At 39.9% G+C, this 72089-nt stretch overlaps 3 protein-coding genes across 3 annotated transcripts; all 3 read right to left on the reverse strand.

The window, feature by feature from the left end:
• Nucleotides 1-33133: 33133 nt before the first annotated feature.
• Nucleotides 33134-34670, reverse strand: LOC120424670 (uncharacterized). The gene has a single exon (XM_039588845.2). The coding sequence runs from the start codon at nt 34668-34670 to the stop codon at nt 33891-33893; it is 780 nt and encodes a 259-aa protein (XP_039444779.1). The 3' UTR covers nt 33134-33890.
• A 65-nt stretch (nt 34671-34735) lies between these two features.
• LOC120424672 (uncharacterized) lies at nt 34736-37241 on the reverse strand. Its single transcript, XM_039588847.2, has 3 exons — nt 35989-37241; nt 35663-35914; nt 34736-35610 (listed from the first exon to the last, which is right to left on the reverse strand). The coding sequence occupies exons 1-3, from the start codon at nt 37085-37087 to the stop codon at nt 34736-34738; spliced, it is 2226 nt and encodes a 741-aa protein (XP_039444781.1). The 5' UTR covers nt 37088-37241.
• Nucleotides 37127-55192, reverse strand: LOC120424663 (piggyBac transposable element-derived protein 4-like). Its single transcript, XM_039588837.1, has 6 exons — nt 54349-55192; nt 54054-54283; nt 53928-53990; nt 53798-53854; nt 37980-38139; nt 37127-37131 (listed from the first exon to the last, which is right to left on the reverse strand). The coding sequence occupies exons 1-6, from the start codon at nt 55190-55192 to the stop codon at nt 37127-37129; spliced, it is 1359 nt and encodes a 452-aa protein (XP_039444771.1).
• Nucleotides 55193-72089: the final 16897 nt, after the last annotated feature.

Consider the following 72089-nt stretch of genomic DNA (forward strand, 5'->3'; position numbering starts at 1 on the left):
CAGAGATAAACAAATCAAATTTTCAATGTTTGGAGTTAAAAGCATAAGAAGTGCGTATTTTATTTAAACACAGCTGCGCAAAACTTTTGTTAAAGTTTTTATTAATCTTTTAACAATATCTTTTTCAAAGCAACTCATAAATATATTACAAACGATAAGATAGCTATGAATTTGACATTACCGCTTCCCAAGATTTTAGCATACAATTTAATTTTCCCCAAGAATTGTTTGCTCACATCGGAAAAGGCCGGAAACCCTACAAAGCAAGAAAGGCAAACAAACACGTCAGGAAGCCTAACCAAAAAAGAGATAGCAATCTATCTATCTGGCATTTTGAGCGGGAAGGGTCCGGGGGTGTTTGTTCGATGATGTCCGGAGCATGACCCGGACAAGTTGGTTCGAACATGGACAGATTCCGGTGTCTGGTGCTGCTGCTGCTGCTGGTGGTTGGAAAGGGCAGAAAAATTGATTTACAACAGGCGATGAAAGATGAGAATTGACTTTTTGTACCGGTTCGGCGAATGGGGCATGGCTTCTTGGTTGATTTGGGTGGAAGAAAATTTTGAATAACAATTCCTCAGAGACTGCATTGTGGAGCAGGATGATATATTTTCTTTTCATTTTTGAGAAAAAATAAACAAACAAAAAAGGAAGTGATTAGAATATATATGTTGATTGTAGAAGATTGTTTGCTTAGTAAGATGAGATTACTTCCCTTTGCAACTATTTCGCCCTCCTGTGTTCTTGCTGTTTTAGGGTAATAGAACAAAGATTTCACTCCCACACAACATCCAGACTTTTAATGCTTTTCTCCCAAATATAAATATATTTTCTTGTATTTTGTTTTTATTTATTTTTGTTCAATTTACAAACTTTTTAGTTAGGGGAAATTCTCGTATGTTTGGCAGGTTAAGCACTCGCTCCTAACTCCATCCAACTTGCGGATTTTCACTATTTAAACAACTAATTTTGCAAAACTTTTGATAGAAACTTGCTTGCTCACTTCTCATTGAGCTATTTATCACTCGATTTCAGTTGAAAACGCTTTTAATTAGCTTTAATTGAGTGTCAAAGTTCTGACCTGCCAACATTAGAGGCACGCTGGAATTAGATGCTGTTCCCCTACAATCAATTTGAACCGGGACTGTGAAATAACTAAAATTACTTCACAAAAATAGCAATTTGTCAAAAACTTCAGCCTCATTTTTTACAACAGGGAAAGTTTCATTAAACAAGTCAAAACATTAAATCTACAATTTACTAAAAGTTGAGTAGTTTATTTTTCCAATGTTTTTGAAGATCAAACATTGTTGGAAAACTGATTTTCGGCAAATTGCTAGATGCCAGTCTAGATGTGTGTAGAGTTAACTTTAACAATTTTTTACCCAAAAACAGCCCCATTAAGGCGTTAACTACCTCTCCTCATCGCCGGAAAATTACGCTAAATTATTACTGCGACATCTGTTACGTCGAATTATCACAATTTACAACTTCTGGGACCTGCCTCCACCACGTCACGGTCACTCGTTCACTTCTTTCACATTGTTCCAAAGAGCTGGGGACGGAAAAGCTCTCAACCAAACAGTGTATTCATCACCTTCAGCAAGTGGCGCGCCGAAAGCTGTTTTCCCGTTTTCCTACCTGCTGACAAAGCCCGACGACTGGTGTGTCGGTGAAAAAAGGGAGGACACACAATAAATTATGAATGTGGTTTTGGCCTCAGCCGGTTGTCCTTTACCGACAAACAGAGTAGAGAAGAAAGTTTACTGAAATTTAATTAAAACCGAAAAATCCACACCGACCTTACTTTGGTGAAATCCACCGGAGCTCAGGACAATGACCAATAGAGAAGAAAAGTTCCGTTTCCGGTGCCATCGTTTAGGAATGTGTCGTCACACACAAACTTTCTCACATAAACACACGTGGACCCCCCTCCCCCATCCCAACTCAAGTCTACGAAGGTATTTACGTTATTTATAGGCTTCCACTAGGCCCCGCTCGCGCCCTGCTTCCTTATTTAATTTATCTTCCTTTCAGGACCTGCCCAAAAGAGGGGAAAGTTCCCAAAGTGCCATCTTTTCTTCGTCTCGACCGGCCAATTGTGAGCAGCAGGTCCTTTTACGAGGCCGGGTCCAAATTTGCTTCTTGTGGAAAACTTTTTTTTCCAGAGCCCATCCTTTTGATAATAATAATAGGATGACTATTATTATTTGGTCAACGTAAAGATGGGGGGAGGGATCCTTTCGGAGCAGTCCGGTACACTGCCTTAAGGAAGGGTTTGCTTTTTTGGTGTTTTGTTGAAAGAGTTCACTGAGGGATGTCTGTTTAGCCAAAAGTTGCTGATCTTCCTTAACGATGCTTTTAATGTGTTTCAGCTTTGAAGAAGATCAAAATTGATGGAACTTTTAAATAGTTGAAAGATTTGACATAAGTTCTTTTGCAGTTTAAATGGTTTAGCAGTTCGATTTTTTCTATGTTTTAAATAAACTGAGCTTCATCAACTATTCTTCAGCATGCATCCCTACCATTGAACCATCGTTGTGGGCTTTCGGTTACGGTGTCTGGTGTCCAAAAATGGACAAAAATTAGGCGCAAAGGACACCCAAGCGTGAATTCAATGTAGAATGTCACAAAAAAGCAGAAAAAATCCTGCAAAACTCGTCGCAAGTCCACCCAAAAAAGAGCAGTATATAAATGTGCCAGGAAAAAAAATATACATAAACATCTACGGAGTTAGGATCCCCTGCCTGTGTGTAAGATGAGTTCCTTAATGTTTCGGTGATTTTACGGTTCCTTGACTCGTTCGGCCCCTCTTCTTGGCAAGATTCGGCAAGCCGGTGGTCCTTTCATGCGCACACCAGAAGACAGGATAAAACCGCCAACCATCTGGCACGGTAAACAGACTGTGCTGAAAATCCCAATTTTCCTATTTTCGACCTTAAAGAATCGCAGCCAGCTTCTCCGGTGCTGGTCCAGAGATTGTTGATACGTTGCTTCGAAAAAAATAAATAAGGAAAAACCAAGCCAATTTGTTGCCGTCGATCTGTGGGTTGTAGATGGATGCCCTCGCGGCGCTGGACTCGGCCCGGCCTGGTTTGGCATACACTCGAGCCAGCCTAGCGTAAAATCGAATATTTATGATTTTTCATTCCAACCGTAATGATGTTTTTCTCTCGGTTCAGAGATTTCCACACATTACAAACACTGGAAAGAGAGGTAACGGAAATCTTCACATGATGAACAGCAGGGGCATTTTGGTCTGTGGGGCTGCTGTCATGTGGAAGGAATTGCCTTTTTTGGGCTTGGGATCTTAAGACAAATGGGGTATCGTTACAGGCTTGCGTGACCACGAATGCAAATTGGGCTAGTTAAACTTAATTGGCTCACTTGGAAATGATACAGCAAAGCAAACAAGTTCTGTTGTATAAATTTCAAAATTATGACCGATCAACTTGAAATGTACTTTCCAATTTTAAGCATCTTTTGAATTTTGTATCAATGTCAATTATCTTATAAAGCAGCAGATCGATAGTCAATTTAGAACTTTGTATATTAGAAGTGACAGTCAAAAATCGCCTAAAATGCTGCAATGTCAGAATTGGCTGCTAAGCGATTAATCATTGGGCTGATTCGTCTCATACTCAAAGCCAATTCTCTGTTTGAGGAATTGATAGCAGAGGTGCAGAACAAGGAATTTGCCAATTTCTACATTTCAAAGTCTTCTCATATTGGCTGCTTCCGTGTCGAACAGGAACGGATTCGTACGAATTTTCTTTTGAAACTCTTTTTCCAGCTGTTTTCTCCTAAAAAAAGCTCCACCAAAAGAGGACCGTTTTATTACGCTTTTTACTCACTCCTAGCATTGGTTGCAAACAGCTCACTGCATGAAGATTGCACTTGCACAGTGTGGGTAATTGCTTTTTCTGGTTCCCTGCAAACTGCTGCAGCTTCTGCTTCAGTCTTTGATTTCTTGATTGGTATTTTTTGCTGCTGTCAATGCTTCCACTAGCAACCGCCGCCACCAACTCAGTGTGGATGCGTGGGAAATTGTGAGAAAACTTTCAACTGCAGAACTTCAGAAAGGGTGTGCGCTTATACAGAGGTAGTGGAACAAGCTCCGGACGTTGGCAACATCCGAAACAGCTTCCGCGTTATGAATTGAATGGTTTCTCGGTGGCACGTGGTGATGGCGCATGAATAGTATTGGCACTCACTGATTTCGACCTTCTCTTGTGGGTGGTGAACGGGAAATTGGAAATCTCCCCTGGGAAGCTTTTCTGCGGTTTTTTTGTCCTGTTGCTGGTATTGGCTTCTGGTGAAGATTGAAGAAATTGAAAGAGTTCCTTCTTCGATTCAATGACAAAAAATCAATTACAAATTAACAAATTAACAAATTAACAAATTAACAAATTAACAAATTAACAAATTAACAAATTAACAAATTAACAAATTAACAAATTAACAAATTGAGTAATTCTCGCTGAAAGTGGACCACTATTTACACAAGGTGCTCAAAAATCAAAAGCAATGTTCTTTTCCAATAGCCCCCACCAAGTTATGAAAGAAACCATGTTTGGTTGGTTAAATTTGTCCTCACCTCGGCGCCACGAAGATAAAACATTTTTTTTAATTGGTAATTTTTTGACTTAGGCGCGTCTACAAAATTGCTAATAACTTTGCAAAACTTCAACGAACCCTTGATGTTTAGGGGTGTTTTGGAAAGGAAATGAGCAGAGCTTTCGAATGAACTTGTCAGAAAAATACCGTTCCATACATTTTTTAGCCACAAAACACCAATGTATATTTAAAAGTCATTTTTGAAGGCCGGCGCCCCGCTTTATCGAAAAACTGACAAATCCATTCGAAAGCTGAGAAGATTTTACATAAAGGACCAATAAATCTAAGGTGTATGTTCCTCCTATCTTTTTTAATCTAATTTTGATTCTGCGAGCGCAGCGCTCCGTTCGCATTTCGGGCGCCCAAAATGTTGCAATTTGCTTGCCCCATTATAAGGTTTTGTCAAAAAATATAGGTGCTCACTTTTTAAATGATAGTTTATTGTCCAAGGATCAAAATGCACTTTTGATAATGGACCAATTTTATGTTTTTAGGTTCTTCCAGGCAATTTAATGTCGAAAAATTGTTTTTTTTTTAATTTATTTTTTGTAAAAAGCTCACTTACAATTGGGTGGACTTTTTTTCAGTAGAACTAATGAATGTTGCATGTAGGAAATTTCACTACGAACATTTTTCTCTAAAAGAAAACGTAATTTCGATACTCCAGTGCCAAGATATTTTAGTTTTAGTGAGAAAAAAAAGTGCCAATTTTACAAATTTCTCAGAATTAACAAGCACGGCCTATTATTTACATGCGGCATATGTTTTGGAGGCCAGAGTATGGTTTATTATAGTTATTTTGGTTGCTGAATTCGGATCTGGAATCAAATTTCAGATAAACAGTGATCAGTGATATTTTAGCCACGCTCAAATATTATTTGCGTGTATTCCCATAGCCTCATAGGGATCGGCAGCCGAAGCCGCTAACCACCGCGCCACGAGGCCTCTCAATACAATCAGAAGTTGAAAAAACATTCTCCATAAAAAAATCCGTGTGTAAAATATCAATTAAAGGTGAGCGAAAGATGAAATATGACCGAATTCACTAGCGATTAAAATTACAGCATATTACCGCAAATAACTTTTGGGCGTGGCTCCAAATCTAAATGTTAATCTGAAATTTGATTCCAGATCCGAACTCAGCGACCAAAATAACTATAAGAAACCATACTCTGGCCTTCAAAACATATGCCGCATGTCAATAATAGGCCGTGCTAGTTGTCGGAGAAATTTGTAAAATTGTCACTTTTTTTTTCTCACTAAAACTTATATATCTTGGCACTGGAGTATCAAAATTACGTTTTCTTTTAGAGAAAAATTTCCGTGGTGAAATTTCCTACATGCTACATTCATTATTTCTACTGAAAAAAAAGTCCACCCAATTGTAAGTGAGCATTTTACAAAAAAAAGTAAAAAAAACATTTTTTCGACATTAAATTGCCTAGAAGAACCCAAAAACATAAATATTGGTCAATTATTGAAAGTGCATATTGATCCTTGGACAATAAACTATCATTTAAAAAGTGAGCACCTATATTTTTTGACAAAACCTTAAAATGGAACAAGCAAATTGCAACATTTTGGGTGCCCGAAATGCGAACGGAGCGCTGCGCTTACAGAATCAAAATTAGACTAAAAAAGATAGGAGGAACATACACCTTAGATTTATTGGTCCTTTATGTGCAATCGTCTCAGCTTTCGAATGGATTTGTCAGTTTTTCGATAAAGCGGGGCGCTGGCCTTCAAAAATGACTTTTAAAAATACATTGGTGTTTTGTGGCTAAAAAATGTATGGAACGGTATTTTTCTGACAAGTGCATTCGAAAGCTTTGCTCATTTTCTTTCCAAAACACCCCTAGACATCAAGGGTTCATTGAAGTTTTGCAAAGTTATTCGCAATTTTGTAGACGCGCCTAAGTAAAAAAATTACCAATTAAAAAAAATGTTTTAGCTTCGTGGCGCTGAGGTGAGGACAAATTTAACCAACCAAACATGGTTTCATTCATAACTTGGTGGGGGCTATTGGAAAAGTACATTGCTTTTGATTTTTGAGCACCTTGTGTAAATAGTGGTCCACTTTCAGCGAGAATTACTCAATTAACAAATTAACAAATTAACAAATTAACAAATTAACAAATTAACAAATTAACAAATTAACAAATTAACAAATTAACAAATTAACAAATTAACAAATTAACAAATTAACAAATTAACAAATTAACAAATTAACAAATTAACAAATTAACAAATTAACAAATTAACAAATTAACAAATTAACAAATTAACAAATTAACAAATTAACAAATTCGAAAGCAATTTCGATACTAATTTCGATACCAAACAAAGATTATATTCAAGAGTGAAAACACTTCAGTCTTTTCAAAATCATTCAAATAGCAAAAGTGGCCAACACAAAAAAGAAAACACACCCAACAAAACACCTCAAATGCTTCATCTCTTGCTACGTCAAACATTCCTTTTTGAAAATGTGCATTCAGAGCGGATAAAAAGCTACAAAAAATGTGCATCACTAGGCAAAAGTCAGCGGGATGGAAACGCGCGTACGCCGTTTTTTTTTGCATCGTTGAAAAAATGCATCCGTCGGGGCAATCAACAACACCGTGTAGGCATCGACGCGGAGTGTTGGCAACACTGGTGGTACGCTCGGAGCGTATCTTGCCGGTGATGATCCTGTATAATTTCCGAACGCGGTCGGGAATGGTTTAGGTTTGCTGGGTTGGATCTAGGGGGAAGGACTGGACTGGGCGTAAAAAATTAGTTATTTTTATTAATAGTATATTTATAAGCTATCAGATAGTATACACTGTTGACGTGAAGAATTTTGTTTTTTTTTAGTTCAACTCTGAACGAAGCTTTTACTGTTAAAAGAAAAAGCAAACAAGCTTGCCGTGTGTGGATAATTTTTTTGTACTTAGGTTAAGGGACAAGGGAAATTTACTTCCTATCAACAAAAATTGTGTAAACAATAAATTTCAAATTGAGTAATAAAGAAACAATGATATTAAAAGTATATTTGATCCATTTTACCCCGCTTGCCAGCAGATGACCAAACCTGACGCACTGGAAAATGCCAGAAATCAGCGAAACGATGTGAGTGTAACAGAAATATCACTATCTTATTTCAGTTATTCTCGAACTCCTTGTTTTACAATTTTGCACCACTCTGGAGCCTGTGGATGAAAAAAGGAGGGATTTTTTACCTCTATAAAATGTTGAAAATACTCTATTCTGCTGTTGACCGTGACCGAGCCAACGCAACTGGCGATATTTTCTCTTCTGGGTTCGAATGCTCAGTAAAGGGAAGGTAGTGTATCATCACAACCTGGACCTTATCACGACAGGCCACCTATGGAATGTTAACATTAACCTTAACATGTTAACGTTATGTTAAGAAATATCCACTGAATCCGCTCTGTAAATGCGGCCCGATACTTTGTTCAACTCTACTTTACTCTACTCTACTCTACCCTACCCTTCTCCTATCTCATCATCTCACTTAACTCAACTACTTAGTTTTCATTTTCTTTTCATTACTGTCCTTTAATACATTTAAATTGCAACCTTATTTTAAAATCTAAGAATTCAGATTATTTGGAAGGTATTTCCGTCTATAAGTTTGAGGAAATAATCAAATTAAAGTCCTATCTGTCCTTCTAAGAAGCAATTTCCTCATTTCTAGCTAGAAATAGTAAAAAAAGTGTCTGTGAAGATCAAAACGATACAACCAGAAAAAAATCCTACACCTTCGGTGTCTTGAACCAGATTGAACCTTTTTCACAAAAATGAAGTGGAAACCCTCCGCCTCGCTATCCTCTTTTCGCGGTTAAGTCGATTAACCCATTTCACACTTTGTCGCACCAGGGCTGAGAAGGTGCTCCGGGGGAAAAAGTTCTGATAAAAAAAAACCCCGCCGTGCTAAAATGCGATTTATCGAAGGCAAAAAGAATAATTGGGGAGTTGCGCCTCAAAAATTGGCGTTTTAAAATGTGCACGTGGCTTCTGGAGAAGATGAGACTTCTTTCACTTGGAGCGCAAATTGCCACAAGTGACACTTTCAATTTGATTAATGGGCCTCGCGGTTGGGCGGTTTGAAAGTGTTTTCGGGCGACGGTTTTTATTTTTTGAGAAGGCGAAATTGTATTTGAGTGGTTTTCGGAAGGGAATGATTTCATCGATTTTTTCTGCAAAATTTAGCTTGAGTCAAAAGTTCATTTTCTATAAAATGAATCATTTTCAAACTTAAATTATAAGTATTTGACGAAGATTGATTACGGCCAATGCTGAAATTCGCAGTGAATGAAACTTAATATGTAATATATTTTGATCGCACCAATCACACTCGACTTGGTTTATTAGTCCATGCGTCGATATTGAATTATGTAACGTTCGATAATTAGTTCAAAAGATATGCAAATAAATGTGTTTTCACATATATTCGGAGGATAAGTAGAAATCGACTCAAATAAAATCAAATTTCATATCGTCGAATAGGTTATTAAAAGACTCTTCCAAATGTTCAAAAGTTCGATGATCTGGCAACCCTTTTTCAAGTTATGACCACTTAAGTGATAAAAATGATTATTTTTTTTAAATTCAAATTGTTTTATCTGTATGGAAACTATGTTTTGAATCCAGTGATTGAGAGACCATTTCAGAAAGTCTAAAATATTGATAATTTGGCAACCCTGTCTCATGTAGGTGATATTTATGTTCTTTTTTTGAAACCGAATTCTATTTATCTGCATGAGAATTTTGTTCCAAACCAAAATTTTACCCCTCGTTGGAATGGTTATTAAAATACCGTTCCAATCAGTTGAAAGTTTGAAATCATGGCAGTTCTGGCCAAAGTAATGACTACATAAGTGATATTTATTTCTTTTTGAAGCCCGAATTTATCTGTATGAGAATTTTTACCACTGCCTGGGAATATTTAGCCCTTGTTAAACCATTTTTTTAGTGATATTTTTGATAATGCGTTTTGAAATCTGATCAGCTTCTTTAAAATTTCACCCGGAAATTCTCGGACATGCATACACAAGAAAGAATTTGAAAATTAAATAAAATCTAAAAACAATAAAACAAAAAAAAAAGATTTTTTTTTGTAAGGATCAGGCGTCCACTAAAGAATGTTCGTTCTGACGCTTGAATAATCGCGAGCCCGAGTAAAATGGGAAGTGAGCGCGCTCTAATGGGCTGGCGATATTACGTAATTAAGGGGATATTTAACGGTTTGACACCTGCCAAACGCCCTTCATGGCTATGGGGTTTTGATGGGGTAAGCGTTTCTGATGGGGACGATTAACGGGGTGATTAAGTCATATATTTCAATTATGAATTTGAAGTGAGCCGTGCCACTGGAGCTGAAAAGCTAGCACGCGCTGAAGTTTAATTAAAAACTCTTAATTTTCTGGAAGTAATTTGCTGTGAAGATAAAGACACAATTTATATAATTTTTGATATATTTCACCCCTTTAACATAACTTTTCGCTCTCTTTCTTGTTTCAGGTAAAGCAACGTTCTCGAAAAAGAAGCTTTTCCCAAAAGAAACTCAGCGCGTCTTCTCCTGTTTGATATGAGACCCGTAAGTAAGACACACACAACATCAAACGCGTCACACGAGCACAAAAAATTTCAATCAACCCCAAAGTAAACGCAAAGTTTTCCTTTTGTAAGACATCTCGAAGATGAGGAAACAGTGAAGAGCAAATCGCTTTCCTGACACCTTTCTTTCTTACTCTCTGCCATCGAATTTTCCAGATTGTCCTACTTACAAAAAATTTCCACCCGCGTGCTCTACGAGTAAAAAACAAACAGAAATGTAAATTTCCCGGAAAAGAGCGAGAAACCCTTCATCAAATTGATTTTCCACTTCCGGTGACTCCCACATATATACACACACACACACACACACACACGTACGCGCTGATGTTCTGCGGATTGCATACTTTCGGATCATCAAAATGAGTACGGGCGGGCGCGCGCTCCGTGAAAATCCGGGAAATTGAGTTTAAATACTCCTCCCTCCCCCACCACAACTTGGGGGGACTTTCTTCTTTTATCTCGCGAGCAAACACTCGTACTCACACACGTGCACAATTTTGAGGTTGAAATTACACGTGTCTCGAACGAGGGGGGGGAAGCGGAATATTGTTATCAGACGGAAAGGATATACGTATTTTTTTCGGTTTTTGTGTGCTCATCATTTTGAGCCATTCAAACCGGATTAAGTCTCTGTCTCTCTAGTGTTCTCGGTAGTGGTAAAAAGGGATTGAATCATTCGGAAGCTTTTTCCAGCTTTTGAAAAGAATTTAAGCTAAATGAAGTGGTGGCGGAATCAAGTCTGGCGGAAATAATCAAGTTGAAATTACTTTTGTGCGAAATGACTAGTGGGAGTTGTTTTATATATTATAAAGGTAAGTTGTCTATTGGCATTGAATCTGGAAAATGCTTTTTTTTGTCATATTCAACGAGTTATAATTGCTTTTTTTTAATTTCGTGCATGGTTATAAAATAATTTGAAAATTGTGCTACGTGTTAAGTTTTCTCGAAAAAACTGGATTTCCTCATGATTTCCAGAACAAAGTACTGGATGTTATAGGCTCTTTTGAAAGAGCACACGATTTTGAACCAAACTGCATCATTAACTCAAAAACGATGAAAATGCATATGGGACATTTATGCGATCAGGGGCAGCATAGCATACACGAATTCTCTTTTGTCTGGAATACAAATGACTCATTGTTAACAGCTGGCTCCCACTTACTAAAATTGATCCGTGTGCGCCTCAAAACGGCACACTTTACGGTGATTAAGGCCCCCTGAACACTTTCCTTTCTCGCAAAAATTCCCCACGCGATTCGGCTTTCATCATTAAAATTCCATTTGGTACTAAAAACTGGACGCGACAACCGAAACAGCCCGAGCAACTCCGGTGGTGGGAGCTTTGGAGTGGCCACTTGAAATACTTTGGTCACAGTTTGGGTTGAACGCGTTTGTAATTAGAATTTAATCAAAATGCCTTTCGTTGGGTTCCTACGGATGGCTAGTTGGGCTAAACAACTGGGTGAATGAATTATTTAATTGGATAATGTAGGGTATTTAAAATAACTATAACTTTTAAACTTTGAATTTTTCAGTGGTTCGCGAATCGAAATCCGGTAAATGTTTGTTGTCAAATCAACATGAGGCTGGTACAAATTTTATTTTAATGTCCATAAAACTTTAAAAATCGATTTTCTTGAATAGTACTAAATGGTCGTTGTCACAAGATAGCACACAGCTGACGATATATAAATAAAACATTTCGACGGTTTTTTTCGAACGCGAATCAGTTCAATACGGAGCGTCGGATCGAGGTGCTTTTTGTTGCGTTGGGTTCGTATAAGCCCAAGGAAGGTTCTTACGCTAACTAATTGACACTTTGGCCACTCTGGAACCGATTCCGGAGTATTGGCAAATTGTATGGAGAAAGTTACGTAAAATCATATTTTGATCACAGGAGGCTGAATAGGCAAAAAAGCTAAAAACGTCAACAAACGAAAAAAAGGCAGAACGAAGTTTGTCGGGTAAGGCTTGTATGTATGTATGATCCCCATACCCGCAGGCAACTTGGTCCCGAAACACATGTGAGCGCTAGGTGAACAATTCGATCATCTTTTACTCCGTAATCTGTACACCCACGTGCATAAGATTTTTTTGCACGAATTTCAATGCTACAAATACCGGCGCATAGATCAAAATGGTTTCCCGCTTCCCTCCCCAAGCGCCGGAAATTTGTAGCGGGTGTAGGGACACTTCGTATAGACGCCCTTGCTCCCATCACTGAGGGTATGGAGCGACGAGAAATTAATAAGCATGCCCCCCCAGTCGAACCTTCATTAGAGAAGCAGGCAATCCACAACTCACAGAAAGTGTTCTTTTGTATTAAAAAAGGAAAGCTCTCACCAAATTACGAATTCTTCTCATCTAGATGGGCATTTCTATCTTGAAGTCCAAGTTTTTTCAAGTTCAGCTTTGAAAATCCATGAATGCTTCATTCTTGAGTTGCTCTGCTTCTCGATCTTCTGTTCCTGGCACTGTTCCCGCCGTTTCCGTGTTGTTTTTCTCCGGCAGCTCCAAGCAGCGTTGACATGTTGGACGGCTTCCGGTGGGTCTTCTTAGAAATCCGGAAGTTTAATCTTGACCCGGTGAACCCGGCTTTAATCTGGCCGTATCGCGAATATAGTCATTCACGCGATTGATGATCTTGTCTCGGACACGTACGACACAGTGGCCGGAGGTTTGGTTACTTCCTATCATGGCGCGGATGAAGCAATTTTCTCCAATTTCACCTGGTGCACATCGAGTTCCGGTTCATTCACAAACTGTCGAAATTACTTTGTCGAAAAATAAATTTTAGTTTTAACTCAAACACAAAAAACTCCAGAAAAATGACAAGCGCAGAAAAATTTGCGTCCGACCCGCCACGCAGCCTACTTCGATCTCAAGTTTGTCGGGTAAAGGCTTGTATTAAATAAAACGTTTCTTAATCCACCATTAGGTAGTTGGTGCCTTCCTCACATTTACAAAGTAATAATGAAAATAAGTTTATGAAAAAATATATAGACCTGATACAGACTTATCCAGAAAACATGCAGACTCTCATAAGAAGCGATGTGGCAACCGGGCGTTTCGCATCTGGCGCGACTCTCGCACGTAAACAAAAAGACCCGGCCTTTTGAGGTTATGCAAAAAAAATCACTCTTTTTGTAGATACAAAAATCTTTTTCTTAGCATAACTTTTTACATACTTTAGGCCGTTGCAAATATTTTTTGAAGTTTATGTCCCTCGGATTTTTTTTTTCGCAAAAAAAAAAACTTTTTGTGGGACTGTACATTGGCATTTCATAAAAATTTAAAATGTTTTCAAAGGAGTTCAAACATGCTAAATATGATTATAAACGCAGGAAAATGCATTTTAACTGGTTTTCAGTTGATTAAACTTTAATTTTCATTAAAATTTTGAAGTTTTTCGAAACAATATTTTTTTTGCCCCCTGATTATTCAGGCCAACTTTGAAGGGGGGGGGGGCGACATAAACTTTTAAAAATATTTGCAACGGCCTTACTAAACAGAATAAATTTTAATAGGGTCATATAAAACCCCAAAACGAATCGAATAAGGCTGACCCGGCCAAAATCGGTTCAGCCAGTTCTGAGAAAATCGTGTGGAAAAAAATCATGTCTACACACATCCCCACAGACATTTGTTCAGAATTTGATTCTGAGTCGATATGTATACGTGAAGGTATATCTAGAACAGGGGTGACCAAAGTATGGCCGCGGGCCAAACGTGGCCCGCGAGGTGATTTGTTGTGGCCCGCGGACCCATTTTGAAAGATAATGTAAAATGGCACTTTGACCCATCTTTGAATTGATTTTATAATTCTTAAAAATTTAGGTTTAGTTTGAGCTTTTCCCATGCTTTGATCCAAAAGTTTGAATGTGATTGAAAATTTTTATTTCGTAAATAAAATCATCAAAGGTTTTTGGAAATGAGTTATTAAACATTCAAAATTGACTGTAGGAAACTGTAAAAACAGCAAAAACATGTATTCCATAGTAATTTAAAAATTTTAACGTTCCAATCTCTTAGGGACTTGGCCTAAAACTTATTTTGCGCTTAGAAAATTTTCATCTTGGGATTCGAACTCATGAAATTTGAATTATGAATCATATTTATTAAACTCTTATTAAATTTTTTATATGATATTGAAATTAGAGGAATACTTGTTGATAAATCATTTTGCAGCAATTCATCATTATAGTTGCACTTTGTTTTTTTTTTCAACAAAGTTAGTGTCGCCCCTTTTAGAAATATTTTTTAATTTAAAATAAAATTTCAAGGACAATATGTGCTTTCAATTAAATTCTTTTTTTAATTTTCATTATATTTGTGAAATAACGATTGTCATCAGCCAATAACTGTTCATCCACCCTTGAATGTTTTTGGAGCATGCAAATTGCAATGCAAATCTTATGGATATTTTGTTTTGGTAATTTTTTGGTTTTGTTGATTTGAATAAATTTTTTACCAATTAATTCAAAGCTTTTTTAAACAAAACTGCTGGACAAATATAATGTTTTGTCCTCGTAAATGTTAAAAAATACATGAATCATAAAAAAAATAGCTGATGAAATTTTATGCACTTTTCAGTGTTATATATTGTAAAAAACGTATTTTTATTATCAAATAAAAAAAAAATAAACAATTTTTTTTTCACATTTGGCCCGCCATTCAAAAACTTTGGGCACCCCTGGTCTAAATGCTATAAAATCATGTTAAACAACCATGCGTTCCCTCATATCAGCAATCATGCGCACACTCTTATTTTTGCTACCCCCATAGATAAACGTGTGTGCGCATGGTTGCTTAAGATAAATCCATAGAATTTAGACCCAAATTTACAATTTTATTAATTTGCAGGGAATCAGGGAATTTAATTCTGTCGATTGGAGCGTGTTCAGGGAGCCCAAATCTATCATACCTTGACGAAACTGAGGCGTTTACTGACATCAACTTCAAAAATGTCGATTTGTGTAATCAAGCCTTCGGACACCTTGTTTCGTGTATAAATCTCGCAATGGATAACGTCAAGGCTGTATAGCGAACAATTTATTATTTATTATTATTTATCCAAAAATTCAAATTATTAAAAAAAAAACAAAACCTATCCTTTACTTACCCCTTTCCCGTCTTCAATCCAACGTCAATGCCTCGTGGCGCTGACTCCCAATCAAAAAGTCCACAAAAGTGTGCTCCCATCGTAATCAAAAGTGGATTGGATCGGAAATCAAGCCACAGCTCGAGACAAATTCGCCCAACTTGTGGTGCCAATCAACGGTCCCATTCATCGCTGTTCGTTACTTTTCGACTAGGGATGCTCACATTGTAACGCAACCTTCCCCCCAATCCCCCTCCCCCTTCATCCTGCTGTGAGGTTTAAATTACAGAAGGCCCCGGGTCTTTGCAATCAACTTTGTCCCAAACAGTTGGAGTTTTTGACGAAAATTTGCGGTCTCAAATCAAATAAAGAGACAGCGCCACCCCGCTCTCCACCCTCCACCCTGAGGGCAAAGTTTTCCCAACAACTCACACGTTTTTTGGGGGATGAGTGCGGTGTCAAGGGATGAGCAGATCGCACTAATCAAAGCTCCATCTGAGCGCTTCTTTGGGGGAAAGTGTGAGTGGGGAAAACTCAATAAAAATACTTTCTTCTATCTTTTTTTTTCGGTCGCTGAAGTTTCTTCCTGTTGGTTGTTTGGCAAACAAATCCTGACGAGTGCGGATGGGAAAATAAGACGTTTCCTATGTTCGTTTATCTAATAATTCAATGGAAGAATGTGCAAATTTAGGCGACACAATTGTGTCTTGTCCGATTGTGAATAAAGTTGGAAATTTTATTTGCGTTCGACCCCGGGTCGTGAGGAAAGTAGAAAAGCTGCTTTCACCGTTATGATTGAGTTTATTCAATTTGAAAAGTTCCGCGAGCAAATTGATGTAAATTATGTAATTCAAATTCATAATCCATCCCATGGATTCCATGGGACCATTTGATGATTGTGATTGGTTGGAAGAGCTTACAAAAATCAACCTTGTTTCATAAGATTAATGTAACTTTTTAACTCATTGAACCACATTTTTGAGTCGTGAGCAAATTTTCTACTTTCTGCTGTTGCTTTTTAAGCAATCAAATAAAATTGATGGTGGAGCCAAATAGCATCCTAAATTTAGATTGAAATATTTCTTAACGCAAGTAGCAAGAATATCACAAAGCATTTCTAACAACTGACTGTCTGACTTAAAACTGTATCACAATGGTTACTACAACTTTTGTTTGACAAGTTTGCAGATGATTGCAATGCAATTTTGCTTTTCCAGTTGAAAATAATATTTATCTTTCCTTTGTAGTGTGAACAATACATAGATTTATTTGAATTTATACTTGATTTCCTAATTTGCTGTTTGTTTACAAATGGGTCATTCCACCTCAATCGTGCATATAAAAGTGCAAAATTGAAATCAAATCAAGAATTATGTGGGGCTGTTGAAATGATCAAAACCTATAAGAATCTCGATTTACGTTCAAATGTCACCACCCCAAAGTTTCGTCTTCTTCGCAAAAAAGGTTAAACATTTTTCGAACTGCGGTATATCTGGAGCCGCAAGCCGTTCAAAATCGAGGTATGACTTATTTTGAAAGAAAAAATAGACATAGAATCGATTGGCTTGGTCCATTTTCCAATTGTCAATTGTTTTCAGTGCATGTTACGCAAATAAAAACTTGTTGCTTATTTTGTTCATTGAAAGCAAATTTCGAAAAAAAAAAATCCCGGGCAGACGGTAATAACAAAATTCATGCCATATACTGTTAAAATAACAGAAAATGTTATGGAATCTTCTTAAAAAATCAATTTTTGCATAAGAGTTTAATAACAGTTTATGTTATCATAACAAAATTTGTTATTGGTCTGGTATTGGTTGAAAGCCAAAACAAATTGGGAATAACATTTTTTGTTATGGAAGAATAACTCCAACTGTAAGTAGGATGATAGGATTAGTTGTTAAAATATCAAAAAAATAATGACAAAGATTTGATAGAAGAACACCGTAAACTGGGGTCAATCGGGACACATGGGGCGAATTGGGACAGCAGTTTTAACCATGATGGAGCAAAATATTTTAATTTTTCTGGTTGGTTTCGGTTAGAACAGACTCAGGCCAACAAAATGTGTACATCCATTTCCAAATTTAAAAGCTTTAAGTGCTCTCAAAACTGCTGTCCCTATTCAGACTATAGTCCCGATTCACCCCAGATTACGGTAACTAAAAATGTTATTAGCATGTTATTACAATAACAATCCAATAACAAAAAAATCATAATGACGAATAACAAATCCTGTTATAAATAACCTAAAATGTTATTGGCCTAGTGTTTTCAAATATCAAAAAATGTTATTCGCAAGTTATTTCCGTCTGCTCGGGACATCACCATCGTTTTCCTGATAAATTTTACTCATTTTTTCCAATCCAATTTAATGTTTTATTTTTAGTTTACGAGATATTGAATTTTGAATGTTACAGATGGAATATTGAAAAATAAACAATTTTATGCCACTTTTGCTGTCCTCAAACATCCTGTCAAACAATTTTACTGTCGGTTGGATTGCAGAAGAATAGTCGCAACAAGTGCTTTCACCACCATCACCACGAAACCTTCATCATCATCAACATTCTCTCGCTCGAAACACCAACACAAAATTACACATTTGTGTGAATGTTTGCTTTTCCTAACAGGTGCGCAGGCCAGAATTGGTAGGAAATATTGATTAATTATTACACATCAATCAGCCGGAGAGCCTTCAAGTATTTGTGCAACATGCCACAAAACTGTACCGGTACACTCAAGTGTAATTAGCGAAGCGAGCGAGTTACACCATCCTCTTGTAATGTTTACATGAGTTTTGAATAGTTTGAATAACTCACTAATTGGCAAACGCCACAAAAGAGAACGTTTGTTTGGTAATCACTTGATATTAATTTCAAAATTGAAAATGGCAAACAACTCCTAATTATGTTTGAAATAAACTTTATAAGTGCCAGTGTGATTTTTCATCCACTAATGAGTTTGTGATTTATATACTTTAAATTTTTCCAACACAAAATTTGACTCTTGATACTCCGAAAGCCCTTAATCCGATTCCTAGAAGACAAGCAAAAAGAAGAAGTTGGGCATTTTAATGAGCCTCTCACACATGAGGTGGTACAATTTTATTTATAAACCAACCACTCTGCCACCAATTTTGGGCTCCAACTTGGCAACCGGAAGTGAGCCTCGTTGAAATTTAATAAACCAAAAATCTGTTTCGAATAACCGTTCCCGTGGTTGGTTGATGGAGTGAGGGCTCGAGAGTCGATCTCAGCACGGGCGAGAATGGTGAGGAAGGCGCGATATCATCCCCCAAAATAGGCGCAAACCGAGCTGCCGAAACCGGATGTACGTGTTCCGGTGTGTGTGTGTGTGTGTGTGTGTGTGTGTGTGTTGTTTGTGTGCACACATATACGCACTCCGCCCTCATTATGTTAATTCGGTTGGAATAAATTGAAAAGGAAGTTATTTCGAAATTTTCGAGCCACGATGAGAAACCTGTTTTTTCGGCAATTTTTCGGAAAAAGGATCCAAAAAGTTATAAATCAGCTTCATTAAAATTCAGTTTTATATTGTTTAAAAACAATATTTGACCAACCTAATAAATTTTGATCTTGCCTTCCGTCGGACGGAGAAGTAAATGTTTGGCTCGGTTTAACCTGTCTCAACAGTAATGAAGTTGAATGGTATTTATCAAACATTTCTTAAAAATAATAAAGTTGGATGATCTGGCAACATTGTCATGAGACATGAAGACTCAGGTATATTTGTTTATCTTTCAAAGGCAGGAAAAAAAAATATTAAAATTCTAAAAAAATACTTTTGAAATGTTTAAAAAATCCTGTTCATTTGATACCCATAATGTTAAAAACTTTAATTTTGATTATTTTTACAAAATTACGTAGTTTGGTAAAAATCTTGAGTATTTTCAAAAATGTGTGTTCAAAAATTACTTCCGAAATGTTTGGAAAAGTCCCGATCTATTGATACCCATTTTTTTTTTGTGAAAATATACCTTTGAATTAAAAAAAAAAATGTGCGGATGTGCGATATGACTTCGCCCGACTTCCCGGGAGAACTTCCTGCCCTCGTACGTACTCACTCACGAGATTCACCTTCCTAATGATAAGAAGCTGCTCGCGGGAAAAGCTTTTCCTTCCCTTCGGGCCCAAAACATTCTCACCTTTCCCCGTGCCTGAAGTAATCACCAACAAGTCCCGGATTGAATTACACTTTGGCTTTTTTTAGAAGTAAAAGAAGCAAAATGTGGAGAAAAAAAATCTTTGAAGAAAAAGACTTCTTTATGTCCCCCCGCGAAAGGAGCGTAGGGAAAAGAGCTAGCAATTTTTCGCAATGATGGTGATGATCCTGTGGTGCGTCGCGTGCCTCCTCCTTCTACTACAGGAAAGCACACGTCGTGTGGGTGTTTTGGGAGTAGGTGGGTTGCTGATTTCGCTTCCACGGAAGCCGTCACGCTGGCTTTTGCGATGTTCTGGTTGTGAAAAAAGATGAAGATGATTGGCTGGGTTTTCCCCGTTCTTTTCTTGACATTTTAAACCGATAAGAGCTTTGAAATGGGAAATGGAAGAAGGGAAAATGGGGAAAGAAAGTTCACCGAAGTTAGATGGATTCAGTGACTTTTTGAAAGTCGCTGGTAATTGATATTCAGTTAATATTGCTGCAATGAATAAAACAAAGTTTGAAAGTTGTTTACTTAAAGGTTTAAAGCACAAAACCATGTTGATTGATAATGATTTTATTTTGATTTTGTTCAAAAGGAATGTGTTTAACAGAATTGAAATTGCTGCAACATGCTAAAGGTTCGTTCAATACAAATTATTTATCGCCCCCTGGGGTCTCTTTGGTTCAATGTTTTCCCATTGCCACCAGGCTGACATTGTGACCGTTGACCCTTTGTTGGTCCTAGAGCTGATTTTCAATTAAACATCAGTTCGGGGGAAATGGGGGCAAAATTTTGCTGACAGTATCAACAATCCACTATCAATTATATCTGCGAGCGGGATTCAATCGCGATTAATGCACTCACCAGCATGGGGTGATGGGATTGTACCAATGTGTGTGTGTGTATCCTATTTTGCTGATCAAAAGTATCATAATTCATAAAGTGACTGTGTGTGTGTGTGTGTGTGTGTTTACAATCCTCCATTGTCGTTTCCCCTTCCGGGGTTTCGAATGCATAGAACAGTATTTGCCCAATAAGCAAATTAATTGATAATTTTGGCTACACAAACTAGTTTCCAGAGTTAGGAAATGAATAGCTCTGTTTGCATCAGAAGGCAGATAATTTGAATTATTTTTGGCTGGTAGTTGCTATTTGGTCGAAATGTGGGTCAAGTTGACGAGGTATTATTTTCTTCATTGCTTTATTTTGTTAGTCCTTATATTTTGATCGCTATCTGAAAATTGTTTAAACCAAATTTAGGATCTATTAGTTTCAAACCGATGTCAGCACTCAAAATAGCACCAATTTACCTTTCACAAAATTGCACTATAATTATCTATGCACTCCGCGGTTTCCCGCAGAACATATGAGTTGCAATTAAATCTAGCAAAACAAAAAAGGCCTAATCCCAATTTCGCTGATTCTGTTCATCAAACAACCATTTCCACTTTATCCGGGGGCTCGCTGGTGGGCACCGCAAAAACAAAGTGCAACATTCGAAAATTTCCCAATCAAAACAGCTGGACACCGACCGTTCGTCACGGCACATATTTTGCAACAAATGTGAAATCATTATGCAAACATGCAAATTTTAATATACAATTTGAGCTGCGATTCGGAAAGGCACACCCCCACCCAAATATGCAGATTAGATGATATACAGTAACAATTTTCCGGTGATAAATAGGATGACTCAGCTTCTCCCCCGGCCCTCCCACTTTAGTCAAACACAAAATTATTCAAAATTTCTAATAGTATACCATCAGGTTCATCAGCAGCGCGTGAGAGCTACCCACCCACATGCGGAAACAGTAATAATTTATGTCATAATTTTCATATTAATCAGCACAGAAATAGAAGAGAGCTTCTACGTAGGTCACACTGATCCAGTTATTCCTAACTGAAAGGTATTCGACTGGTATTGCAGTTGAGTATATTCATCGTGTTATATTTTATGAATGTTAAAATAACTTATCTCTTGAAAAACAAACTAAGGTGAAATGTTACTCAATTTATAGTTGCGCATAGAAAATTCTTGCAGCACATTCATCTATGCTGAGATAGTACTATTATGCAACAAGTTGTAGAATGATTTTTTTGTTTGCAGAAAGAAGTTTTTAGAACACGAGTCGTACATTTCACAATTCCATTGTGAAACTTTTAACTTTTGCTCTCATTCTCGATCTGAAAAAAATTTTCTTTTGCAACTTGTGGCATAAACTACTATTTCGTCGTCATCGTGCTAACTTGTCGTACGTGCATTTTGGGCCAAATTGAGTTAAGAACGCCATTTTGTGCTGCTCACAATGCCACATCTTTTGACCTTCACAGATCCCCAAAATTCGATTTCAATCCTAAGATATTCAATGAAAACCAAGAAAGCTCCGAAATTTTTTGTCACTTTACATATGAAAGTAGTTTCAATCTTGTCGTGCTATCTTGTCACTCCCTGAAAATTGATGTAAGTGCGATAAATGGGCAAAGGGATTTCAGGTCAGGATGCGTTTGACGCACGTAAAAGCTAGACTACCGTAAATATTTGTAATTATAACTCGGGACTCCAGCAACCAATTTGAACCAAACTTCGGGACAAAGAAATTTATAACATTTATTACAATAAAATAAACTCAAATACATTTAGTCAAAGCTGTTCATTGAAACATCGGTTTAAGGAACCATAACGAGATTTTAATTATCTTGTGATATTTTTTTAACTTGTTGTAAAGCTTTTCGAATCTGCAAATGCATGTTTATTTTTTTTAAATATATTTTGTCTATGTTTTGAATTTCACTACTCTCATGTTGTTTATTGACTTTATATTATTTGCTTATTATATTTTTAATAATATATTTATGAGAGTCGTCTCAAGTCGATTTCCGGGAGTCTCGACCAAATTACCCGGAAATCGAGAGGTTAAAAAATGATCGATTTACAGGGCATTCCTGCTTGTCATCTTCTACACGAATGCTATTCTTTTGTAAAATTGCCTGGGCTGCACAGAAAAGAAGTCGATTCCTAAAATCATGAATTTTGTTCATGAATTTGAGAACCACGAAGTAAAATATTCACGTTTACGGTGCAAATGCACCATACTCATGAATAATTTTTTTTGTGGTTCCTAAATTTATAAACACAATTCACGATTTCAGGAATTGGTTATTTTTTCTGTGCAGTCAAGGCAACTTCCCATACGAATGGCATACTAGATTTAGTTTTTTCGTATCTGCAGCCAAAACTAAACACTATTTTTGCGAAATTCAAGTTTCAGAAAGTGCTTTGAAACATCCTATACCTCCCGCAATTGGAATCTCGATTTTGACAAAATGTGGGTAATAGCCGTTTTTTCAATGATGGGCAGTAATGTTAATTTGTCAATAAAACAACACGAATTGTAACTTAAATGGCTCCAGTTGTGTTTTTTTTTTCAACCCGCAATCTTCTTTCTCTATCATGATGTGACAAATGTCAACTTTAATTTGTCTCTTGTTTGCTGTTTCAAAGCCCTGAACGTTGAATATCAACAACAACTGATACGTCAGCCATCATCCACTCTGACTGGTTCACATAAATCACACTCAAAGTATCCCATTGTGTGCGCACTAGTTAACACAGCAAAACAAACTTTTTTGTCTTTAATTAAATTGATTTTCACTTTAAATTCTTCAAGGAAGTGCAGTGCAGTCACAATGTTGTGACATTTGCTTACAAGTAATGTTACATGACATTTCACGTAATTAAATTTTTTCAACTGTGTTGCCACGGAAAATAGCCTGGTCACCCACGCCACCCCACCTATCACTATCGGCTCAAATGGTAATTTAGTGCATGTTTTTGCTTTTCCAAGTGTGAATTTATGCATGAGGATGTGAGTGTGTGTGTTGGTGCGTTGTATCCCACACGATGGTGGGAAAAAGCTGGGTTGGTTGTTTTAGGAGTTAGGAAGAGCGACGTCATTTGGCACCGTGCTGGTTGGGCCCAATGAAGGGTGGATTATCGGTCATGTCGGGGACGGTTCGGTCCCCTTTTTTGCCCCTCGGAATATCCGGAAAGTGGGGCTTTAACTAGACCACATTTCCATTGGATGGAGGGTTTTAGAACATGGCAACATTTTTGGGGTTTTTGAGGATATGGTAATTACTGCGAATCCACTGACTGTGTTGTGATATTTTGTGTGTGTGTTTTTGCTTTTGTTTGTATCGGTTTAACTGGAAACTAAGGGGGCATTGTTATGAGCTTTGACATTGAACAATATTTACATCAGCATGTGTTGCAACATATTTGAAAACATGTTTGAGTTTCAAAAGTAATCTCTTGGAAAGGGAAATAGCTTTTTGCTAAAACTCTCGTTTGATTTGAAAACTGTTTGGCTTTATGAGTTACATTTTGTTTACGTATCAAAACTGCTATAAAATGAACGGGGAAACTACAAAATCAAACGCATTTCAGTTTTTTTTTTTCGTCACGTTGAGTGACAATCTATAATTTAAATTTCAATTAGCGAATCCTTTCCGGACATGACGTCCGGCGTTGAAGAGCAAATTCAAATGCAATCAAGCTTTTAGCCCACCCGTTCGACGCTTGACGTTGCTCCGCTCGATTAACATTAGTGTCAACTGAACATTCCTCTCTCGTTCTATTTCGCGTCCTCACCCCGACGCCGTCACGCTCCGTCGAGTTAAAACGCTTAAAACAATTGATAATAAAATTAATTGACGTTCCATTAGAAATTCATTAAACTGTCTTTTGTCGGCAGCGAAAGGAGCCTTTTATCCGGCTGCGAGCACGTCTTGACATTGCCAAGTGCCATTCTTTATTTATTTCCCAAGCCATCGCACCCTTCTCACCACGTGGCTCATCGTCCTGCTGAGAGGTCCTCGTTTGCGCCCTCCCCTCCCTTTGGGTGTGATCAGCCTGGGTGCTTAAAATGTCCTCCAGAGAAGGAGCAGAAGAGGTGAGCCTGTCCTTTTAGCCGAGGCAAACTTTTCCCGCGACCGACCGTTAAGGGGCCACTCCAGGATTATAAAAGTGATTTTTCCCCCTGCCCACTCATTTCGACTCTGCAGAGGTGTAGGAAAAACTCATTTTCCCCCTCACCTGACGATAAGTGGGGAGGAAAATGTGGCTTGTTGCGTCCCACTTCGCGCGCGGAAAGCATCGTTCACTAGTGGACCCTTGAGTGCCGAGTTGAAAAAAAAAGTTACATGATTATTTTGGGTTTTTGTTAGGCTAAGGCAATTTTGAGGTTGGCGTCATTCAATCTTCCGAAGTGGGAGTTGCTGAATGAGATACCCAACTCCGCAGGCCTGGCTAGGTTTCCCATGGTCTCCTAAGGGTTAAAACCGCTACAAAGCTACAGAATGCTCGCGCTCGAGATGAGCTTCAAAAAGGTGATTCTTTGTTGGCCCTTTTTTGCGCTGCTCCAACCCTGGACCATAATTTTGACTCTTAATCGGCGAGGAAAAATGGGGATTCAAAGGCCGCTCGTCGACAAAGAGCTGCAAGTGGGTGGGACGGGAAAATTACTCTAATGACAGTAAACTCTTTGCTCATTAACGAACCATCAAAGAGGATGGCAGCAGTGATGCCAGTGTTGTTCGGACTTGTTTTCTTTGCACTGAGTCAAGTTGATAGCACTGACTATTTGAAGAGTTAGGTTCGTGATTCCTGTTTGCGTAGGATATATTGACAATGCAAATGGTTATTATGTTTACACTTGAAAAGTTTTGTACTGACATGTTTTCAAAATTTGTATCGTTGAGTATCGTTTAGCGATTCTCAAGCACGATGTGTGACAATCTGATAGAGGTCAAGAAAACTGCATTGTCATGCATCAATCCAACATTTTTTTCATACAGCGCCAACTTAAGTGCAGCAATGGAAGCATGTATGATGCGCTTTCTTCGGGAGTCGCTGGTTCCTGCGATGATCATCAACAAGCTTAAACTGTATTGGAATAAACAGGGCTGCGGAGTCGGGTCATGTTTCAAGCGACTCCAACTCCGACTCCGACTCCGGCTTTCTGAGATTAGCCGACTCCGACTCCGACTCCGGCTCCGGCTTTCAGCTCCAACCGACTCCGACTCCGACTCCAACTCCGGCCTACCAACTCTAGCCGACTCCGACTCCGACTCCGACTCCAGCTTTCAACAAATGGTTGGCTCTGACTCCGACTCCGACTCCACATATTTTTTAATGTTTTAAAAGTTAGTTAACTATTTTCTTGAAAGCACTGATAAATGGGATTATCAAAATACTCTCTATGTGTTATTTTTTTCGAGGGAATTAAGTTAGAAACACAAAACGGAAAAAAGTTTCTAGGTAACAAGTTTTAAACGTTATTGAAACAGTAATCAAATAAATATCTGCTATTTTGAAGGCATTTTCAGAAGAACAATTCTGTATGTAAATTTGGATTTATTTACTTAACCTCAAAATTACATTTAATTTATGAAAAGCTAAAAAATTTGAATATTTAATTAATGTTTTGTGAATGAATCATTAACAGAAACCTAGCCTTAATGATCGATTTTACATATAAATTCAATTTTCTCACTTTTAGGCTGACATTTATAAGAAGCACAGTTTGATAGTCACTGTGCTTCTTCACCTTGGTTTTTTTGAATAACAATTTTAAACGAAACTTCTTTTTAAAGCTTCATTGATTTTTTAAGACGTACATGGACATCATGTTCAGCCATGGCTTATCATCGCAAATCAATGCATCTAAAAAAAATATTCGTGGATTGAACGCTTAAGGGGTCCTTTTAAAATATTCGTGACCCAGAAAATATTTTGCTTAGGGATTTTTAATTTATTTTAATTTTAAAATTTTATATATATTTACAATGGAGGCGCGCGATACTTCTTGAATCTACACCTAAAACGAAGCTTTATGAATGATCCTGCGCCTCCATAAAAATATATGATAAAAAAACTAAAATTGGAAAAAAAATCCACATGTAAAATATTTTCTAGGTCACGGATATGATAATAATCACCATTCGTCATATTGTCGTGGGACTTAACATTATGAGAAAATTCTTACCGGTTGAATAATATTTGAAAAATAAATTGAAATCCTATAATTTTTGTTATACATTTTTTTATTATGTCCTTTTCGGTACTGAAATCTTGAGATTTGTTCAACGATAATTTGCAATGATATCAAAATAGTTTGCCTAAGTATCAACACTTTATGATTCTCGTTGAGAAATAGTAACGAAAAACGAAGTTGACTTTATAGCTGTCGGCCACCATTGCTAGTACCAACCACTAGTGTCTTCCTTTTTATCTACAAGGACTTCGCCGCCCTGGGCTCCTAAGTGTATGAAAGTATGACACGGAGCGACGGCGCCGAATACCCATATTTACACAAAGAATTTTAGAGCGCCTGCCGCGGGATTCGAACCTGCGACCTCTGGATTGTGAGTCTAGTGCGCGGTCCGATTGATCCACACGGGCGGGACAAGAAATAGTAAACATTAAGATAATCGATATATTTAACATATTCAAAGATTATTTCAAAATAAGTTGCATTTTTTTTAGATATTATTTATCAGTTTCAAATATTTTAAACGTGACTCCTTGATATTTTTTTACTTAATGATAAACAAAATGCGTATGTTGAGTCCTAAGTAATAGATTGTGATAATCGTTGATTATTTGATGGAAGAGTTATACTGTCAGTGTTCTTTTTTCGATTTACTAAAACAGTGATTATTATTTTTAATCTTTTTATGTACCTCGTAACTTTTTTCATGAAAAATGATTTTACTTAAAACCTCCAAAACATTCGCTATCGGGGTTAAATATGACTGTTTGCGTTCTTTTTTCAAAAGAATTGGATTAAATTTGGTAAAATTTGAATTGAAAGGGTCCCTAAATATTTAGTGATCATAGTAAAATAACACAATTCGAGCTATCCAATCACAATAAAAAAAAATCAAAAACACAATGATTAATCTCTTTAATGAAAAAATGGCAACGCAGTGCATGCGACTTAAAAAAATAAATAAAAATATGAGAAGTTTGGTGAATTAACCTGACAACCTAACCTAACAAATACTGAACAATAAAAAAACATATATTTTGTTGAATTTTAGATAACTCCGACTCCGACTCCGGGTTTATCAGAAATTTTCGACTCCGGCTCCGACTCCGACTCCAGCTCATAAAATTTAGCCGACTCCGACTCCGACTCCGACTCCAGCTATTCGAGTTTTGACGACTCCGACTCCAGGTCCCCAAAAAGACCCGACTCCACCGACTCCGGCTCCGACTCCGACTCCGACTCCACAGCACTGGGAATAAACATACGTCGTATTAATACAATATCATCGGAAAATCGTCAAATCATCGTTACCTTTAAACGCTTCTTGGCAGAGATCGTTGATCGATGTATCCATCGAAGAGTCTACAGTGTTATTTACATGGTTTACGAAGGAACTAACTGCTCGTTTTATCACTGCAATCAATTCTCCAATACATTGGGCAGCTTAGAAAACATGCATGAAAACCCATTTACATCGGCTACTAACGACTTATTAGGTTACTCTTTTGCTTCTGATTCATCATATCCAATCAAAAATCAACTTTTGGAAACCAAGTTAAACGGAACTTTGTCGGAAAATGGTACCGGACAATTTCGGCTTTGGCTAATGCCATTTACACTACAGTCGTGCCTCGGTTTAGCACCGCATATGGGGGATGCAAAACCGAGGCGTGCATAGTCGAGGCACAGAGCTTATGGGATTTTGGCTATATGGGAGACATTGGCTTTAATCGAACGAAAATACGAAAAATCATGCAAACATCAAAAAATATAGTGTTTTGGAATCGGGATGATGTCAGCTATCCATTAAAATTATTATTTCATGAAAGTTTTCACAAAAATACGTATTTTTCCTGTATTTCGAAAATGCATTTTTTTCTCTAAAGAAACCAAAAATATATTGTTATTGCAATATGGGTATCAAATGATCAGTTTTTTTCATACATTTTTGATGTAATAACAACATTTTTAGAAAATACTCCAAATTTTCACAAAACTACGTTTTTTTCGAAAAAAATACTCAAGATTTCATTTTTTTACAATATGGGTATCAAACGATCGGGATTTTTTCATACATTTCGATTGTAATAACAACATTTTAAGAAAATACTAAAAAAAAATCACAAAACTACGTATTTTTGTAAAACTTTTCAAAATTTCAGTTTTTACAATATCGGTATCAAATAATCGGGATTTTTCATACATTTCGAATGTAACAACAACATTTTTTGAAAATACTCTTAATTTTTACAAAACTACGTATTTTCGAAAAAAAATCAAAATTACCGTTTTTTCAATGTGGGTATCAAACGATCGAGTTTTTTTTATACATTTCGAATGTAAAAACAATATTTTTTGAAAATACTCAAAATTTCCGTTTTTAAAATGCAGGTATCAAACGATCGGGATTTTTTCATACATTTCGAAAGCTATAAAAAAATGAAAATACTCAAAACTTTCACAAAACTACGTATTTTTGAAAAAATACTCCAAATTTCCGTTTTTTACAAGAGGTATCCCGATTTTTTTGATACCAAGGGTGTCTCACCACATCGGATGCCACCCGAATGTCAACCAAATGTAGTCAAATGTCATCCCAATGCATTGCACCTCATTCAAAGCCACGGTTCGATACCCTCGTACTGGAGGTTCCCAAATAGGTTCCCATTCGTTCGTACTAGAACACTAGTCACACGTAATACACGATACGATCGCTGACTGACCTATTACGTCCATGTTAACAACACGGTCTCGCTCACACCTCACCTCACCTCTCTGTTCGGGCGTTCGTACACTTTCGTGAGCTCCCGCCGAACAGCCGAACCCGTATCCGATTCCTCTCTCCGTCTCCGTCCCTATCTCCTCTCGCCCACCTTCGTCGGGTCCTCTCTGCGGGCCTGCGCTCATACGGGGGCACCGGTCTACGGTTGGCTCGCGCTCTCGGTGGTAGATACGTGTATGTATCTTCGAGTGCGCACCTCCCGTAAAACCGCGTATGACGATCCCGGTTCAATGATGGAGTTTTCATATACGCTCATGAAGGGCCTCCATTACCAAACTTGACTCCCCATAGGTACGAGAAAGCAGAGCGTTCCCCAAAAGACGACTTAAAATTTGTATGCAATAAAAATGATCTCCAACCGCCTGCATCACAAGTCGGGGCAAATCGGGACATCATGTCCGCGGACGTATGCATCGGTGTTGAACGAAAGTCCCCGTACCCCCCAGCCTGGAGTTTGGTCACGTCCTGGCCACTCCCGGAACCGGTAAAGATTGCTTCCCCCGAAGGTAGGCATGCTCTGCGGGACCTCTTCCGTGCCCGTAGACGGGGCCACCATACACGCGTGCGCTACTACATGGGTCGACGATCTCGCACTTCCCGACCCCAGGGTCCCTGTCCGTGTGGAATTGCATCTGGAATAGTAAGCGTATATGGTGACCCCGACTCGTCATGCAAATATTTTTTTTAACCCGTTTTTTTTCATTTCTTCTTCTTTTTCTTTTTTTTCTTCTTCTTCTTTTTCTTTTTTTTTCTCTTCTTCTTTTTCTTTTTTTTTTCTTCTTCTTCATTTTTTGACCAAAGCTCATGAGCGTACATCGGATAAAGTATATGGGGCGTACGCTGGCAAGGTCGAGCGCAAGCGACGCTACATGCTGCCACCAACACTGTCGGCGTACACCAGTCCATGTATATGGAGTGTACGCGGGTTTGCGCACACGATGTTCCCAGTCCTAGGACGGTACATTCCTTCGAAGTGGACGGATGCGCACCCGAGGTTGCCTACCATGTCAACCTTTTTCATATGCCAGACTTAGGCAAATTTTGCCAATTTAGGTGAACTTTTTTCCCATGTAGGCGAAACTCGCCTCCAAGTAATCCAATTTGGCCTCCACTTAAGTAAACCTTGTCTCAGCGTGGATACCGGTACCTAAGCTCATCGGCGTACACCAGTCCGTGTACACCAGTCCACGTACACCAGTCCGCGTATATGGGGTGTACGCGGGTTTGTGCACACGATGTTCCCAGTCCTAGGACGGTACATTCCTTCGAAGTGGACGGATGCGCACCCGAGGTTGCCTACCATGTCAACCTTTTTCATATGCCAGACTTAGGCAAATTTTGCCAATTTAGGTGAACTTTTTTCCCATGTAGGCGAAACTCGCCTCCAAGTAATCCAATTTGGCCTCCACTTAAGTAAACCTTGTCTCAGCGTGGATACCGGTACCTAAGCTCATCGGCGTACACCAGTCCGTGTACACCAGTCCACGTACACCAGTCCGCGTATATGGGGTGTACGCGGGTTTGCGCACACGATGTTCCCAGTCCTAGGACGGTACATTCCTTCGAAGTGGACGGATGCGCACCCGAGGTTGCCTACCATGTCAACCTTTTTCATATGCCAGACTTAGGCAAATTTTGCCAATTTAGGTGAACTTTTTTCCCATGTAGGCGAAACTCGCCTCCAAGTAATCCAATTTGGCCTCCACTTAAGTAAACCTTGTCTCAGCGTGGATACCGGTACCTAAGCTCATCGGCGTACACCAGTCCGTGTACACCAGTCCACGTACACCAGTCCGCGTATATGGGGTGTACGCGGGTTTGCGCACACGATGTTCCCAGTCCTAGGACGGTACATTCCTTCGAAGTGGACGGATGCGCACCCGAGGTTGCCTACCATGTCAACCTTTTTCATATGCCAGACTTAGGCAAATTTTGCCAATTTAGGTGAACTTTTTTCCCATGTAGGCGAAACTCGCCTCCAAGTAATCCAATTTGGCCTCCACTTAAGTAAACCTTGTCTCAGCGTGGATACCGGTACCTAAGCTCATCGGCGTACACCAGTCCGTGTACACCAGTCCACGTACACCAGTCCGCGTATATGGGGTGTACGCGGGTTTGCGCACACGATGTTCCCAGTCCTAGGACGGTACATTCCTTCGAAGTGGACGGATGCGCACCCGAGGTTGCCTACCATGTCAACCTTTTTCATATGCCAGACTTAGGCAAATTTTGCCAATTTAGGTGAACTTTTTTCCCATGTAGGCGAAACTCGCCTCCAAGTAATCCAATTTGGCCTCCACTTAAGTAAACCTTGTCTCAGCGTGGATACCGGTACCTAAGCTCATCGGCGTACACCAGTCCGCGTACACCAGTCCACGTACACCAGTCCGCGTATATGGGGTGTACGCGGGTTTGCGCACACGATGTTCCCAGTCCTAGGACGGTACATTCCTTCGAAGTGTACGGATGCGCACCCGAGGTTGCCTACCATGTCAACCTTTTTCATATGCCAGACTTAGGCAAATTTTGCCAATTTAGGTGAACTTTTTTCCCATGTAGGCGAAACTCGCCTCCAAGTAATCCAATTTGGCCTCCACTTAAGTAAACCTTGTCTCAGCGTGGATACCGGTACCTAAGCTCATCGGCGTACACCAGTCCGTGTACACCAGTCCACGTACACCAGTCCGCGTATATGGGGTGTACGCGGGTTTGTGCACACGATGTTCCCAGTCCTAGGACGGTACATTCCTTCGAAGTGGACGGATGCGCACCCGAGGTTGCCTACCATGTCAACCTTTTTCATATGCCAGACTTAGGCAAATTTTGCCAATTTAGGTGAACTTTTTTCCCATGTAGGCGAAACTCGCCTCCAAGTAATCCAATTTGGCCTCCACTTAAGTAAACCTTGTCTTAGCGTAGATACCCGTTAACCAATGAACAAAAGAAGTAAAAATTGTAAATTGTGTTGAATTTTTTTTATTTGTCAAATTACAACACTAGTCGTCGTCGTCTTCGTCGTCGCTGAAGTTTTCTCCGGTGATATCAACGCTACTTTGTACTACCAGCAGATCCTCCCATTCGAAGGAGCGCTGCGATGTACCCTCACCGGCTTCTGGGTCCTCAAGCCGCGATATACCTTCAAGGACGTACATGTCCTTGCGCTGCGACGTGTCCTTGCGCTGCGACGTGTCCTTGCGCTGCGACGTACCCTCGCCGGGGTCTGCGACTTCCCGTCTTTTCACCGACGACTTTCTCGCGTTAGAGAAAACGTGGGAGATGTCCTTGTTCAACTCATCGAACGATCTCGGAGGCAGCGATCGGTGCACGTTGAAGTAAGCTGCAACAAGACGGTAAACAGCGTCTCGCATGGCGTGCGCCATCGGGGTTGCCGATCCCGAAGACCGACCAACGGTCGTTGTGACAAGCTCGTCCGGAGAGTACAGCTCTAGAAGAACACCGCGCAAGAAGTCAGTGTACCCGAGCTGCCTCAGCTCAGTGAACCTCTCCTCGCTGATGCCCCCCATCCTGCCGGCGTTCCACCCGCCGTACCTGATAACTCTCATTATCAACTCCTTCATGGTGCGTTGTTCCGGACAGTACTTCGCCAGCTGAGGTTTCTTCGATGGAGTTGGTTGGCTGTTACCGCGGCGGCCACGACTACGCGACGACGAGCCGTGCTTACGAGCTTGGTCACTCTCCAATATGGCTACCCTGGCCTCAAGGGAAGCGACCTGCTGACGTAAAGGCTCAAGCTGAGCCTCACGTTGCGGCACAGGCGGTGACTCGCGTTGCGGCACAGGCGGTGACTCGCGTTGAGGCTCAGGCGGCGACTCACGTTGAGGCACAGGTGGTGACCCGCGCTGACGCACAATTGGTGAACCGCGTCCACGGTTGATGGCACGGAATACCCTCGCCTGAAGAGTAGTTGGCCGAGTGATGACTTCAAGACTCGAACCTTCCTCACTGCCGCTTGACATCGAACCTTCCTCACTGCCGCTTGACATCGAACCGTCCTCACTACCGCTGGCCATCTTGTAGAATGATTTGTTTACTGATGCTGAGGCGGCTTTATATACTAAAAATAAATGGTACCTGTGTAGGTAGAGAACTTTACCATATAGGCAGACCTTGCCTCCGTATAGGCAAACTATACCTCCTTATAGGCAAGTTTCACCTCCAAGTAGGCGAACTTCGCCTCAAACTAACCCAACCCAGACAACTGTGGGTACTCATCTCACCTCAGCTCAGTGGTGCCATCACAGGAATGAACACTTTCCCATTTCCGGGACTTAGACGAATTTTGAAACTTTTGTGCATTTCATGGGTTGCATACATTTAGGGGCAACATTGTATAAAGAGTATAAACCGGATGTTTGAGAGACCAGTACATAGGCAACTACAAACACCCGGTTATAACACTCCCCCTGGCTATTCAACCACCTTAGTGGTTGCATAGTCAGAGTGTCATCATGGATAGTAAAGAACACTCCAAGAGTACGGACATGATATAATATGTATTACTTATGAACCTAATCAACCTAGCTTGCCCTAGTTAGGCATGGGCTGTTTGTAACGTATCATACGAGCTTTTTCCTGAACCTTAGACGCAGTAAGCATCCACACTACACTACTCTTCTTAACGTGAAACACCTTCCCGTGGTCATCTCGTATCAGGTAGATGTGCTTATCGGACGTGCTGTTAGGCAGCGCGATCTGGCCCGAAAAGTTTGAAAACAGATGCTTAGCTTCATACACCTCCTGACCGGGTTCATGGTCTTCATGGTCCTCCGTGTCAGACTCACTATCGGAAACGATCAAGTCTTCCCAGTTCCGGTCCCCGAGGGCATGTACACTAAACTCGAAAGATTGTTCAGCCTGCAAGAGGCCAAGCTTGCCCAAGACCTCAGATGCCCTCCCCTCAGCACTGGTTAGTGCGGCTTTTATTTCAGCATCCGTCGGCAGTGTCGGTAGCACGGACACGTTGGTCGGACCCGTGTGACCAGGGAATCGAAACTTAATACGGTTACGGTGCTGAATTTGATGCAGCATGTGAGCTCGCCGCAGCTTTTCGCCGATTTCCTTGAAAGTGAGGTTCGTCTGGGTATGGTTCATTGTCGTCATCGATCGAAGATTCCGGAATGTCGCCTCGACGTCCTGACTGCCGAAACACCTCACTAAGAATTCCTCGGGTCGGCCACGATCGCGGCAGTCTCTTGCTGCCAGCACAAGGCTGTGAGCATTTATCTCAAGACAAGCGTACGTGTTTGCTGTCACACATTGGAAGCTGCTTGTTCTATTCTTCAATGTCCAGTTCCTCCACGCCCGCATGAAAAACAACGCCTCCCTGTGGAAATAAACGGTGTTTAATTTAAACCCAACAATTGTGCCATAGATTAACTGTACCAGAGCATTGAGATGGCTTCAATCGGCGCCAACGATACATCAGTATATGCTCGGTATATAGCGCTCATGTAGCGGAGCAGCACTACCGTGCCCTCGCTACCAGGCACATGTTCCTCCAACAGGTTGATAACGGCTTCCTCCATTACTTTTTCCGTAGGTCGAAAGCTCATGAGGTCGGTCGGGTGAAGATCACCGTACGTGAGACCGTGTTTGTCCTTCGAAACCTTATCCAACAGGGCATCGAGGTGGGTAACGCTAGCCACCGATGTACCAATCATTAACGCTCGTTTGCGATTGAACAACTTGCGCGCTAGTTTGTTCACTGTGTGCGTTATATCTTGGTACAGATAGGTGCGCTGAACAAGTTTCCAAAGAAATCTAACACCTAGCTCATCACACGGTACATCTGCCAATTGCATGATGCTGAGCATTGCCTTCAGGAGAGTTGGGTCCCCATCTGAAGCTATACCAAAAACGGTGATGCCATGCTTCTTCAGCAAGTCGATGGTGTGAAGCCAACGCTTGAGTACATCTGCATACGTAAAGCTGTTGTCCGTACCCATGTAGAACAGCACGTACGGGGCCGCATTTGGATCTAGAGGTACTGCTAGTTGAACGTATGCAGTGCTTGCCAGTCGGCAATTTTTCAACTTGTCAGCCATATCCTGCGCATTGCTGGCGTCAAAGTAGTTTCGTTTGGGAAGTCCCGTGTGGTCAAGCGGAGCTACTAGTCCAGTCAAAGTGTTTGTTCGCTCGTCGTACTGGGCACGCGGGGTAACCCTCGTCCCATCCTCCGCAAGCATCACCGTCAGCGGATAGCCGTTCTCGGTCAGGTAACGCTTCAGACCCGCCGCGTCGATCACCCCTGAAAAAATAGGAAGTTAATGAAGGTTTAAGATTAAACCAAACATTCTTACCATCTTTAATGTCCGTTGTATGTTTGTCCATGTGCCTTAGAAGGGTAGCTCGGCTTATGCCGGGAACATTCCCAACCATGAACTCATGATACTTCTTCCCAGCCATTATGTATCGATACAACGACATGTCCTTTTCTTCATCGGTGTAGTGTAACTTGCATGCACTCTTAAATGCGATGGTCTCATAGAGCTTAATCAGGTTATAAGCCTTGGAAGTTGCCACAGGACATTCGGCTGCACTGTCCCGTGGTTCTAGTTTCCCGACGTTTTGTTGTCACTCCTCAGAAAATGCCCACCCCGCAAGTGATGATGGTGACGGCTGCTACCTTCGCCGGCGTATTGATACTGATTGATCAAGTCTGCCACCGACTTTCTGCTCGGTTGACATACACCGCTACCAGCAGCTCCATCACCGCCAGCGCTAACAGGAGCTGTACCATCGTTACCGCTTTCCACAGGTCCACCATCGCCACTGCTAACAACAGTTTCACCATCGACAATAGCAGCTTCACTACTGTCACCATCATTTGCAGCTTCCTCATTGCTACCGCTTCTCGAAGCTCCACCACTGCCATCGCCAACAGCTGCTTCGTCAACGCTATCGTTTCTCGAAGCTACACTACTGCCACCGCCAACATCAGCTTCCTCAACGCTTCCACTGCCACCACCAACAGCGCGATCCCCGTGAGCGCCATCTCCATCGCTATCCGTGTCCTCTTCTGAACTTAGACTTGCCAGTTCTTCTTCTCTTCTACGGACCACTCCCCGTAAATGTGTACGAACATGCTGGTAATAATTATTCGTAACCCAATTGCCACCAGAACGCTTGCACATGGGACGTGTTTTCTTGCATACTGCGCACGTAACACGTACTGTCGCTTGGTCCCCGGTGTTTGAAATGGTAAGCACTGGCAAGTCTACGAAGTAGTCGGGGTCGACTCCACATTCCTCGTGCTGACGGTAGTAGTTGGCCAACTTCTCTAGAAGCATTTTCTTCGAATCGTCAGCAATAGGATTTACTTGGTCTGTACCAATTTCTTGGCACCGTCTCGCTAGTACAGGTGAGCCCTCGATGAATTGGCGTATCCCGTACTTTTGGATCAATTTGCCTACATTGTTGATCGAAACCTTTTCAGCGGCATGCACAGTGAATGTTGCCAGATCGTTCTGTTGCCGGCCAAACACATCGTACTTTGACCTTGTGAGCCCTCGGCTTACGGCATCATCGAAAATTTCGACACCACTCTTTCTGACATCATCTTCGATGAGTTTCGGCCATTCCACACTTGCCTCAGCGATGACTTGCGATGCTGACAGGTCGAACATATCCAGCAAGGCCATGACTCGATGCGGCACGAGACCGATCACCTTCTGGACACGTTTCCAGAACCGCTCCTTTATCTGCCCCCTTTCTTCGGCATTCATCCTTGCTGCTATTGTGATAGTCAGTACAACGGCACTATTTTAGTCTGCAAGGAAAGGAGAAAGACGTTTGGTTAGCAAAGGCAGGCAATAAAATGGCAAGTTTAAATGCATTATAATGCATCCGAACACATCGGATGCATCTTTTATGAGCCACCCCCTGTTTGATACCCATATTGTAAAAACTGGAATTTTGAGAAGTTTTTCAAAAATACGTAGCTTTGTGAAAATTTTAAGTATTTTCAAAAAATATTGTTTTTACATTCGAAATGTATGAAAAAATCCCGATCGTTTGATACCCACATTGTAAAAACGGAAATTTTGTGTTTTTTTTTTCGAAAATACGTAGTTTTGTGAAAATTTTGAGTATTTTCAAAAAATGTTGTTATTACATTCGAAATGTATGAAAAATCCCGATCGTTTGATATCCAAATTGTAAAAATTGAAATTTTGAGTATTTTTTTCGAAAAAACATGGTTTAGTGAAAATTTGGAGTATTTTCTAAAAATGTTGCTATTACATCCGAAATGTATGAAAAAAAACCTGATCATTCGATACGCATATTCCAATAACAATATATTTTTGGATTCTTTAGAGAAAAAAAATGCATTTTCAAAAATACGCATTTTTGTGAAAATTTTCATGAAATGATAATTTTAATGGAGAACTGACATCATCCCGATTCCAAAACACTATAATTTTTTGATGTTTGCATGATTTTTTATAAGATTAAGGCCAATGTCTCCCATATAGCCAAAAACCCATAAGCTCTGTGCCTCGGTTAAGCACTGGGCCGTGCTTAACCGAGGCAGCTGAACGGTGCAAAACCGGGGCAGTGCAAAACCGAGGCGTGCAAAACCGAGGCATGACTGTAACTTACAGTTATTTCTCATACCTCGATGGGGTTGACAGGAGAACCCGTAGTGATCGAGCGGGTGCTTGGGGTTAGTCAGGTATTCTTCGCCGAAGGTGCGCTCGATAGGATTTTTCTGAAGCGGGATCGGAATGATCAGGATTTGAAGAGCTTGAATGTGGCTTCCACACGTTTTGATGAACTGTCGATCGTTTGGGTGATTTATGGGGTTGGACTGGGGATTTTGATTGTTTTGTTCTTGATGGGAAAGGTTATTTTTAGCATTGGAAATATTTAAAATGATGCCATAATTATTTTAACAACAGCTTTTTGCTAAATGTTTGTGCGGTCTGAAGGAAAATCATACAAGTTTAATTTGTTGATTTAATTTAGAGTTTAAAAAATCGTCATCATCATCAATGCAATTATCGATATGTAATTTTTACACATGCAAGCAAGAATGTTATACAAACATGAAGGTTTGATCTACACAGAAAAAAAATGGGAATTTACTCGACATGTAAAAAATGAATCACATGTAAACTCAGTTGATGTAAACTTGAGATTCGACGAAAACGGTTGAATCACACGTAAAATCATGTTTTTACATATAATTTGTTGCAAATTTACATCAAATTGCATTTAAATTTAAATGTTTAATGACGTGCAAAAGTGTTACATAATAAATTATGTAACATTCGGAAATATTTTTTTGTGTGTACACACAAAACAATATGTAAATTTACACAGCACGTAATTACTGTTTCTTATGAACTCACTCAATGTAATGTTGAAATATGATGTAAAGAGCAAAAAGTCATGGAAATTACTCCAATGTAAATCATGAATCTTATGGAAACTTTGAGCATAAAAACTCAAATCTGATGAATTTCTACCCATGTTTGGCTTCCTGTAAATGCTCATTTAATGTAAATCGTATATGGGTCATTCCATCTCAACTGTGCACGAAAAAGTGCAAATTTGAAAATTACCCTCTCCGATCCTGCTCAAATTTGGCTGAGCTGTTGATACTATCAAAACATGCAAGAATCCCGAATTTCATCCAAATCGGACCACCCCCTCCATTTTTGTACCTCCCCAAAAAATTGACTTTTTGGCGATTTTTGGCCAAACCTCCTAGTTTCAAACGGCGATAGCTCAGGAACCACAAATCTCAGAAGGTCGTTCTTGGACTCAATTTTGAAGGAAATCGGACGTAGAATCCATTCCCGTGATCAAAATGTTGATTAATTTATTTTTTCTACCTGTATTGCGCAATTGAAAACATTAAACGGCCGTATCTCAAAACACCCCAACTTATTTTTTTTATTTGACCTCACCATCGTGTTCTCCGGCCAATTTTACATAAGAATCACCTATCGACAGAAATGAATATGTTTCGTTCCAGAGATATCGAATTTTAAAGTTTTGTGTTTTCGAGATTACCTGCATCAGCTTCATTCGCCGCATCTGCTAGAAGCACACAGGCGGGCTGATCAATAACTGCTACCTGGCCATTTATTGAAATAATATTTCATCATAAATAATCTTCATCAAATTGAGCAAAAATCAACTGTATAATACTGTAGGAAACTGAAGTTTAATCACAAATGTTTATCTGCTCAAAAAAATTAACACTCAAACGCTCGGGTAGTCATTTGACCCTTATTTTTTTTCTTAAAAATCTCATAACTTTTGGTAGAATTGACCAAATTAGATGCTTCCGGTTGCAAAAGATCCAGATTTGTCTATATTTTGAACTGTCAGATGGGGGACAAATATGGTCCACTTTTACCGGAGATATTCCGGATTCCATTGGGGTACCTCGGCCCTCTTATTTGGGGTTTTGGTCAATAGAACAAAAACCATTGCACAGAACAATGCCGGAAATGATGCAAAACTTCAAGGCATAATTCTAATACATCATCTAGCAAAAATAATGTACATGGTAAAGTCCTACGGGGCACCGGAACCGGTTTCATTTGGGCACCAATCGACATCAGCTCAGTAAACCGTTTCCGGTTGGAACCTGTTTCGGTGACCGAAGGTCTTGGCCATGCCATGTATCTATGCAGGATGATGTATTAGAATGATGCCTTGGCGTTTTGCATCATTTCCGGCATTGTTCTGTGCAATGGTTTTTATTTTTTTGACCAAAACCCCAAATAGGAGGGCCGAGGTACCCCAACGGAATCCGGAATATCTCCGGTAAAAGTGGACCATATTTGTCCCCCATCTGACAGTTCAAAATATAGACAAATCTGGATCTTTTGCAACTGGAAGCATCTAATTTGATCAATTCTACCAAAAGTTATGAGATTTTTAAGAAAAAAAATAGGGGTCAAATGACTACCCGAGCGTTTGAGTGTTAATGAAGTGGAGCAAAATAGTGCCATTTAGCAAAAACCCCAAAACCTGCTTTATTATTATTATTATTATAGTTTATTATTGACACTTTACCATAATTCTGATTTATGGTTTAGATTGATCATATTAAATCAATTTTTATATAGTGAGCCAGCTCCATTTCATTAAAATATGATTTTGGTCAAGGTACATTTAATTAAAAAAATCCTTATACGTGAGGACAGCAGCCGTATTGTGTTCCAAGAATCCAAGAATGATAGATGAAAAAAAACACTGTTGTTCGGACGGTGTCGAAATCAAAAAAAAAATCAAATTATTCGCTCTACAGCATTGCCTTGGCGTTCTCGATTGCGAGATTCCTACTCGAAACTAGGTGTCCGAAGGCATGATTGTTGAGGCAATTGCAAACCTCTTTTTACACCTTAGCTTCCATCCACCCCGGGATTCGAACTGACGACCTTTGGATTGTTAGTCCAACTGCCTACCAGCGACTCCACCGAGGCAGGACCCAGGGAGACGACTCCTACACCTGGACTGAGCTAACGACCTAACCTCTAGGTTAGTCCGGGGCCAACATTTACTTCCCTGTCCGACGGAAGGCGTGATCAGACAAATCTCGTCTCGAAAAATGCCACCGGGACCGTCTGGGATCGAACCCAGGCCGACTGGGTGAGAGGCAATCACGCTTACCCCTACACCACGGTTTCCCGGTGTCGAAATCATCGCAACTAAATTTGGAGAATTAGCCGCTTTGCAGCAGATCAAACTTTGTGATTTTCTTACATTTTTCAGTTTTATACATTCCAGAAATCCTTTTCCTACTCCTTGTGATCGTCCTTCACTAGAGTACAACGTATCAACAAATTTTATTCATTTTAATTCATATTTTTACTCAATAATGTATCGTGCACTTATTTTTCAGTGTTACTAACAAGATTAATTCTCGGGTGAGTTTTTAAAAAGCCGTAAGAGCCATTGTGACCTCTGACACTAATTTTCGTTTTTCTAGAAAATGAAACAAAATTTCATTTATTTTAAGTTTGGGGCACTTGAAGGACGTGTAGATGAACAATCTCGAGCATTTTGATATTGGTTTTTCGTAAGTAGGTCGAATACCGATGCAAAAAGGACTTTGTTTAACAATGGCTCTTACGGCTTTTTGAAAACTAATCCGAGAATTGCATTTTCCTCTCGCTCCGTCGGAATCCAATTCTGCCCTTTACTGTGTGTCGTTATTGCTCTGTCCAGTGGGTTAACACAGAAATTCACTTCATTAATTTTTTTGAGCAGATAAACATTTGCGATTAAACTTCAGTTTCCTACAGTATTATACAGTTAATTTTTGCTCAATTTGATGAAGATTATTTATGATGAAATATTATTTCAATAAATGCCTGCCTGTGTGCTTCTAGCAGATGCGGCGAATGAAGCTGATGCAGGTAATCTCGAAAACACAAAACTTTAAAATTCGATATCTCTGGAACGAAACATATTCATTTCTGTCGATAGGTGATTCTTATGTAAAATTGGCCGGGGAACACGATGGTGAGGTCAAATAAAAAAAATAAGTTGGGGTGTTTTGAGATACGGCCGTTTAAAGTTTTCAGTTGCGCAATGCAGGTAGAAAAAATAAATTAATCAACATTTTGATCACGGAAATGGATTCTACGTCCGATTTCCTTCAAAATTGAGACTAAGACCGACCTTCTGAGATTTGTGGTTCCTGAGCTATCGCCGTTTGAAACTAGGAGGTTTGGCCAAAAATCGCCAAAAAGTCAATTTTTTGGGGAGGTACAAAAATGGATGGGGTGGTCCGATTTGGATGAAATTCGGGATTCTTGCATGTTTTGATAGTATCAACAGCTCTGCCAAATTTGAGCAGGATCGGAGAGGGTAATTTTCAAATGCTGTTCCGCTTCAGATGGAATGACCCATATCCAATGTATTTCTACCAAACATTGACTTCAAAACTACCCGAACTAAAAACAGCGGGTAGCAGCAGTAACACCGAAAATCCTACCCGTCGTTCGTTCAAATCCAGTCCAGCGTAATTCCACTTGGCCGTCGACGAGAAAGCTACCCCTACCTGTGAAACATCTTTTTAAAATAAAAATTTCCTTTTGCTGTCCGCTTCAATAGTTTCAAATCGAACATAGGCCACACCCTTTTCCTACTGCAATCGAAGCAATTTAAATTCCAAAACTAATGTAAATTTTCAAAACTAATGTAAATTTCCAATGTATCTAATGTAAACTTCCAATGAACCTAATGTAAATATACATAATTTATCATGATACCTTTTGGTACATGATAAAAAATGTAATAGAATATTTTGTTCTGTGTGATACCTTGAAATAATAAAAATAATTGAATGTTTTAAATTTAATATATCTTTGAAAGCGAATTTTGTGAAAAAATTATTTAGAATTCACTCGTAAGTACCAACTTAATATGTGCCGATGTAACACTGCAAGTTTCCTTAAATTCAGTCGGCTTCATTTCGTACGAAGAATCAATTTTTCCTCCCTTGATACAGCATAACCACAACCCTTCCAAAACGTTCCACAAGTTCGTCGATGGCGTAAGGTGGCAACATTAAACGCTTCATTAATTTTACATAATTCCTCCGAGGTATCGTCTCTGGCGCAGAGCTTCCCGAAAATTACATCGTTTCGATCGCAAGAGGGGGTTATTGTGAGCAAAACTCACGCCCTCACGCCCCCACAAAATTGCTACATACCACGTTGGGAGGGTGTGATGAGTCAGGATTTTCGGCGAACGTTTGCGGAGGTAGTGTCGAGTTTCCGGCTTAAATTTTGCCGATAAAGTCATCTTGAAGTTTTGCCGGAGTCAAAGAGGTGCAAGGGTTGTGGGGGGTTGATTTTCCAATTTTACACTGCTATTTATTGCTTGATCAACCGTTGAGTGTGGTTTTACGGGGGTGGTATTCACAAGCTTGCATCACTAATTAGGTATTGGCTGGTAGAGTTTACTTGTTTTAGTGAGGAGGGAGCATGGATGATGGATGTTTGCCCTCAGCACATTCGCTAATTGGCGGGAAAATTGAATTTTCTTGAAACATAATATGCAAAGCACGAGGTTTTTTATAAACAGTTAATTGCGATTCCTGGAAAATGCTGTTATTGTCACTCAAACATCTTTAGATTGCCGCTTGAAACTTGAAACTACCTTCCTGTCTGAGAAATGTTCATTCCGGCAACTCTAATAAAACTCATAATAAATTACGTAAAATGTATTATTTATTTTAATGTCTTAAATTTTTACGAACATGCTTTTCAGCACTTCCAGATTTCCAAATTGGCACATCTTTAATGGGATTTTGGTACTTAACTGAATAAGCAGAGAAATTGTAGTCAACTTGCAATTTAATCGTGATAGATAGATAAATTACACAATATGCATTGTATATTTAAAAGAAAATATTTTTTTGGATTGCTTGTATTTGAATAAACCTTAATTTCTTCCTATCTGTAACATTGTTGCCACTCAAAAGCCTTTCGGGCAAACGAGTTTTCTTACCGAGGAAGGACGAGATAAAAATAAAACTATTCCGACAGCCAATTTCCATAAGCACAAAGTATCGTCTGGATGATCTCTCGAATGACTCATTATAAACTGTAACAGAAAGAAAACAAGAAAAGAGTATTTCCTTGCACACGCCTCCCCTTAAGTCTCACTCTTCGAGTAGATTGACTAGAAAGTTCCAGAAACTATAAAAAATGGACGGGGAGGAGTCGCTGAAAAAAAAGTGCTTGTTAACGCTGCGAAACCATTCACGACTTTCCCTTCCCCGGGAGTGGAAGCCCCTCCTTCCTTCCCACTTGTTGGAACCAGCATCATTACCGTCAATTTTCCTCGATGGCTCATAATTTGCCATCTCAGCGCAGCTCTTCGGGAAAGATCCCCCACAAGATTACCGATATTCCGTTTTTGCCGCTTTCATTTTTGTTGTTCGTTAAACTCACGGAGCGGCTCAACTCTGTTGCTTATTTTTTCCGCTTATTCCTGAGTGGATTTGAACAATGCGCTTACTCGCGAAGGGAATTTTAAACTTTTGAAGAAAGCAAGAAACATGGGGAAAAAAAGGAAAGCCTTCTGCGGATGATAGGAAAGATGCGGGTGAATCGATAAGGAAGTGAGCTTTGGTGAAAAGAAAAAAAGCGTCTTTCCGAGAGAGAGAGAGAGATAAAAAAAAGCACGCAAAAGAACAAAACCCGGTGAAAAATAGAAAAATGAAAAACAACAGCAGCCGACCAAGGCGAAGGAACCTTCGGATAAAAGAAGTTCCACCGTTTCATTCCGGGGATCATTACAGTTGAGTGATTTTTCTCAATGGATTATTATTGTATACGAGGAGCCGACGCGCGACCAGAAACGAGGACGAACGATAACGATGCTCTGCTCTTGGAGCTCCTCTCGGTGGGTTCTTGGAGCAGCAGCTGCGATCCTTCCGGAAGATAACGGAGGAGAGCGAGGCCCAGGATAAGCTCCACCAAGTCCACCATTAACGCAGAACAACGAAACAAGGGCAGGATAAGTATCGCGACAGATTTGTGGGGAATCAAGCCGAAACACGGAAAGATTTTTTCTTGAATTTTTGATAAATTTATGCATATATTTTGAAGAAATTTTTATTTGCCATTCATAAGTTGATGGGTTGTACAGGTCTCTTATATTTAGAATCACCGGGACCATCACGATAATGTTATCATTTGGCTTAGTGATTTGTCGTATTTTTTTGACCGTCAGCGTGACCTACGTCGTGTCAATCTTCGCAAAAACCTCATTTAAAAAAATCATAACTTTTCGTCATTTTAACCGAGTTTGGTTCACTTGGACTCTTATGAAAGATGATTAGCTAGTCTTTTAAGCAAAAATCATAAGGGGCTCGAATAATCTAGCTAAAAATTTGAAAAAATCATATGAAAAATTCAAACGCAGTTTTGACGGTGTCTGGACCAAAAGCCTATTTAAATATTTTTTGAAAATATTTTTTATCTTATTCCTAGGGAAATTTCATGTAGCATATTCAAAAATGGGCTAGGCTCATCAACAGGATTCTGAGATATATATTTTTTTTTGAAGATATGATCTGAGTTTTCGACGTGCAAAAAAGAAGAAAATGACAAAAAACGGAGAAAAATCACCTTTTTAATAAATTTTTCAATAAAATTAAAAAAAAAACTGCGTTGGAAATTCCTATTTTGAATTCCAGAGTGACTTTGATAGTCAATGTTTTTCTTGTTCAAATCAGATTTAAAGTGTGCTATGTTTTATGTTAAATGCACCATAACTACCTAAGTAATGCTGCAATAATTTTTAGGAAAAAAAAAAATCTATAATTTTATTTAGCTTACTAAGTTAACAAGCTTTTTAACAAAAAACACATAAATTTCAGGTAAATTTATAAAAAAGTTATAATGTTCATTTAAGTTCTTTAAAACTTGCCTTGCTTATTAAAATTTCGATTTATCGAATTCGAAGCACAAATCAACAGTTTACACTATTTTAATGAATTTTTTTTCTAAAGAAAATGCCTACAAATTTAAGGATTTTTTCGATTTGTGTCCCAAAAATATGTACAATTCTAGAGTTTTTTTTGATTAGGTCCTATAAACATATGAAAGACAATAGTTTATTGGTCCTTTAAAAAAAACTCTGGAATTTGTTATTTATAAACTAATTTTAAATCCGAAAATTCATTTCGTTTTCCGATTCGAACTCATTTTCATAGAGAAAATCATGACATTTAGGGAATTTTTAAATAATCCTCTTTATGAACAATTTCTTAATTTTAGTTGCTAATTTTTTAAACTTTTCAAATTCTCTACAATTGAAACAAAAATTTCAATGATTTCAGCAAAATGCGATTGTGTTTGATGTATGGTGTTAAACACGATATTATCTACCAAATTGAGCTACCTTATGGATTCAGAATAAAATCGCTAATAACTTTTCAGGATCATGTTTTACTGCTTTGGTATGTTCTACAAAGTTGTAGAGCATTAAATTTCCTATCAGAATCTCAATTTTGCGAATGTTTGGATGAATGTAGCCCACTCTGCAGACAACCCTTAAGAAAATTTAAGTTTCCGTACATTTTTTCGTTTTTTCCATACAAACTTTGTCTTTGAGCATCAATGGGTAAATGTTGACCGATTATGCTCATATTTGGCCCAGAATCCTAAAAAAGCTCAGCTTGTAGAGCAAGGTTTTGAAAAAAAGTTCCATATTCTGGGCACCCTGATGCAAATGCATGTTTTTATATATATATTTTTTTTAAATATTCGCTTTATTCAACCAGATATTTTTTCAATAAAATTATTTTATTTACAATATGCGAGTCAACTGACGCGAAATTTTGAATTGATATTTTTTTTTTCACAAAATACTATATTTTTGAGGCAAAAAAGGAATTGCTTGATGAAAATTTGGATGGATTTTCAGAACGTAAAATTTTTAGTTTCAATTTCACCATTTTTCAGCATTCATTAAAAAAAAAAAAATGGGTGTCGAAGCCGTAGTTAATTTTAACTACATTACAGTTTTCAGTGTAAAATATGATTTTTTTAAATACCGTTTTGATTTCGACAATTTTCTGCTATTTATATTTTACATTACATCGTGGCGTTAGAACGAAATAATGAATATTTTAAATAAACAGGTACTTAGTGAACATTTGAACATTTCAAACGATATTCCATCAACTGTTTGTAACTTCAATTTTATTTTCAAAAATATCCGGAAACAGCAGAGATAACACTAAAATGATTTTGCAAGACTCCGTGCACCCACTTTTGTCGTCCACTGTGAGGGGTGGTTTTGGGTGACAAATTTTCCATTTTCTTGCTAATGAAGCAAAATCCGGTTGCGAACGCTCCTCCAAGCTGCCAAAAGATTAGGTTTTTTGAGTGGGGAAACCCAGCCATGCGTCTGATCTCCGCCCCTTCCAAGATTTTCATATTTTTTATTATTTTTTTATTCGGTTGCCATTTTGCGAAAGACGGTATAACGCCTGGAAACAGACGGTCGATGGTGACGGGAGTTGGTCTAATTTGCGATGAGCGGGGGATTTTTTCTCCTTCGATCATCAGATGGATGAATGAATCAGCTGGTTTTCGATGGTGAAGGGAGGTGGTGGATTGATTTTTCGGGGTCAGTGACGTAAGTCGTGCGACCTTGGGTGGTTGAGCAAGTCACCCATAATTGAAGTTGTTATTTGTTTACCTATTTATATTTCCAGAAATTCAATGTTTGAGCGAAATCTGAACAGTGGTTATGTTTCTTGTAAAGTCGGCGAGAGTAAACAAATCCAAAGTCAACTGAAAATTTCACTTTTTCGCTCCAAGGCAAACCACTTTCACCACTTCAAAGTGGAGGCTCCAAATATTAATGTGTTGATACAAGATGGTGTGCTCAGTGTACACATTTACCTTCTTTAAACGATGCAATAATTCCCGGAATAGATTGCGCGTCGAGTCGCGCTCGTCTCGTTATCCAGATGCTTCACCCCAGCCCTCCTCTTGGAAAAACTAGTAACGGTGCGATCCCAAAAGGCAAACATTTCGCCGCGTTACCCAACGCGAAATCCCTCGTCATCATCATCATCCTTTGAAGAGGACGGCATTCCGGGGGAAAACTTTCCCTCGTCTCCGGTAACCCAGGAGGTACATCGTGGCACAGTAGAATACGAGCACGGATGAGTCCTTGGAGACATAGTGACTTTCTTACGGGTAGATGTAGTGGGAAAGGACCAAAATTTGCCGTGGAATGTGAATATTTGCCTTTGCCCCCACCTTTTTTGTGACGGTTCCGTCTTCAGAGGGGAACATTTTTACGCAACGGGTTGTTGATTACAGCGATGGGAAGGACATCACGAATGCAACGACATTTTTACTCTTAGATCTAGTTTAAGACAAATAAATTGAAAATCCCATAGCATCGCAGCTTGGGTGGCACGTCGACTACAGCTTGCGACATTGAAGACAAAGACCTCTTCACAGCTCTGCCCACCGACCCATGGAAACGCATCCGCGTGGCATCTGCTGGCGGAGAGAACCTACTCCGGCTTCGTCGTCGTCAGCAGCAGAAGATTCGCGATATGCGATGATAAAAACATTCAAGATGTTCCCGGAATGCCGAGGCCTTTTCGCAAGCCCTTGTCATGAATCTGCGAAAAAAAAATCCCCCGAAAAAAAGGACCCGCTGCTCGAGCACGCGATATGAAGTGAAATGATAACGACGTCGACGATGATGTTACGGCTGATGCCTTTTCGGAGAGTCTGGGTAAGATATGCGCGCACTGTTGATGTTTGCACATCATGTATTGCCACGGCGGGAAAAGCATGTTTGTGTTCCACGCGCGCGAGTTTCGTGTGTTATCTTGACGGTTTTACGCTGCTTTGAAAATTTCGGTTTCAAAGAAGTTCGCGAGCGGACTTACGGACTTTTCGGATCGTTTTGAGCACAACAATTGAGTTATTTTCTTGACATTAGATCAAAATCGGAAAAGTTTGCCTGTTTTGAACTCGCGATGGACGAGTTTGATAGCGAAAGCAGTTCAAATCCTAACCTTTTTCTAACCTTAAAACTCAATCTAGTGAGTGATGCTTTCTAAATATTCTAAACCCAAGTTCAATTCGGAAGCATCTTTCTTATCAGAAAACTTATCTTTGAAATGCAACCCACAAACAGACAAATTTTCGAATCAGGTAAAAAAAATGAAGGAAAAAGAGTCCAAACGTGACCCCAATTTGCCAAGGAACAGCCCCTAGGCTTAGCATGATGGACACAGATAAGTGAAGTTGTTTGTGTTTTGAATTGGATCGAACGCATTTGTGAATTATACAAGTAAAGTGAATGTTTTTCAAAGTATAGTTTTGTTTCTGTGAATTTTATATATTTAATCTCAAAATGTTGCCATAAATAAATCGGTCTACTAGTCTATGACAGCTCCCCACACAAACCGAGTACACACCCGGGTCGGCCGGCAAACGTGGGTGGGCAGATCCTCGTAGCCTGATAAGATTATGTCACATTACAATTTCCAGTTGTGAGTTCCAAGGCCCGTGGAAGCCACTATCATCCTTTTTGCTGAACTTGCCCAGGAATGCATGCAGTAACCGTTGCTCGTGGCACGCGTGGTAGGGTTATGCAGGGCAGAATTTTCGGAAGCTTGAAAGAAAATGCCTCACATTACTCAACCAGAGGGGGGGGGGGGGGAGGGGGGGCAATGTATGACGACGATGGGTCCGGAATGGAAATTAGAACAACTTGAGGCGATTCGCAAGGTTGCGTGTTTTGGGTGGAATTTGGGAAGGAAAGGATTCCTCATGCGTTGAATATCTGATTTTTTATTTTTTTGAAAGTATGTTGCTGTTGAAGAGAATGTTTATTCAACATTTCTGTAGTTTAAAAGACACAATTTCAATGAAAACTAGCACACAAGACAAACCCATTCCAATCGCGTATAAGATCCAAACGAGAGACAGCTCATCAATGGTTGTAGACTCCAGTGAGACCTCCTGGATATCCTGCCAGAATCCATAGAGCGGCTCGAAGGCCTTAGATAGAGCTCCCTCTGAAAAGAACGTCTGCTTGAGCAATTGTAACCGCTCCGCTATTCCTCCAAAAGATACAGATTTATGAATTTTCATACATCATTTTTGCATGGAAAGCTGCTAAATTTGTATGGAAAATTATATGGGCAGGCTAATGATACAAAATGGCTTCTTTTGGCATACCGAAAGCACCATACAATTATCAGACGGATTAAAAAAAAAACAAAAATTAAAATTAAAAAAAGACCGATTTCGAGAGAATTGCTCTTCAATTTAGCTCGATTATCAACTTGCTATAACCAAATAAAAGTACGAGAATCAATATGATGATCACTTCAAAAAATCTGGGCGCAGTTTCACACTTCCAACAACGGAATCCTTTGCAACACGCAACAGTCTATCCTGGAAAAAAACAACTCTGAAACCACAATATCGCACGTTTCGCAGCCCGTTCCCATGGCTATAAACTCGCGGGCGCACGCGGCGCTCTCAAACCACACCCAATCTTTATCCACGTGTGCAATAAAAACGCCAAATATTATTAGGAAGAACCAACCCACTTCCCCCTAGCGCACTTCTTGATAGACCGAGCCGAGGTCGTAACACATGGCGAGCCGAGTTATGCCCCAAGTCTTCGAGGGACTCGTGGGCGGGCGGTGTGTTGCTCAGCTACAAACAAATAAAAATCGCTCCACAATGACTGCTTCAGGTGTACCGGAGGCACGGATCGCAGTGCCTCAAAATTGATTGTAAAGTACTCCACACGGTGGCGCTGTTATTGTGGCGATGAGGAGAGGCGGCGGAGGGCAATTGAAACAAACATCCATTCGGGACATTAACTTTTATTGTGACTGCTTGCTGCCACTGGAAATCCAATTACGGCGGTTGACACACGGTGGGGATGGTTGGATGAAAAAGTGGATTTTAACCCTTACAGTCCGAACGTCTGATGCGAGATACCGAAAAAACCTTTAAAATGCTGTATCTTTGGCCTGTTTTGACCAAATAATCCCGTTTACCCCTCAAAAGAACCGGACAAATCTCTATTTTCAGAATCTATAAAGACATCCGGAATTGGTCACTTGGCCACGGAGATATTCCGGAACCTACTGGGGTAGGTTTTTGTCTGGGTATTCAACCCAATCTACAAGTGATGGTTATAATCATACATTCTTTATAAAAACAATCCAAATTTGCTCCAAGACCTATTCGGGACATATTTCGCATATTCCTTTGGTCCCGGACCACTGGATTTGAATTGGCCACCCTTCCGGAACCGACCACAGAGGAACTGATGGCGAACTCTAAATCAAGTCGAATACGGCTACCGACATGTCAAACAACACTGATTTTGACTCAGCAGTTCAGAATTGACATCCAAAGTATGATTTGGGTCCATTTGGCCATTTTGGAATCGACCGGGAACATCCGTAACATGGTTCCGGTGGACCGTTTTTGGAAACATCCCAAGTATGCCTTCCGACATGTCAAACAACACTGATTTTGACTCAGCAGTTCAGAATTGACATCCAAAGTATGATTTGGGTCCATTTGGCCATTTTGGAATCGACCGGGAACATCCGTAACATGGTTCCGGTGGACCGTTTTTGGAAACATCCCAAGTATGCCTTCCGACATGTCAAACAACACTGATTTTGACTCAGCAGTTCAGAATTGACATCCAAAGTATGATTTGGGTCCATTTGGCCATTTTTGAATCGACCGGGAACATCCGTAACATGGTTCCGGTGGACCGTTTTTGGAAACATCTCAAGTATGCCTTTCGACATGTCAAACAACTCTGATTTTGACTCAGCAGTTCAGAATTGACATCCAAAGTATGATTTGGGTCCATTTGGCCATTTTGGAATCGACCGGGAACATCCGTAACATGGTTTCGGTGGACCGTTTTTGGAAACATCCCAAGTATGCCTTCCGACATGTCAAACAACACTGATTTTGACTCAGCAGTTCAGAATTGACATCCAAAGTATGATTTGGGTCCATTTGGCCATTTTGGAATCGACCGGGAACATCCGTAAAATGGTTCCGGTGGACCGTTTTTGGAAACATCTCAAGTATGCCTTTCGACATGTCAAACAACACTGATTTTGACTCAGCAGTTAAGAATTGACATCCAAAGTATGATTTGGGTCCATTTGGCCATTTTGGAATCGACCGGGAACATCCGTAACATGGTTCCGGTGGACCGTTTTTGGAAACATCCCAAGTATGCCTTCCGACATGTCAAACAACACTGATTTTGACTCAGCAGTTCAGAATTGACATCCAAAGTATGATTTGGGTCCATTTGGCCATTTTGGAATCGACCGGGAACATCCGTAACATGGTTCCGGTGGACCGTTTTTGGAAACATCCCAAGTATGCCTTCCGACATGTCAAACAACACTGATTTTGACTCAGCAGTTCAGAATTGACATCCAAAGTATGATTTGGGTCCATTTGGCCATTTTGGAATCGACCGGGAACATCCGTAACATGGTTTCGGTGGACCGTTTTTGGAAACATCTCAAGTATGCCTTTCGACATGTCAAACAACACTGATTTTGACTCAGCAGTTCAGAATTGACATCCAAAGTATGATTTGGGTCCATTTGGCCATTTTGGAATCGACCGGGAACATCCGTAACATGGTTCCGGTGGACCGTTTTTGGAAACATCCCAAGTATGCCTTCCGACATGTCAAACAACACTGATTTTGACTCAGCAGTTCAGAATTGACATCCAAAGTATGATTTGGGTCCATTTGGCCATTTTGGAATCGACCGGGAACATCCGTAACATGGTTCCGGTGGACCGTTTTTGGAAACATCCCAAGTATGCCTTCCGACATGTCAAACAACACTGATTTTGACTCAGCAGTTCAGAATTGACATCCAAAGTATGATTTGGGTCCATTTGGCCATTTTGGAATCGACCGGGAACATCCGTAACATGGTTCCGGTGGACCGTTTTTGGAAACATCCCAAGTATGCCTTCCGACATGTCAAACAACACTGATTTTGACTCAGCAGTTCAGAATTGACATCCAAAGTATGATTTGGGTCCATTTGGCCATTTTGGAATCGACCGGGAACATCCGTAACATGGTTCCGGTGGACCGTTTTTGGAAACATCTCAAGTATGCCTTTCGACATGTCAAACAACACTGATTTTGACTCAGCAGTTCAGAATTGACATCCAAAGTATGATTTGGGTCCATTTGGCCATTTTGGAATTACTTCTCAACATTTGTTATAACATTCATATGGTTTAATTTTTTTAGTTTTTTATTACCGTTCATCCGCTCTTTGGTTTTGGAGAAGCTTCCGTGGAGCAGGTTCCACAAAGCTTCAGGTGCACAACAGTTTTCTTGTGTAGGGCACACATGTAGTCACCACAATTATGACAATAAACCGGAGTTTTTTTGTCAAGGTGTCGCTGACAACGATTACAACGCTGAATGCCACTTTTGAGTTTTACCTCTCCTTCTGTTACATCGCAACAATCAGCACATCGGTAGAACTTTTTCTCCAAATAATGAGTCGTACAGAATACGGCAGATTTGCACCTGGCGCACACAAGCAAATTTGTGTGCACACTGCACACATTGCAAGAAGCAGTTGGACGCGTAGTTGGACCATATTTTTGCGAGAAATTCAGCAAAAAGTTATCCATCAGGTTGACAACATCCGTGTGTAGACCAACGACGGTTTTTCTGCGAGTTTCGACGTGCGCAATCGCCATCTGTTTAGCCAGCCATTCGATGAACTCCCTCTTCGTGATTTTCGCCATCGGATTTGCCCACGTGAACATGACATGAGCGTTGTGTATCGCAATGTCAACCAAATTCTCAAAAAGAGCTTTTGACCATCGCCGAGTAGCACGCTGGCAGCTGAACTTCTTCGTCACCTGGTCCGTCAAATCCACGCCTCCTTTGTACTTGTTGTACATTTCTACAACTGCTGGCTGTAAACATAAACTCATGAGAATACGATTATAACACATGTGGCGATTGTGCCTTTTCTGCTCCGGTTCCAACTTCCGCTATCGGCTCGGATGGAATCACTGTGGGGTCCGTCGACAGCATGATCACGTGCTTGTTCTTTTTAGATATGTATGACGTCATCATAAGTTCACTATGGTACACATGGAGTCGAGATCCAACCTCACGAGCCGTGTCCTTCAATGCATCCTGGACGACCACCGGTATTTCCCGCTTATTTTTGCGGAGCGTACCAATACAGGGTAAATTCCTCTCCACCAGCTCCTCGCACAGTGGGATCGATGTGAAGAAATTATCAAACACCACGCGACGACCTGAACCGATATAAGGCTCCGTCAGCTGCAGCACTACGCGTTTACCTTGGCCAACTTCGGCGGTATTTCCAACCTTGCCTAAATAGGACAAAAATCATGAGTAGAACACAAGTAGGACGTAACCGATGGAATAAATTACTTACCGGTGTAAACATCAAATGTCGAAAAATACGCGCTGTCCGCATCGGATAATCCGAACACTTTTATGCCATACGGATCAGGCTTTCCCTTACTGTAGACGCGAAACTCTACTCTTCCTCTAAAACTAACAATTCGTTCATCCACTGCAACATTTTCACCGGGTGAATATTTGTCCCGAAAGTTCTTTCGGAAAAGTTCCAGAATCGGCCGGATCGGCGCAAGACGGTCTGCGGATTTCGTGTATGTGGGCTTTGCCTGATCGCCATATTGTCGCGGAGTCCTCCGGGCGACCGAGTCGTCAAATCGTACATATTTGCATATTGCCTGATAGCGCTCCAAACTCATCACCGACCGGAAAAATCCTGATCCATACACAGTGTCGGTTGTCCATAACGCTCGTGCACCCGTGTGGTTGGCTCCCATCAAACCTGCCGCCACAGAGCAGGACATCCAGGCCAAGAACTCATCGCTGGATACGGGTTTGAACTTGGAGTCACCAGCCGCAACAGCCTCAGCATTCGTGTATTTTGTGATAGATTCAAGCATTTCTGCGTCCACAAACTCAACGAATGCGTCCTTGGGAGTGCGAATCTTCATGGGATCGACATTGAAGCTGCCCTCAGATTCCGAGAACTTTTGGCGGTTCTTGTCCCAGCCTGTCTCGTGGAACTTCGATGTCCACTCCATGTCTTGCGCCTTGTTGAGGTAAATCCGTTCTGCTTCTTCTTCTTCTTCTTCATTGTTGTCTTCTTGATCGGATTCTAAATCCCACGGAAATGGTTCGTCAATTTCGTCGTCGATGTCGTAGTCTGGAATTTCCCCGTCCGAATCGCTGCCGTAATCCATATCCACTAGCCGGATGTCGCGTTCAATGAAACTCTAAATTCAGATTGACACTTCTCATTTTGGCGCTAAAAACCAAGCATTGGTTTGAATTACACTAATACACGTAAACACGGTTGAACTATTGACTACGGTTTTACAACTACATGTTCAATACACTCTGAGCAAGTTTTCAATGAAAGTTTTACGAATGCGCCAAACAATAAATTCGGTGGGATGATTCGTACATATTCTTTTGATACCATTCATAGAGGAAAAACTGTGCTCTTTTTTTTCTTATTCGCAGTTTTTGTTCGTGCTGACACTTTTTCAAAGAAATCAGACGTTACATGTACCCCAGTTGATTCCGTTTCTTTCAGAAATGAACCATGTTACGGATGTTCCCGGTCGATTCCAAAATGGCCAAATGGACCCAAATCATACTTTGGATGTCAATTCTGAACTGCTGAGTCAAAATCAGTGTTGTTTGACATGTCGAAAGGCATACTTGAGATGTTTCCAAAAACGGTCCACCGGAACCATGTTACGGATGTTCCCGGTCGATTCAAAAATGGCCAAATGGACCCAAATCATACTTTGGATGTCAATTCTGAACTGCTGAGTCAAAATCATTGTTGTTTGACATGTCGGAAGGCATACTTGGGATGTTTCCAAAAACGGTCCACCGGAACCATGTTACGGATGTTCCCGGTCGATTCCAAAATGGCCAAATGGACTCAAATCATACTTTGGATGTCAATTCTGAACTGCTGAGTCAAAATCAGTGTTGTTTGACATGTCGAAAGGCATACTTGAGATGTTTCCAAAAACGGTCCACCGGAACCATGTTACGGATGTTCCCGGTCGATTCCAAAATGGCCAAATGGACCCAAATCATACTTTGGATGTCAATTCTGAACTGCTGAGTCAAAATCAGTGTTGTTTGACATGTCGGAAGGCATACTTGGGATGTTTCCAAAAACGGTCCACCGGAACCATGTTACGGATGTTCCCGGTCGATTCCAAAATGGCCAAATGGACCCAAATCATACTTTGGATGTCAATTCTGAACTGCTGAGTCAAAATCAGTGTTGTTTGACATGTCGGAAGGCATACTTGAGATGTTTCCAAAAACGGTCCACCGGAACCATGTTACGGATGTTCCCGGTCGATTCCAAAATGGCCAAATGGACCCAAATCATACTTTGGATGTCAATTCTGAACTGCTGAGTCAAAATCAGTGTTGTTTGACATGTCGGAAGGCATACTTGGGATGTTTCCAAAAACGGTCCACCGGAACCATGTTACGGATGTTCCCGGTCGATTCCAAAATGGCCAAATGGACTCAAATCATACTTTGGATGTCAATTCTGAACTGCTGAGTCAAAATCAGTGTTGTTTGACATGTCGGAAGGCATACTTGGGATGTTTCCAAAAACGGTCCACCGGAACCATGTTACGGATGTTCCCGGTCGATTCCAAAATGGCCAAATGGACTCAAATCATACTTTGGATGTCAATTCTGAACTGCTGAGTCAAAATCAGTGTTGTTTGACATGTCGAAAGGCATACTTGAGATGTTTCCAAAAACGGTCCACCGGAACCATGTTACGGATGTTCCCGGTCGATTCCAAAATGGCCAAATGGACCCAAATCATACTTTGGATGTCAATTCTGAACTGCTGAGTCAAAATCAGTGTTGTTTGACATGTCGGAAGGCATACTTGGGATGTTTCCAAAAACGGTCCACCGGAACCATGTTACGGATGTTCCCGGTCGATTCCAAAATGGCCAAATGGACCCAAATCATACTTTGGATGTCAATTCTGAACTGCTGAGTCAAAATCAGTGTTGTTTGACATGTCGGAAGGCATACTTGAGATGTTTCCAAAAACGGTCCACCGGAACCATGTTACGGATGTTCCCGGTCGATTCCAAAATGGCCAAATGGACCCAAATCATACTTTGGATGTCAATTCTGAACTGCTGAGTCAAAATCAGTGTTGTTTGACATGTCGGAAGGCATACTTGGGATGTTTCCAAAAACGGTCCACCGGAACCATGTTACGGATGTTCCCGGTCGATTCCAAAATGGCCAAATGGACTCAAATCATACTTTGGATGTCAATTCTGAACTGCTGAGTCAAAATCAGTGTTGTTTGACATGTCGGAAGGCATACTTGGGATGTTTCCAAAAACGGTCCACCGGAACCATGTTACGGATGTTCCCGGTCGATTCCAAAATGGCCAAATGGACCCAAATCATACTTTGGATGTCAATTCTGAACTGCTGAGTCAAAATCAGTGTTGTTTGACATGTCGGAAGGCATACTTGGGATGTTTCCAAAAACGGTCCACCGGAACCATGTTACGGATGTTCCCGGTCGATTCCAAAATGGCCAAATGGACCCAAATCATACTTTGGATGTCAATTCTGAACTGCTGAGTCAAAATCAGAGTTGTTTGACATGTCGAAAGGCATACTTGAGATGTTTCCAAAAACGGTCCACCGGAACCATGTTACGGATGTTCCCGGTCGATTCCAAAATGGCCAAATGGACCCAAATCATACTTTGGATGTCAATTCTGAACTGCTGAGTCAAAATCAGTGTTGTTTGACATGTCGGAAGGCATACTTGGGATGTTTCCAAAAACGGTCCACCGGAACCATGTTACGGATGTTCCCGGTCGATTCCAAAATGGCCAAATGGACTCAAATCATACTTTGGATGTCAATTCTGAACTGCTGAGTCAAAATCAGTGTTGTTTGACATGTCGGAAGGCATACTTGGGATGTTTCCAAAAACGGTCCACCGGAACCATGTTACGGATGTTCCCGGTCGATTCCAAAATGGCCAAATGGACTCAAATCATACTTTGGATGTCAATTCTGAACTGCTGAGTCAAAATCAGTGTTGTTTGACATGTCGGAAGGCATACTTGGGATGTTTCCAAAAACGGTCCACCGGAACCATGTTACGGATGTTCCCGGTCGATTCCAAAATGGCCAAATGGACCCAAATCATACTTTGGATGTCAATTCTGAACTGCTGAGTCAAAATCAGTGTTGTTTGACATGTCGGTAGCCGTATTCGACTTGATTTAGAGTTCGCCATCAGTTCCTCTGTGGTCGGTTCCGGAAGGGTGGCCAATTCAAATCCAGTGGTCCGGGACCAAAGGAATATGCGAAATATGTCCCGAATAGGTCTTGGAGCAAATTTGGATTGTTTTTATAAAGAATGTATGATTATAACCATCACTTGTAGATTGGGTTGAATACCCAGACAAAAACCTACCCCAGTAGGTTCCGGAATATCTCCGTGGCCAAGTGACCAATTCCGGATGTCTTTATAGATTCTGAAAATAGAGATTTGTCCGGTTCTTTTGAGGGGTAAACGGGATTATTTGGTCAAAACAGGCCAAAGATACAGCATTTTAAAGGTTTTTTCGGTATCTCGCATCAGACGTTCGGACTGTAACTTCGCTTGGAGACTGAAGACTGAGGACTGAAACATTGAAGATCAGTGCCTCGCTCTCAAATAACAGAAGGCATTGAGAACTGCTTGATATTTTGTTTTGAGAAGACAGAAGACTGTCTGAAAATAATGTTCAAGTTATTTCAACCCACTGTGCATCATAACGATCTACCAACGCGGCATTTTTAGGAACCGTGTAGAGGTCCACCGCAAATCCCCCAAGTAAGAAGAGGGACTCGCCTAAAGCGCCAGGGGGGAGGACACTTTTTATTGTCTTCAAATAGGCTTAGGCTCGTCAGGTGGTTTTCGGCTTATTGGATTTCAGAATCATATTTTAGAGTCTTTGATGGAATAAAAACACTCGGTGTAACTTAATACGATTTCGGCTTCCAAGAAGACGCAACACACGGTTACTTCAGGTGACCTTCTTTAGATAGAGAGAGCGCTCGTTATTCGGGGCCCACTGGTCAAATTTGTTCGTTCTTGTTAAAATCTCCCGGGCGTTAAATTAAATCCAACACAATGGAAGCTTTTAATCCACGGGACAGTCGTATTTCGTCTTTTCCCCCGAAACAAAAATCTTTTCCAAGAAATGGGACATTTTCCATCAGAGATGGTACAAATTTCCTCCTGAAGCCTGATGACCACGAACCACAAAAAAAAAAAAAATGAATGAAAGTCATCAGTCGCAACCGCGTCATCATCATCATCATTTTCCGGACGGAATGCCACGATGGTTGCGGCTCTGATGGCAACATCCGGCGAGTAAACAACAAACGTTAGATGACATTGCAGTCGCCGTTCCGTCGCCACCCTGCTGCCATCCGTAGAAGGCTCATATGATGTTGTGTTGTTTCTTGTTTGAGCTGTGGAAAAACAAATGTTTAAACCAAAATATTATGTAAATATTAAAAGTTTTTCGCTTAATTGAAGAAAAATATGATCATTTCAATATTTTAAAATACAGAATAAGTTTCTAAGTATTCATAAGTTGTAAATGTATACATTAAGGGTTGCACACCAGTAAAACGAAAAGAATGACCTTGACCGTAAATCAACTCGGTGTTTAACCCCGGAACGTCCACCTGTTCTTTAAATAGTAAATAGAGTTTTTTTTAATTAATTATTTTTCGTGCTGTCTTGTCTCACGTCACTTTTTGATGTCGGAGAAAAACACGTTTTTATGTTGGTAAATCTCCGCCAACTAACACAGCAGTTGCCCCGACCCCTCTTTGAAAGTAACTTTCCAAAACTTTTTTTTCGTAAAATCGCGATAACTCGGGATGTTTATAAGCAAACCCCTTATGTTCATATATCATTTTTGTAATTATCTGCTCTACAACTTTGTAGAACATTGTTACACTCTAAAAATAACCATGCAAAGTTAGAAAAAACACGAAGCCTTAAAATGAAAAATTTTGTTCTAAATAAAAAAATAACCCTTCTGGGTCAATCTTGATTCGAAAAGTACATTAAATTTCCCTGAAAATGACATGTTCCAATATTTTTTACAGTTGATTAACGTTAAATGGCAGAGTTTTCAAAACATTTATAGTGTTTTTTTTTTTCGATGAAAAATAGGTTTTTTGGATTTTTTGTACGCATCCAATTTGACATAAAAGTCCCTATGACACCAAATTTCTATCTCATCACTGTTTCAGGCTGCAAAATATTGATAAAAAAAAATTGAAAGACGCTTCTTTTTTTGCATGTCAAAAAATGGAAGGGGTCGCACCCTGCTTCCGTCACGAGATATCAAAAACGGACCTCGGATTCGTGATCAAGGACAAAAGTTACCTCTTAGAGCAAAGTTTCACGCAAATCGAAGAGGGGTCGGGGCAACTTTTCCCGGTTTCGTGTGAGTTGGTAGAAAATTACCCATGCTTGACCTTGAATAAACAAAACCTAGAGCACGCAATGTAAAAAATAACAAACACCTTTTGTTTGGTTTACCATTCTGTGCATTGTCCCGATGTTTTGTTGTTGATTTTGGTTGTCAGAGCCTTGAGTTATAATTACAAATGTTTACGATAGTCGAGATCGTACTTGTGTCAAACGCCTTTTGACATGAAATTCCTTTGGCCAGTTGTCGCACTTGTAACAATTTTCAGGGTGTGCCAAGATAGCACGAAAAGACTAAAACTATTTATTGAATATCTCTGGTTTGGAATCGAATTTGAGGGATCTGCACAAAATGGCATGCTTAAGTCAATTTGGCACAAAATGCTTGTGCGACATGATAGCACGAACATGACGATTTTTCTTTGTTGTACGTTTCGTTTTACTATTAATTGTTTACATTTATACTATACTAATACTGGCAAAGTTAATTGAGCGATTGTACCACGTGTCCTTACAGTATTCCATTGGGAATAAAACGGTCTTAGTATAAAATCAAAAACTCTCAATAATAAATAGTTATTAGGCGTAACTCGAGAACGTCAGCCATATTGCTGCTTGAAAATGATGTTAGTTGTTGCCATCATATTTCTCTTATCAATGTTCACTAGAGCAGAAGTCGATGTCGAAAAAGTTAGTAAACAAATTTTGGAGGCCAAGCCATTCGTACTCACAGGAAGCAGTACATTGGTTGTTAACTGCCAGAAGGATCCGTCACCTACATTAGAAGCTGTTATGATTCGCTTCCTCAAAGATTTTGCAGAACCTGTGATAATCACGAGTCGTTCGGAAGAATACTTCAACCTCTATGAACCTACTATGAATTCGTTAATATTTAGCGAAATGTTGGACTCTGCAACTCGCAGCTTTTTTCTTAACTCAATTAGACGAATTATTGTGACGGAGAAGTCCAATTTTCAAGCCATGTTGAAGGATTCTTGCACAAAAAACGATATTTTCATTACGTATGACGACATTGCATGTCCGTTGTTCCACTTCAATCGTTATACGAATACATTGGATCAATGGAACGAATTGAAAAGTGATCCGCTGCTTGCCAGTACTAATGACGTGGCTGGCCTAATGCTATCTTACAGTATAGCTGATATTTTTGACTCCTTGTTCTTAGAATTTGTATCGCTGTGCTTGAATGGAACTGTCAACCAATCGCTTTTTGCAGATTTCATGCTATTCCATTTGAACAGTAACGACTTTTTGAGTGTTTATTATAATTTAATTCCAGTTTATTTACATCGTAATGAAAAAACATTTGTGATAGTGCCCTGGTTGAACAGAGCGATACCATCGATCTACGTTATAACCGATCCATTCGATCTACCGTCTTGGGTTTCAATAATGGTCTCAGCAGTTTTGATGTCATTGTTAAGAACTTACATATCCGAAAAACACTCGATACAAAACATTGCGCTGAACATTAAGGTTGTGTTGGCTAGTTTCACCACAGGTACCAATCTTACCTTTAATCGAGAGTTAGAACGCCAACTCTTTGGACTCTTTCTAATGCTGTCCGTCGTACTGATCAATGCATATCAGTCGATGATCATCTCATACCTGTTATGTCCCCGATTCTACCCGGAACTAGATACGCTGCAGCTGCTTAATGATACCTGCTGTTGGGATCCGCTTCTAAATGTATCGTCATTTTTTTTACATCGACCAAAACAATGCGCAGATAATTTCATTGTAAACCTTGTGGATAGCAATTCTCCTGCTCTGATCCAACTTGCCCACGACCAAAGCTCCTGTGACGTAGTTGATGAATGGAGAGTGAACGTGATTAACAAGAACCCGCCGTTATCAGTGACATCCGGAATGTTTCGTTGGTCCAAACAGTCTATCAACGAAAGGCCCGCCATGGCGTGGATTCAGGGCGATCCAGTTCTCGCCGAAAGAGTGCAGTCGCTGAGTAGTGCATACTTTGCCGAAGCTGCGCTTTTCAAAGGATTTGAAGTGGATGATGATAAGGTAAAGACTTTGGACCAGGAAAGGGAGATCAAATCTACCGCAGTCAGCGACCTGTCCCTTGTTTGGATGATGTATGCTGTTGGAGTTGCATGTGCGTTGTTGGTGTTTTTTCGGGAAAAGTTCTCAAACATTGGATCTGTGGCAAGCAGATCTTATTTTACTTGCAAAATTTCAAAAAAATGTATTGCCAAGCGATTTTCTAAATTAAAATACTAATTTAAGCACGGTCAATGGGCTAATGCAGGCCTGTCCAACCTTTTCGGCTCAATTTTCACATTTTTTGACGTCAAAATTACAATTGTTATTTTTTTCATGGTTTCTTTGATGGAATCGGTTCTCAGATGACCAGTGAACATAACTTTGGTTAAAGTTTGAAAAAATATGTTTGCAGGTTGTTTTTATGCATGTTTTAAGTGAAAAATTGGTAAAATGTAGATAAAAACGAATTGTATAAAAAAAATTTCAAACTTTTGGAAAAGTAATGTTCACTGGTCATCTGAGAACCGATTCCATCAAAGAAACCACGAAAAAATGAACCATTGTAATTTTGACGATCAAAAATGTGAAAATTGAGCCGAAAAGGCTTGGCAGGCCTGGGTTAATGGTTGGAATAAAAAGTCAAATTTCTTATGACTACGACTACGTCATTTATGTGTAGGTTCTCTTTTATACCAGTTTCGACACCCAATCCAATTGATCATTCTAGGTGAGCCAAAAATAAGCAAATCTTTTTGAATTAAATCCTGCTGGTTTGACTTGGAATTGCTGTACGATAAGAGTGCAAAATTAAACGTATTTGCCGTAGGTAAATGACCAGACATGCAAAGTACAATATTTGTTGTTTACTATCTGCGGATAAGTAATCACTATCCTTACTAACCGGCAATATTAGGCGGCGTTACTGCATTAGAAAGCCGTGGTGGCCAAATAGTGGGCTCAGTATAACACGAGCTATGGCCAAGTCGATTCAATTGATCATTCTGTTTTTTGTACTAACAATAGCAATGCACGATGGTAATCGATTAACAGAGAAACTGATACAGATTAAAAGATTGGTATTTCCGGGAAGACAAACTGTGTTGATTTTCCATCAGGAGGAACCACTGTCGTCAACGGAAGCTGTATTAGTAAACTTCTTGAAAGGTTCGGTAGATCCTGTGATAATAACAAGTGGGCACGACGCTTATCTAAAAAAATATTCACTAGCAATGTACTCTGTGATGTTTATCGATAGGTTGGATGATGCAGCTCTTACTGTACTGTCAAGTTTTAGCAAGCGCATCATTGTAGTGGAAAAGTCAATCTTTCATGAAATTTTGGATTTATGCAAACAATTATTTGCAATTTATGTAGTTTATGATGCACGCGGATATTCGATATATTACTACAACCGCTATTCAAAAAAAATCTTCCAACTGAATGACATGCGAATTGATCCTCTACTGACTGCAACTGACGACTTAGCTGGAATGGCACTAAACACTGAAGAAAGTCATCCGGTTGATTTAGATTTCTTAGCGTTTGCGGCAACACGATTAAATGGAACTATTCGATTGGGATTGCATGGTGATCCTTTTGTTATGTACATTCCTTTCCAGTACACCGTAAAATACGGAAAAGGATTCGTTCCGGTTTACCTGCATCAGAGTGAAAAAGTCTTCGTTCTTGTACCCAGATTTAATCAACCAATACCCTCAATCTACATTATTACCGATCCTTTCGATATACCATCATGGCTCTCAATTTTAATAGCAGTACTTGCGTTCTCCTTGGTCCGTTCAGTTATTACAAAAATCTACACAATACGGAGCATTCTACACAACATTGAGTTGGTCCTAGCAAGTTTCACGGTAGGTGTTCGAATCTCATTCCGTGCGGAGGCGGAACGCCAGCTATCTGGATTGATTTTACTGCTGTCTGTTGTACTGATCAACGCATACCAGTCCATGATAATTTCGTATCTCCTGAGCCCGCGTTTCTATCCGGAACTCGATACCCTCCAACAGTTGAACGCTTCATGTTGCTGGGATTCAGAGTTGATGATGTCTGACTACAATTTTCAAAGATTGGATAAATGTTCCGACACTTCCATGGACCACTACGTTGATAGTGAGGATTTGAAATCGATTAGGCATGCGTACGATAGTAATCACTGCATGATGATTACCGAGTGGATACATAACATTTACAATATTTTTCAACCACTGGCGTTAACTTCTGGGCTTTACCGTTGGTCGAAACGAACCATCAACGACTGGCCGCTGCTGTTGTGGGTTTTGGGAGATCCAATGATCACCGAGAGATTGCTGATCCTGATTCGTATCTTTTTTGCCGAAGCTGCTTTGTACAAAACTTTTCAGACACAAGCTGAGGAGCGAATGAGTATAATTCAAACCAGTTTGCTGAAGAGTACAACGTTTGATGATCTGTCTCTTGTATGGATTGTGTATGCTGTTGGTGTTATTTTTGCAATTTTTATATGTTTCCTTGAAATCGCATTGAAATATTTCTTCGCACACGCACAAACCAAATCGCGATATCGTGGCAGGAAGTAATCCATATCCATAGTTTGGACTGCAGCAGGGTAAAACCTCTTTTCAAATACCCCTCTGAACTTTTGAAGAAAATTTCATCCTGCCGCGGTGAAAACTGCTATGCTGTAGGTATCTTGTAGAGATCCTGAAACTTTTTGCTACATGAGTAATCAGCGATGAAAATATATCAAAGGTGAATTCACAAAGATGCAGATAAACTAACTCCTAAAACATCTTTTAGGAACTAACAATATGGATGTAATAAATGTAGCTGAAATTTTCTTAAACATCATGTAATTTATTTATTTTGTCAGCATTTTAGGCGACGTTTGACGTTAAAATTGTAATTTCATCTTCTATTAATCGATTTTTCCGTTCTTGAGAGAAAATCGATGCTGTAAGCAAAGCAAGTGGCTTGTAATGTTGCAGTATTTGAAGATCGATATATTTTTACCAGTTTCACGAAAAAAAAAGTTCAAAAAAGTCTATCGCTAGTTTGACACGAGAACAGATACGTATACAGTTGCATAAGTCTGAATAGACGAGTGGCAAGATAGCTCAACCGCGACAAATTCTTGAAAATTTTGTGTTAGCAGGTCAACGCTGTCGTGCTATCATGTCGCACCCGCCATTTCGACGTTCCGAGAAAAACGCGTTTTAATGTTTGACATTGAATATACAAAAACGAGAGCACGCAATGTAAACAATGAATAACACGTTTTGTTTGGTTGAAATTGGTTGCTGGAATCCCGAGTTATAATTACAAATGTTTACGGTAGTATAACTTGTACGTGCGTCAAACCCTTTGGCCAATTGTCGCGAAAAAACGAAACTATTGGCACTACGCCCCCCGGGGCATGGCCTTCCTCTAACGTGGGATTTCTGCTCCAGCGCCTCTGACGAGACAGGAGAAACCGGGACCGACGTTTTACTTCACCATCCGATAGAAGCTCAGTGGATAAGGCGGGAATCGAACCCGCGTCTCATAGCATCATCGGGATCGGCAGCCGAAGCCGCTACCCCTGCGCCACGAGACCCAATTGTCGCACTTACATCAATTTTCAGGGAGTGACAAGATAGCACGACAAGAATGAAACTTCTTTCGTATGAAAAGTGACAAACATCCGCGAAGCTTTTTTGGTTTTTATTGAATATCTCAGGATTGAAATCGAATTTTGGGAATCTGTGAAGGTCAAAAGGTGAGGCATTGTGAGCTGCACAAAATGGTGTTCTTAACTAAATTTGGCCCAAAATGCACGTACGACAAGTTAGCACGACGGCGACGAGGTGTAACAATGCATTACGTGTTGTGTAGAAACCTACACTTTCCAGCACCTTAATCATAGTATTTTCATGTTGACTTCCAATGTTTACTTTTTTGATGGACAGCCCTGTTCGGCGCTCAGTCACGGTTTGTGCTGCAATCATGACAAAGTTCGTAATGCTATTTATTTTACCATCACTGCTAGCTTTGGCAAATACTGACGTAAGTGACGTGGGTCATGTAAGCGAAAAATTGCTTGAGGCCAAAGAAACGGTACTTGCGGGAAAACAAACTACGGTTTTTTTTTGTCAGAAGGAGCGCCTACCGAAGCTGTGCTGATTCGCTTCTTAAGAGATTTGGTAGATCCTGTTATCATCACAAGTCAGCTGGATGCATATTTTGGAATGCACAAATCAGCAATGTACTCAATACTGATTATCGATTTTTTGGATCACGATGCACTACAGGTTCTCGATAGCTTCAACAAACGGATTACTATCACACCGAAGAAAACATTTCAAGCAATTCTAGATAACTGTAAGAATTTGTCAGGGATTTGCCTTGTGCTCGATGGCTTGGAATGTTCAGTATTCTTCTACAATCATTTCAAAAACAAACTTAGCTTATGGACTGATTTGCAAACAGATCAACTTTTTGCGACTTCAAATGACTTATCCGAACTTACGTTTTGTACTGGAGCGGGGTTCCCAGTTGATCTTGATTTCTTGAAATTAGTTGCAGAATATTCAAATGGAACGGTTAAGCATGCTTCAAATGGTGACTTTAGCATTATGTACATTCCATTCGAATATGGTAGCAATATTGACTTTGGATACGTGCCAGTATACTTGTATCGAAGTGAAAAAGTGTTCGTTCTCGTGCCCAGACTTAAAAAGCCAATGCCGTCGATCTACGTTATAACAGATCCGTTCGATTTACCTTCTTGGTGCTCGATGCTGGTCATAGTTTTGATGTTGTCTTTGCTTCGCTCAAATGTGTCTAGAACCGTTAACATCCGAAGCTTCCTGCAGAACATTCGATCCGTTGTCGGGAGTCTCACCTAAAGAATGCAATTAACGTTCCGTCGTGAGTTAGAACGACAACTATTTGGACTAATACTGTTGCTGTTTGTAGTCCTGATCAATGCGTACCAGTCCATGATCATTTCGTACTTGCTGCACGGAGAAAAAAGAGTTCCCAAATTCGTGAACAAGCGTTCATGAAAATGGGAACCACGAACAAAGTGTTTAAATTTCATGGTACGTTTTTCAAAATCGTACCATGGGATTTGAACACTTTGTTCGAGGTTCCCATTTTCATGAACGCTTGTTCACGAATTTAGGAACTCTTTATTCTCCGTGTGAGTCTACGATTCTACCCGGAATTGGACACGCTGGAGCTATTAAATGGAACCTGCTGCTGGGATCCGACTCCAATCATGTCTAACTACAACTTTAAACGATTGGACAGATGTTCTGATACTAGAATGTGTAGTGTCCTAGACTTCTTGTGCTCACTCCGATTGTCACCGATGACCTTCCACCCGTCCGCCCGCTAGCCATCGGTTCGCGTCGTCGTTCCCTGTCCGCTCCGGCTGGTGGCTTTCTCTCGACTAAATAACCACGCGCTCTTATGTCAGAATCGAACACAAAGGCTTGCACGCAAGGTGTGATGCAAACGCGATATGCATGCAAGGTGTGGTGAAATATAAATACAAGTTCGGTGACTTGCATCGCATAGGACCCTACACCCCCATCTTACCTTAATAAAAAAACAAATAACTGTCAAATCTACAGATGACTCTATTCTTGAACGTACCTTCAAAAATATAACTCGCTCCACGAACTTGTTCAGGCTTATATATTGTAAAACTAAATAAAGAAGACTATAATTGTTTGGCAAGAAAAAAGGGCAATACTCTTGGCAATACTAAAAACTTATAAACCATTCTTCACCTTTCTTTTCAATTCAAAATCTAATAATCAAGCAAACAGTCATTTTAATCCTGTACACTTCTCTCCAACACGATTTTTTTTTAATGACAAATTCTTCGACTACCTTCAAGCAAAATCCAGCTCGAATGAATCCTTTTTTTTTATGCTCTACCTCAGTCACGACGGGCTCGTAGATGTCTATGAGATGTCTCGTTGGCAAAACTATTGCACACTTTGCACCAAATTCTCCACCCTTGCAAATAATATCTGCACACCAAATATTTGCACACTTGAAATCCTACCCCTTCTCCCCCCCGCTCGCCTAGAGTGGTGCGTGTCTCGACTGAGCTTTAATGCTTTCGATCACTTTAGAACAGTTTCAGACAGGGGAGGGTGTCTCAGACAGTTTTTTTTCTGCTGTAGTTTGAGGTGTGCACTTTGTTGGAGAGCTTTTCACAACTTACACGATTGTCTAAAAATCTCTGAAATCCGCAATAAATTAGCCAAAACATTCATTACCGATAGATGTCTAGTAAATATCTCGATAAAATGTCCGATGCGGGCAGCATTTTGACTGGGACGTTTAAACTAAATTCATTAAAGAGTTTGACAACAATCGGAGCACGAATGTCACCAAAAGTGACGTTCTACGTTCTTCTCTCAACCAAATCTTAAACCAACAAAACATGATTGGAAGAATTAAACTGCCAAAACGATCATGTCTCTCAAAACATTAAGAAACTTAACCAAACCATAAAAAAAATCTTTCCATTGGCAACTATTATCGATAGCAATATAGTTTACTCTCCAGAGATTTTTTTTGTTACCCTTCAATATTGATATTGACCGTTTTGCCCAAAAGAACACGCGGTAAACCAGCCTTGAATGGCGCGCCGCAAATGCGCGTTTCAAATCCCATACCGCGCGTTTTGTTTTTTCTTCGCTTGGCATTGTTGTCAGATACTTTTTCTGTTGCACAAAATCAGAAAATCACTGGCAACAATGTCTACGGCACATTCAGGAATGTCTCGTGGCGTGTACCTTCCAGGGAAACGGACAATACACTCCAATATTGCATTCATAATCAAGTCACGGCATGTATCAATGACGCGAATTTATTTAACCAATCCGTAGCTAAACATAATTGTTAGCTAGCTGTCTGCAAACTCTCGTATCAGAAGCACTTCTTCAGTGGACAAGCTGAAACTTTTTTTTTAATCACGTTGGGCTAACCGTCTCGCGTAAGTCAGCGCTTCTTCCAAAAGTTTTTTTTTCTTCTTTTTTTTTGTCCTCCTTTGTGATGTATAGTGGATGTGAAAAGAATCTACAATCTGTCAAACAATCTGTGGGCTTCAAAACAATCTATGCATTGCATCTTCTACAATAAGCAACTCTAATCACTAGAAGTTATAACCAATTTTCCAAACTACATTCCACGCGTGAACTTCGGTTACTCACACAAAAGACACTAAATGTGTGTTGCTTCCACTGAACCATCACATTCACTGATATTACAATTGTTCTTCTTTCTCGAGCTTGTTTGCGTAAAGTTACCAAAATCTTCATCCCCTTCACAAGGTATGTTTTGAAACTTCAGTACTGAGTTGTTCCAACTGTTGCAACATCTATTCCATTATTCATTCGCACATTCTACATACATTTGGCAAAATTTGTCCACAAATTCTGAGTAACCACAAATCCTGAGTAACTGCATATAGTCGCTATATTTGTTAAGATCAAAATCAGATATCAAAACATGCTCATTTATTTCTAGTTCAGCAAGAGCTCCTTCAATAATTGTAACCTTTTTTAATTATTGAACCTTCATCGTGCCATTTTAATCACATTATAGACCTCCTGCTCTGTGCTGCGAAGCTTGTCAGCCAACTTGTAACGGCATACTTGCCTTTAACTGTTTACATTGCTAAATGCTTGACTCATCAACCTTAATTTAATTTACAACAACATCAATTCATAGAACCATTCCGGTAACATCAACAGCATAACACTTCTCATCCTCTCTAACAAATTTTTTCGTTTTTTTTTTACCTATCATTCTTCAAAAACGACTGTTATGTCAAATAACGTTAACTGTTTCAAGCTCGGTGTCGAGGGAAGTTTATCATTCTACGCTGGAATCCTGTCTTTGGACGTGTCGTTTCTACATGACTCCTTTTCAGAAATTTTACTATCTCCACAATCACTAGTGAAACAATCAAACTCTTTCTAGATGTGTAATGATGCTTTCCACAACAGTTAGAACTTTTAAACTCTCTGGAATACCCGCTGCACATAATTCAGCATTACAACACCCCATTTTTTTTTAGTTCATAAGTGACGTCACTATGTTGCCATCTATGTAACAAACAACTCTAACAATGACATCTGCATGTTAGAAGTTCTCACACATCGAGCCCAGGCTTCAATTTCGAACACGTCTCAAAAACGGCAGATTTAAACTCATTATAACGAATCTTGTATTAATCCATGCTGTTACGATGTACTATGTACTTTTCAATTCCGGCCTAACTTCATATCGATCCTTGCAGGCATCGATTTCGTGCACTTCTCAAAACATCTAAACCTCAAATCGATCCTCGTTGGTGTCGATCTCTTACACATCTCAACGACAGCCGAACCTCATATCGATTCACGCAGGCATCGATCTCTTACATTTCTCAGAAATATCCAAACCTCATATCGATCCACGCAGGCATCGATCTCTTGCACATCTCAACGATGGCCGAACCTCCTATCGATCCACGCAGGCATCGATCTCTTGCACATCTCATCGATGGCCGAACCTCATATCGATCCACGCAGGCATCGATCTCTTGCACATCTCAACGATGGCCGAACCTCCTATCGATCCACGCAGGCATCGATCTCTTGCACGTCTCAACGACGGCCGAAACTCATATCGATCCACGCAGGCATCGATCTCTTGCACATCTCAACGATGGCCGAACCTCCTATCGATCCACGCAGGCATCGATCTCTTGCACGTCTCAACGACGGCCGAAACTCATATCGATCCTCGACGGCATCGATATCATACACTTCTCAAAATATCCAAAAAGTATATCGATCCTCGCTGGCATTGAACCTTTACCTTTTATCAGTTTCATTTGCTAATGGTTTTCTGAGCAGTCAGCCACTAACATAAGTGATTCACATCACAATTCTTTCACATCAGTACAATTCTGTTAAAAAACTTTGGCACAAACACGTCAGTGCTACCGCCAGTAATCCGCCAATTTTATTATTTAAAGCCATGATGCACACCAAACCCATCTTTTTTTCCAAAATTTCCTCCAAATCTGATTGCAATATAAACTATGCAATAAGGTACAATCATTTTTTTCAGCTTTTGTTTTCAGCCACAATCAAATCAAAATTTTAAGCAATTCACTTATTTTCCAAGCGAAACTAAACAGTTTCCCGTCGTTACCTGCTGCCTTTTGCTTAAGAAATTATTGCCAAACCTCATAATTATTTTTTCGGCTCAGCATTCCGAATTTTCACAATTTCATTCAATGACTCACTTTTTTTTATTTATTTTATTTTTTTTTTGTTTGTAAACAAACCCAACCACAACACTTTCCTCCTTTTTCACAACAGCACAACACATTTTTTTTTTTCCTCACAAAATTCACTAGATCCATTTGCTGTTATTATTTTTTGTAAACAAACATAAATTTCACCATCAAAACACAGTTGACCCATGCCGAATTTCCTTCTTTTTTTTTTTTTACCCTCGTCGCCAATTGTAGTGTCCTAGACTTCTTGTGCTCACTCCGATTGTCACCGATGACCTTCCACCCGTCC

This window comes from Culex pipiens, chromosome 1 (genome assembly GCF_016801865.2).
Source record: "Culex pipiens pallens isolate TS chromosome 1, TS_CPP_V2, whole genome shotgun sequence".
Lineage (NCBI taxonomy): Eukaryota > Metazoa > Arthropoda > Insecta > Diptera > Culicidae > Culex > Culex pipiens.

What these genes read in the sequence shown, in the direction of transcription:
- LOC120424670 (XM_039588845.2), bottom strand. Translation starts at nt 34,670, where the DNA reads ATGCGGGCGTGGAGGAACTGGACATTGAAGAATAGAACAAGCAGCTTC.
- LOC120424672 (XM_039588847.2), bottom strand. Translation starts at nt 37,087, where the DNA reads ATGAATGCCGAAGAAAGGGGGCAGATAAAGGAGCGGTTCTGGAAACGT. An exon ending in GTATCAATACGCCGGCGAAG is followed by an intron (nt 35,915 to 35,988) that starts GTAGCAGCCGTC and finishes TCGGGAAACTAG; the next exon opens with AACCACGGGACAGTGCAGCC. An exon ending in TACAACGGACATTAAAGATG is followed by an intron (nt 35,611 to 35,662) that starts GTAAGAATGTTT and finishes CTATTTTTTCAG; the next exon opens with GGGTGATCGACGCGGCGGGT.
- LOC120424663 (XM_039588837.1), bottom strand. Translation starts at nt 55,192, where the DNA reads ATGGATTACGGCAGCGATTCGGACGGGGAAATTCCAGACTACGACATC. An exon ending in GACATTTGATGTTTACACCG is followed by an intron (nt 54,284 to 54,348) that starts GTAAGTAATTTA and finishes TGTCCTATTTAG; the next exon opens with GCAAGGTTGGAAATACCGCC. An exon ending in CATCCGAGCCGATAGCGGAA is followed by an intron (nt 53,855 to 53,927) that starts GTTGGAACCGGA and finishes TTATGTTTACAG; the next exon opens with CCAGCAGTTGTAGAAATGTA.